General features: G+C 38.3%; 8 protein-coding genes and 1 long non-coding RNA gene across 10 annotated transcripts in view; 5 read left to right on the forward strand and 4 right to left on the reverse strand.

Annotated features, from left to right (window-relative positions):
• The window catches only part of LOC140934024 (uncharacterized), a 4,618-nt gene extending 4,249 nt beyond the window's left edge, over positions 1–369 (reverse strand). The window contains exon 1 of the long non-coding RNA XR_012165106.1: positions 233–369. This is a non-coding gene — a long non-coding RNA (uncharacterized lncRNA). The remainder of the gene's footprint in view (positions 1–232) is intronic.
• A 10,356-nt stretch (positions 370–10,725) lies between these two features.
• Positions 10,726–12,238, forward strand: LOC140934025 (melatonin receptor type 1B-like). Its single transcript, XM_073383708.1, has one exon. The coding sequence runs from the start codon at positions 10,892–10,894 to the stop codon at positions 11,921–11,923; it is 1,032 nt and encodes a 343-aa protein (XP_073239809.1). The 5' UTR covers positions 10,726–10,891; the 3' UTR covers positions 11,924–12,238.
• A 2,934-nt stretch (positions 12,239–15,172) lies between these two features.
• Positions 15,173–17,805, reverse strand: LOC140934026 (uncharacterized). Its single transcript, XM_073383710.1, has 2 exons — positions 17,496–17,805; positions 15,173–17,400 (listed from the first exon to the last, which is right to left on the reverse strand). The coding sequence occupies exons 1-2, from the start codon at positions 17,677–17,679 to the stop codon at positions 15,419–15,421; spliced, it is 2,166 nt and encodes a 721-aa protein (XP_073239811.1). The 5' UTR covers positions 17,680–17,805; the 3' UTR covers positions 15,173–15,418.
• Positions 17,806–18,683: 878 nt separating this feature from the next.
• On the reverse strand, positions 18,684–35,488 carry LOC140935553 (uncharacterized). Of its 2 annotated transcripts, XM_073385113.1 has the most exons (26): positions 35,273–35,488; positions 34,576–34,703; positions 34,357–34,428; positions 33,661–33,735; positions 33,443–33,501; positions 33,194–33,252; positions 32,227–32,342; positions 31,907–32,001; positions 31,522–31,634; positions 30,966–31,044; positions 30,604–30,659; positions 30,162–30,284; positions 29,410–29,486; positions 28,667–28,815; positions 27,029–27,125; positions 26,076–26,301; positions 25,170–25,284; positions 24,585–24,733; positions 23,929–24,008; positions 23,692–23,845; positions 22,980–23,101; positions 22,334–22,419; positions 21,817–21,926; positions 20,985–21,113; positions 19,732–19,909; positions 18,684–19,185 (listed from the first exon to the last, which is right to left on the reverse strand). In XM_073385113.1, the coding sequence occupies exons 1-26, from the start codon at positions 35,351–35,353 to the stop codon at positions 18,947–18,949; spliced, it is 2,967 nt and encodes a 988-aa protein (XP_073241214.1). In that variant the 5' UTR covers positions 35,354–35,488; the 3' UTR covers positions 18,684–18,946. The 2 variants fall into 2 exon arrangements, with proteins under 2 accessions (XP_073241214.1, XP_073241215.1); XM_073385114.1 differs by lacking the exon at positions 33,661–33,735 and having other exon boundaries at positions 18,685–19,185.
• Positions 35,489–35,895: 407 nt separating this feature from the next.
• On the forward strand, positions 35,896–37,260 carry LOC140935554 (histamine H2 receptor-like). The gene has a single exon (XM_073385115.1). The coding sequence runs from the start codon at positions 35,988–35,990 to the stop codon at positions 36,966–36,968; it is 981 nt and encodes a 326-aa protein (XP_073241216.1). The 5' UTR covers positions 35,896–35,987; the 3' UTR covers positions 36,969–37,260.
• A 2,327-nt stretch (positions 37,261–39,587) lies between these two features.
• On the forward strand, positions 39,588–40,578 carry LOC140935736 (5-hydroxytryptamine receptor 4-like). The gene has a single exon (XM_073385304.1). It carries the CDS (start codon positions 39,588–39,590, stop codon positions 40,572–40,574), a length of 987 nt encoding a protein of 328 aa, XP_073241405.1. The 3' UTR covers positions 40,575–40,578.
• A 9,910-nt stretch (positions 40,579–50,488) lies between these two features.
• On the forward strand, positions 50,489–51,802 carry LOC140935556 (histamine H2 receptor-like). The gene has a single exon (XM_073385116.1). The coding sequence runs from the start codon at positions 50,564–50,566 to the stop codon at positions 51,536–51,538; it is 975 nt and encodes a 324-aa protein (XP_073241217.1). The 5' UTR covers positions 50,489–50,563; the 3' UTR covers positions 51,539–51,802.
• Positions 51,803–56,205: 4,403 nt separating this feature from the next.
• LOC140932846 (uncharacterized) lies at positions 56,206–57,529 on the reverse strand. The gene has a single exon (XM_073382349.1). The coding sequence runs from the start codon at positions 57,517–57,519 to the stop codon at positions 56,206–56,208; it is 1,314 nt and encodes a 437-aa protein (XP_073238450.1). The 5' UTR covers positions 57,520–57,529.
• A 10,836-nt stretch (positions 57,530–68,365) lies between these two features.
• Positions 68,366–69,047, forward strand: LOC140934102 (uncharacterized). Its single transcript, XM_073383786.1, has 2 exons — positions 68,366–68,740; positions 68,859–69,047. The coding sequence occupies exons 1-2, from the start codon at positions 68,366–68,368 to the stop codon at positions 69,045–69,047; spliced, it is 564 nt and encodes a 187-aa protein (XP_073239887.1).
• Positions 69,048–71,008: the final 1,961 nt, after the last annotated feature.

Below are 71,008 nucleotides of genomic sequence, written 5' to 3' on the forward strand. Positions count from 1 at the left end.
ATATGATAATGAGTTTGAAACAAAAGAAATTGAAATTTAAACCAAGGATAAAATTGAACCACAACATCTGCATTCTCCGCCATATTTGTTTTGAAGGAAAATGCTACTCAGTCTTACTCGGCCAAATTTCTTAACTGGGGCGACCATGTAAACTCGGTTCCAGACCTCGCTGTCAGCCCCCCCCCCCCCCACCCCCCTGATTTACTCTAAGAAAATTTGGAGAGTTGTTTACCTTGTCTTCAGGGTTGCTTTCTCTTACTGATCCAACAGTCATTCCTGTGAGTTGTTTTGCAGGTTGCCATTCTATTCCACTTCACCAAGAATCTCAAATATGTGATGCAATGTTGTCAATCACTAAAAAAAATTGACAAAAATCAACTTGATTTAACGTAGCATTTTAAAGAACGGAACTTGTATAAGAGTTTTTTCAACACCTAATCTCATGTCAGGTCAGGTTAAGGGTCCATTATTTGTATTTTGAATGGAAATTTAACTGCTTTTACATCCTTATTATCAAGGTGTCCATAAAAGCAAGGTGTTCACATGGCCAGAATTGACTTTACTACGGGGTTCTACTTCTGGGGTGGAGACACTCCCTCATTTGGTCTGGACAGGGATGTTGCGCTGTACAGGATATGGTTTTCAGGGTCTTGAGTCTTCCCCACTATTTGGTGTCTTTAACAGGGTGTGTTTTTGAACTGGAAGCCTTTAAAAGAGTACGTGTGAAGGCTGCAGGTTCCACAAAATTAATATGAAAAAATTACCTAATTCTGTATGCAACACCTAACTAATCAGGGTTACAGTTGAACCTTGATTATCTGGACTTTTCAATTATACACACTTGTTTTGCTGGTCCTGTTTTTCATGAATATTTACCCTTTAAGCCATAAGAGTGATCAGCAAGTTTCTTCTTGTAATATGAATGCCTTGTAAAACAGAGGGGTCACTAGCAAGGCTGTTGCCTTACGGGTGCCCGGTTGCCAGAGGCGCCTACGATTTACCCTCGGGTGACCAAAAATTCAAACAGGGAGCCCGAACAGGCGCCTAAAACATATGATTCTCAGGCTAACTTCCAGTGAACAAACAACAAAATTCCCTGCTCATTCTGCAGTTTTGAAACAACAAAGGAAAACATTGTTTGATCGTCGGCGATAGGCAAAAATATATTACTGCTGATACAAGGTAAACAAACAGCACTTATGTCTTGAAATTTGCTTCTGTGACTTCTGCTGCAGAACAGTTAAAGTTTCTTGTCTGAAAATGGTGTCAAATGAATAATTTAATAGTCTTTGAAAAACCTTCGATAATAAAATCATGACTTTTCCTTCAGCGTTAGAAACGTTAGGTAGCTACTGCATGAGTAAAAACTGAGAAAAAGTTAATAAAGTTTCTGATCTTTTTTAATTGGGCTCCTAGAAATGCGGCTTGGGCTTCTAAATTTTTCTTCTAATTTTCTTAGGCAGCAGCCCTGCACTAGAATTACTGACCTGAAGGGCAACAAATGAGAATTTAGATTTTGATGTTAGAGTTTAAAGGGTTAATTAAAGATGTGATCTTGAAAAATTGAAATGATTAAAAGTTCATTAATCCTTCCAAACATCTGTTTAAAACACTGTTTTAATCTGTTTCGCTTTGAAAAAGCGCAAGTGGCACAAGATGAACAATAAATATTCAGCTGAATTCTAATATGCTCAATTGTTATGTTGCTAAGGAAATGTCATGCTTGATTCCACATTGGTTCGATCATAAACTCAAATCACTGCCATGTCTATGCAATGAAAGCAGTCTGTTATTTAGATTAAGGATAAGCAAACCATTATTTCACATTTGGAGAAAAGTGAAAAAGGAACAAATTTAGCACTCAAGTTTAAAATCAGCAAGCAGCAGATCTCAGATATATGCAAAAACAAAGAGAAGATCCAGAAATTCACCGACAGTGTTGAGACAAGCGTAGGATTGAAAATATGAGTTTTAAAGGCTTCAGCAGCACACCTCTACCATTGTAGGAAAATCAGCTTACCCGAAGGGTAAGATATTATTCTTTAGTAAAATCTAACTAGTGGTCTATTATCTATGCTGCATTCTGATTGGTTAGGCTACTACTAGGCTATATGGCTAGATGAAATTGCACGATGGGTAAATACCAACCGGGCAGAGGAACATGGCCTACTCCTCAAAATAGGAAATGAACAAACTTGAAATTCAGACTAGGGACATACATACTCCCCCCCACCCCCAATACTTGTCCAACACTTTGACAAACTAATGCATGGCTCTGTTTAATTTCTTATTGTATTTTTTGTTCTTTATTCTTATACTTTTGTACAGAATTTTCATGACAATACAATGCCATGCATAAATTTTTCAGAGCATTGGACAACCCTCCCCCCATCCAAGAGCAGACCTCTCAAGTCGCACGGTTTTGAGGACAATCTCACAGTCTCAGGCACAAAAATCTCACAAGCCAATGGAATACACTTTTTGAATATTTTCATTTTTGCCTTGTAAAATCGATTTTTAGGCATCAATTCTGTAGAAAAGTTCTAAGGCATATTCACTTCTATTTGTCATATTTGATCATCTTGTTGACAAGATAAATGCCAAATAAAGTTATCGTTACAGTATGTTGCCCAGTATCTGCACACTTCAGTTTAAGCTTGCAATAACTTTCCTTTGTTAATAGCAGGAGCTCTGAAATTTGGCCCAGAGAAAATCTATTTAGTCCTTAATATGACAAAGGACAGTTTAACTTTTTTGCCTTTGTTTCCATCGCGAAAATAATATTTTTGCAGAGCTCCTATGTTGCCAAGTATCCAGACAGCTGGCCCAGTATCCAGACACAACAATAACAAAGTAATTGTACATAAATTTCGACAGGCAAGCAACGTATAAGCTTCTCTTGCACTTGCAAAGTAGTCTGGCAATCGATTCCAAAAATATAACCTAGCATTGTGAAATAAAACATAACAAATGACTGGGGTACGGTGGGGAACACGAGTGGCTGTTTTAAAAATGGTATAATTCTCACTTCCTTGTCTAGGAACTTTTTCACTGATTTAAGGAAGGCATTTAGTCTGACATGCAGTGTTGATTTCTTCATGCTCAGTCCCCATAATAAGCCTGCTTTTCTTGTACTAATTCCTCCTTCTTTCACATCTCTCAATCCCTTTGTGACATTTTTCAGACCATTGCAACCCCATTCTAGCAGTCACAACTGGGGAAAGTATGAGAATTCCAGGTTCAACTCAGAAGCTTTCGGTTATATATAGAAAATGCAGTCATGCGAAACAAGCCGTGCACACGAAATCAAGTCGCCTCTGAATGAGTGAGGAAAATTTCCGTACGGAGTTGAGTAGAATTACATTTTACGACTATATCATATATCCTAAGCTTTTAGTTACTGATATGAAATAAATCTTATCCGGATAATGTACATAGCTAATTCATCAATTCTTTACATATGCAGCAAATGAAAAACTGTCTGGAAACGGGGCGCCTGACATCAATACTTAGTGAATGTTTCTGGCCTCCGTTATTCCAAACAAATCGAATTTCAAGAAGAATTAATAAACTTTCTGAAAACCTGACTTCCTTAAGTATCTTCACTTTAAAAATAAAACAGTTTCTTTGAAAATATCACACATTACCCACCCTTTTCTGAGCAGCACTAATTTTACTGCGCAGAAAACAGCGTAAATATTAGCCATGAAATGTTTACTCACCTGAACAGAACAGCTTTCAAATCGGCAAAACTTTCATCTTAAAGCTGAAATGTTCAGCTTTCATTCGAAATACTTTGTTTACCCAGAACTGAAAAGGGTGCCTCAAAAATTGAGTTTTTGTTTCAAGTGTCCGGATACTGGTACCATCCGGATACTGGGCAACATACTGTACCAGTTTGTCACACTTAGATACGTTTCGCACATAATGTCAAAATGGTGGAAAACGATGAAAATTCCTCAGGTAAAGACAAAGTTCAAAAAAGAATGGGAAGGTTTGTATCCTGTTAAATGATTCTTAGCGATCCATTTTCGTTTTTATGTCTTCCTTACACCTGGTTTTAGTTCTTTTTTATGCCGTCGATAAACTTCCAGGTTTCTCCCTAAATCTCCAGGTTTTTGGTCTTTTGGGGTTGAGAGGTCTGCAAGAGGGCCTCTTTTAAGTAAGGCCCACATTTAAGCGAACACCCTATATTATATTAAGTGAACGAATGGCTTACTTTGTTTGAAGACTTTCTTCCCATTTTTACTGCAAAGAGAGACTGTATTCAGGGAACACCAACTAAGGTCACGTGGGTTAATCCACAAATTACATGAAAATTACAGGTTTCACTGTAGATGGGGATGGTAAAATGCCCGGACAAGGGCTACCTTAAAATTACCTGATAGTGGTCAGATTTAAAACATTAGCCTAATCCTTTCACTAACATTATCTAAATATTTCATGCTCATGAGACCAACATTTTCTGTGTTAAAGCCTTTAAAAACTTTAAGTTCATAAGCTCGAGCATACCTTATAAGACCATTGCGGGACCTTCGGCTTCTGCCAAGCCACGTCCGTGAAATTCTATGCCATAAATAAAGCTAAGTGTTTGACGAATAAGTCAAAGATCCGATCGAGGTGATATACGAATGTCACTTTAGGACCAATTTAACTACAAACATGTTCTGCGTGCACCGTCGCCATATTTGTTTCTTTTAGTGCCCAGTCTCAATTAGCGCTCGAGTTTGCGCGCGAGCTTTCAGAGCACTCGTTTCGCGTTTCTCGAGTACTCGATCGAAAACGCGATCAAACGCGATCGACTTTTTCATGAAATATCAAGGTTTATGGGTGAGAAAAAAGTAAATTTTACTCTAAACAAATAAGTAATGAAACCAGCCTATTGACGAACCAGAAAGCAACCTCGTTCCCAGGTTCTCTCTCCTTACTGAGGGCTTTTCAAATAATTGAACCTTAGTTACCAACAGTAAGTGAAAAATCCTTCGTGTAAAACTAAAGTGTATATATAAAGGCATCAGTGTAATAAATACGGAATGAAAATTTTACTTCCTGCTAAAAGGTAGAAGTAACTTCTCAACCACATGATTTATTTCAAGTGATTCTATAATATTGAAAAACTAAGAAACAAACAAGCAGTTCTGACAGGAGCCGATTCCAACGGGATTTGCAACTATGATCTTCCAGGACCTCTATGAGAAACTCGTGAAGCGATATGCCTTACAACTAGACCGATTTGTGTGTTCAAAATTATGGCAGACTTTTGCTGCTTTTGATATATAATAATCATTCACACCTATCACCGAAACTGTAATAGGATGGGCTCCTGACAATTGCCAATCTTGTATTAATGGTAGATCAACAAATTTATCCAGCGTGATGGATGATATGATTACGAATTTAGCTGAATTTGTTGATGTTTATTTCACTGTCTCTCTGTTGATGTCTATCCCTCGCCAACGGGAACTCCGCCATCAAAAGATTAGAATGAGAAATTAGTTAGGAATGATCACTTGTGCTTGTTGTTGTTGTTGTTTTTTTTATAACGAGCGAAATAACTGCTAAAACCCTTAATCTCCTTGGCACGGAACAAATTTCATTAATCCTACCTTTTACTTTCAAAAGTGGCTAAGGTCAAAATTCGACAAAGTTTCCAAATTTCATTTTGTATAATGCTGAAAAAAGCATTAATACTACTTGAACGTACTGTCAAGGAGGCTTCACATGAATTGTAACACCGTACGATTTCGTCCACAGACAATATACTTGGACACTAAAACACTTGGACTCTGCAATACTGAATATAAATGCTTTCTTTGGATTTGACGCCTTCTTGATGTTTCTAAAAGACTGTTCTACGGAACCTTTAAAATAAGATAATTTTATACGTTTAGGTTAATGTTTTCATGAAGTATCATTTTTCATAGATCAATGCGTTGACTTTGCTCTCTTCCGGGCGGATTTTCTGTTTCTAAGGTGACGCTTTAGCCAAGAAGAAGATATTGATTTGATGAGCTGTAGGATTAAAAAAGACGATGACCTGCATGGAATGCGTTTTTCCTTTTTAACCACCTTGACTTAGAATAGATTATGAGACAGTTTCAATTTCCATGCATGTTTTCATTTGTTTGGACGTAAGAAGATTGGGTATTTTGGCTTTGACTTGGATTTGAGCGTCTAAACAAGTCTGTAGAGACAGAGGGAAGTTTGCTTAAAATTGCTTCCAAAAAGGGACAGTGTCCCGATTATGAGCACTCGCGAGCGTCATCTGTTTTTTTTCTTAAAAAGACAATAAATCTGTCATATTGACGCGTCAAGATTTCCTTCCGGACCGCACCGCCGCCGGAGTTTTCAGGTAATATTTTAGACTTTCGAATTGAAAAGTCTTCCGTCTTTTTTAAAATTTGGCTCCCGGTACGAAGACTTATCGCGATTTTGTCGCTAGCTTGGCGGCGTGGAGACCCGAAAGACTCGTTCCGCTCGCTTTTAAAGGTAGGTAGGTAGGTAGGTATTTTATTTATCCACATTAACACGGATGAGGACAAGACTCGTTTAATGCAAAGCTAAATTTTTCGAAGATGCGATTTTGCGCGGACGGTCTGCTACGTGTTAAATATTAAAAGAGCGGGAAGGATGACCCAAAGGAGGCCATTAAGGCTGATGAGTTTCGTTAACTTTGCGCTGAATTAGTTCAAGGATTTTAATCAGTTTAATCCTGATACAATGCGGCACTGATGCTTACATGCCGGTATGAGATCCAAGCATATTTCCGTTCAATTTACTGGTCCTGCAGTGCGGCTAATGCTGTAGAAAGCCGAAGTTTCACTATTGGTTTGTTTATGGAAACCAAACTGTTTCGGTTGTTTTGGTTTTATAAGATATGAGATGTATTAAGGGGTGTTGCAGTGACAGTGAGGACAGAACTACATTTTACTTACCGCGATGGAAACCATTAAACAATTACAGCCACCTTGAGTCAGTTAACGACATTTGTCCAAAATCGTGGAGGTACTAGTCTGCGTCAGAAACCGACACTCTTTCTCACGAAGCTGTTGAAGAAAGTTACGAAGGAGGTGGATATGTCGCTGAGCTCGGATAGAATCAAGTTTCCGCTGCGAAAGTGATAAAACCTCTTCTTAAGCATAATCGCTGTTTGATCCATCTTCCTCGCTATTCTGTAAAGTCGGAAATGTATACGAAAAGCTCCCAACTGGGCAGGTTGTCACTGCGTAGATGTAAAATCGCTTTCACTATACCCTACGGAGCTACGGCAAGTGCCAAATCGTCTTATGAAGTGTGCCAGTTACTGTTCCTCATAGTAATCATGGTATACTTAATTGCTGAAATGATCAAGTTCTTTCGTTATAAGAGTTACTTGTTCCAAATTTGGAATTGGTTGGAGTTCGTCCTTCTTGTGGTGTCGGTTGTGGCTGTTGTTTTATCGCTGTTTAAGGCTAAAGAAACGAGGTTATATGTGAGGAGTGTAATCCTTTCAAAGGTTCCAGTTCTGACACCATCGCACGCCTCCTGGCCATAGAAACCGTGTGGCTATTAATAGCAATTTTCCTAAGAACTCTTAAGCTACTGCAGCTTATCCGATTCAATCCTCACATCTGCCACTAAAATGCAAAGAACATTAAGGAGATCATTTAAGCCCGTTCTTTCATTTTCCGTAGTTATGGGCATTGCAGTTATCGCTTTCGCTCAGTTTGCTCATCTGTGCTTGGGGGCCAATGACTTTGAACGAACGTGCGACGACTGAGTGCACTTTTCTTCTCTTGAAACATCGTATTCCACCCGGCCAAGATGTCCTCAAGAGTGCTTATATACCAACATTATTATGACGCTTTCAACGAAAGTTTGGACGAAGATAAATTAATTGCTTACATTACGACTCATTTTATGGAAATAAGGAATGATCTGAGGCGAACGTAAACGTAAAGTTTGATAAAAGTAATGTGCAACTGAAGATGCTTGCCACAATATGGTTCACGAGCCATTGCATGTTCTTATTCCAGCTTTTTAAAAATGTGCAATTTAGAATTAGGAAAGCAGTGTTTGAGAAGATTTTATGTGTAACAACTTACCAAATATTACACACAGGCAGAAAATATTTTACGATCTTACTAATTTCAATTACACATTCATAGCTGTCCGATCGGCCTTATCGTAAATTTATTGCGAAACTCTTAATGCTTTACACTCCTTTCTACTCAAGTGAAGATACTCAACAAAGAAGTGTTACTTGTAAGTTTATTTCAAAATTTTAAGGCCGCAGAGGTCCCTATCACGTGCCGCAACAGAAACCCTACCTGCAATAAGAAAGTGGAAAGCTAGAAAAGGTTTTAAGGGAAAATATCTAGACATCAGAGTAAAGCAACTGTGCTAAAGAGGTAATACGTGTGCACGATATTGATGTACTTTTTCTAGAACAAAGAGATTAGTTTGTTGCGATAATTATGAATCAATACTTTGTATAGTTTGACAACAAGAATTAATTATTTCAAAATACGTAGCTTAACTGCACAGCTATTAGAGACCGGGCATAAAAACGAACATAAAAACCCTCTAATAAAAATGACAAGAAATGACAAGTAAAAATCTACTAATCCACTCAACTTGTCCACCAGTACTGTTACAGTATTTTGCAGTAGTTGTGGCACTAAATAAAAGAAGAGGTTGTAATTAAAAAAGGTGAACTGTTGATTTAAGGTTAAAACTCGATGAAAAGGTTGACGTACTTACTAATAATTCTAAATTAAAATAAATATAGCAGAAGGCAAGATAACTATTATAGGCCTTAGGGAAGTGTAGTTTTTTTCCGTAGTCACGTATTTGCTTGTTTTCAATATTAATGTTTGGTATTTTGCCATGATGGACTGAGAGTGGACGTTGAGTCTCAGTCTATTTTTCGTGACTTGTTGCTTTTAGTCATACATCACGACCGTCCTTTTTGTTATCCTTAGTGCTTCTTGCTTTTAGCTTCGAGTTGAAGTCCCTAGCTCCCAACCGGCTGTAACAGCAGTGTTAAATAACCTGAAGGCGTGAAAGAAAGCGGGAACTTAATTATTAACGTGGCACTTACTATATAGGCTTTGTAAAAAGTGCTTTGTCATCTGAGCTGTTTACTTCATTTTTTGTAAATTTTCTACCATTTGCACAATAAAATACCTACCATTTAAGCTGCACAAGATAAGCAAATACAGAAAATGAAATTTTGAAATTCTTGGAGATGGAACACCGTACAATCATGTAATTAGATAAGAAAGGATCATTTCCTACTGTTATTAGTTATTTATGTCAGCAATATTGTACTTGATTGTAAGCCTTCAGGTGAATGTTCTATGATCACGTATGATGCCCTAAGTTCGAATGAAAAAATACCTAAAACCTTAAAAAATACATTATAGGGGCTGTAGGGTTAACACAATTACTGGGTAGCCAAACAGTTTTCATGGTGGCCCACAAATAAGGACAGGAATAAATAACTGAAATAAATATAACAAGTAAGAATTCAAACTGGCCGCAGGCAAACCACTTGGTTATTTACAAGCATGGTCGAGGGGGTTAAACTCAAGACCTCCGAGAACAAATTTAGCAAACTATCAGGACAGGTCCAGCGCTATCACCGCTCGGTCACGCTGCCGGCTCGGGACTTGAGAGCGCGCTTGTAAGAAAGTCCTCAGTGTTAAACGTGCACAAGTGGCCGCTTGGAGGAACTGTGTACACAATAGCTATCCATATTCATTCAGGGAAGATAAACAGTAGCTGTCTGTACAAGGTTATTGAGTTTCAACTATGACAACAGGCCTGTTCGGGAAGTCACTGGCTTTATAAATTCCACTTTTGTGATTAACCTAACTGACCGAAGAAACTTATCTTCATTTTACCAGTATTCATTTACAGCTGGGATTTTTTTTCTGCATAAAGTCAGGTACTTGTCAATCAAGCAAACAACCAAAAAAGTTCAAAGTCAACTTTAGGAAATGGCATGTCAGCAAATTAAATGTAATATTTTTGCTTAGCAGATCAGTCACAAAGGCACCCGTCAGCAGGTTGATTAACAATTCAACACAAGAAACTTATCTTCATTTTACCAGTATTCATTTACAGCTGGGATTTTTTTTCTGCATAAAGTCAGGTACTTGTCAATCAAGCAAACAACCAAAAAAGTTCAAAGTCAACTTTAGGAAATGGCATGTCAGCAAATTAAAATTAATATTTTTACCGAACAAATATCTGTCACAAAGGCACCGGTCAGCAGGTTGATTAACAATTCAACACCACCGCATAAACCAACCTCACGTCCCTCTTCCAATTGGACAGATTTTTTTAAAAAACCACAAAATCAGCTAATGACAAAGCCGTACAAGGGTAAAAAAAAAGAATTTTATTTGTGAAAAAGAACGTGATCATGAAAAAAGAAAATTGAAAAGTTTACCTGTCAAAAGAAAATTGTAGTCTTATAACAACAACATTAAAAAGTGTCTCCCAGGATACAGACCACGGAAGCTATATTTTATCCATGAAATGGCCAAGTAATTAAAAACTCTGTTGTTCATTGTTATGGTGTGTGTGCTCTTAAAAATTGCTTTAGCGTCTAGATATGAGAACGGGACAAAACAGCGTAACATTCAATTAATTTTACGGACGGGTTGAATAATTATATATGTCACAATAAATATTTATGTTGAGCGTAAACAATGAGTTAAAAGGTCTTATTTTAATAAACGTGTGCTCAGTTTTCATCTGCCGTCACTTCAGCAACTCTGTTTGGAATTCAGCCGCAGACAATCAAAGAACGTTCTGCTGTAATAATCTTTGGCAAAACAATTGCTGAAGTAACTGACATATTTTTTTTCTTCTGGAATCAGCTATTTTTTGGTTCAGAATCATGTCAATTTCCCAGGAGCTTTCTAATAGGAGCAAGTCATTTGTTTGGATTGAATCGGCTTGGTTTGCTGTAACTAATGTCATCGCCTTCTTCGGAAGCCTTTCGGTTTGTTTTGCAGTATATAGAAACCAGAGACTTCGAACACTCGCTAATATGTTTATCCTAGCCCTGGCAGTCAGCGATATTATGATATCTATTTTCAGTATGCCTTTTTCAGTTGCAACATTGGTGCACGGCAGGTGGATCTTCGGAGCAGATTTTTGTCAATTTCAAGCTTTCGCGCTGTTTCTGTTTGGGCTGGCATCTCTCAACACTATGGGGGTAATCGCGGTCAGCAGATACTTTTGTGTAGTGAAGCCAGAAAAGTACATCACATTATTCACTAGGAAAAGAATCTTCCTTTACATATCTTTCGTGTGGTTTTTGGCTCTTTTCGCCACTGTACCTCCACTGTTCTTTAAAGAAGGTGGATACCAGTTTCAGCCGGGAAAGGCAATGTGTTTATACTCCTTCGAAGTTAGCATTGGTTACACGGTTTTTCTTGAATGCGTATACCTTGGCACACCATTAACCCTGATCACAATTTGCTATGCTAAAGTGTTTTACACCGTTTCGCGATCAAATCGTGTTTTTTCGCAAGTGAGTAACCCTCAGCAGCTGAGAGCTAACGTGGAAGAAGCAAAAGTGACAAAAACTTTAGCAGCAGTCATGGCTGGGTTCTCGTTTTGTTGGCTGCCAATCTGCGTAATTGATTATATAGACCTTGCGCGGGGAAAACCCACTTTGCCCCGTCGGTTATACTTAGTGTACGGGTTCTTGATTTATTTGAGCAGTACCATTAACCCGTTTATATACGGTGCCACGAACAGGCTCTTCAGGCGAGAGTACAAGGCTATTTTGGAAGCAATTTTACGCAAACTTCCCGCTGTCTCTTCAGACTTGTTTAGACGCTCAAATCCAAGTCAAAGCCAAAATACCCAATCTTCTCACGTCCAAACAAATGAAAAAATGGAAATTGAAACTCTCTCATAATCTATTCTAGCTAAAGGTATTTAAAGAGAAAAAAACCATTCAACGCAGGCTCATCGTTTTTAATCCTGTATCAAACTGATCAAATCCATGTCTTCTATTTAGTTTCAAAGGAGTCACCTTAGAAACAGAAAAGCAGTCCGGAAGAAAGCAAAATCATCGCATTGATCTATGAAAAATGATACTTCATCAAAACAATAACCTAAACGTATAAAATTATCTTCAAAGGCTCCGTATAACAGTCTTTTAGAAACATCAAACAGGCATCCGATCCAAAGAAGGCATTTCAGTGTATTCAGTAACGCAGAGTCCAAGTATATTATCAATTAAAAGCTAAGATGGAGTCTTGAATAAGGTGGTTCTTACTTTTGAGTCTGTGGACGAAATCCACGGTGTGACAATTCAAATGAGACCTCTTTAGAAGTACGTTTAAGTGGTGCTAATGTTTTTTTCAGCATTATACAATATGGAATTTGAGAATTTTGTCGAATTTTGACCCTCGCCACTTTTGGAAGTAAAAAGCAGTATTAATGAAATTTGTTCCGCGCCAAGGAAATCAAGGGTTTTAGCAGTTATTTAGCTCTGTTATAAAAAAAAAAGCAAGTACAAGTGACCATTCATTACCAGTTTATTCTAATCTTCAGATGGCGGAGTTCCCGCTGGCGAGGGAGAGACATCAACAGAGAGACAGTGAAACAAACATCAACAAATTCGTAATCATAACGTCCATCACGCTTGATAAAAATAAATTTCTAGATCCACCATTATTAAGGGAGGTGAGTTAAGGAGGATACAATGACAAATATCTCTTGATTGGCTGCTTCTCACAGGAAAAAAAAAACAGTAGATCTCTGTCACATAATTCACAAGGGGATGAAAAAGAAGTATTTTATTTACTCAACAGTTTCACTGACAAATAAATTTCAATAGGACTTGGTGAACCTACAAAGCTAAATTTTCGAAGATGCAATTTTGCGCGGATGGTCTGCTACGTGTTAAATATTAAAGAGCGGGAAGGATGACCCAAAGGAGGCCATTAAGGCTGATGAGTTTCGTTAACTTTGCGCTGAATCAGTTCAAGGATTTTAATCAGTTTAATCCTGATACAATGCGGCACTGATGCTTACATGCCGGTATGAGATCCAAGCATATTTCCGTTCAATTTACTGGTCCTGCAGTGCGGCTAATGCTGTAGAAAGCCGAAGTTTCACTATTGGTTTGTTTATGGAAACCAAACTGTTCCGGTTGTGTTGGTTTAAGATATCAGATGTATGCTACAAGACGCAGAGAAATATCCTTTTACCTGATGACTTAAAAAAGAAGATTTATCAACCTTCAACCAGTGCTGACACAGAAACAATGAAAAATAAGGCAAAGCCAATTAAAGAAGAAGTGAGAAATCGCAATACCTTTAGAACTAAAGCATTGATCGCCTCACTTATCTGACTTATTTACTCTTTTCAAAGCTTTTCAAGATTAAGTTTTTAAATGTAAATACCTTACAGATGTGAAATACTTACTCATCATGCATATTTGCACAATGGCGTTTATAATACACTGTTCAATTTTACTAGGGAATTAGTTTTCAGATCGTTATTAAGTTTTTGTATCAGAAACGAAAGCTGTTATAATATTAGTTTCTTATGCTTCCCTTCTTAATCAAAACATTGTAAATATTTTTCTTTCATGGTGTTTCATAATCCCATTTTTAACAAGGTTTTTGTGAGTGGTTTGTGATTTTCCTTACATTGTTATCGTGTTAGATACATACAACTAGCCAAAAAAAAAAGGAAAAATAGAATGGAAGCCAAGCAAAACTTTGTAAATCATCTAAGATAATCAAGGACCAATTCAGTGAATGGCTATGAGTAATCGAAAATAGATAATCCACAAGTGTATTAGCCTGCATAGCAAGCGTTTCCGTGCGAGTTCGTCGAGAAAGTTTGGACGAGAGCAAAAAAAAAAAGAAATGAGGGGGGAGGGGGAAGGGAGCGAAGGATTCTCCCCTCCCCCCCTTCCATTTTTTTTCTTGCTCCCGCTCTTACTTTCGCGCTATAACTCGACTGGAAACGCTTGCTACGCAGGCTACAAGTGTATGAAATCAATATGAACGAGCTATTGTTACAGAGTCAAAGTAAGATTTTTTAAATATTAAAAAATTTGGACCGAGAGTTGTAAACGGTCAACTGTTCAGTTTTCGTTTCAACAACGTAACATTGTATATTCATGACTACAGGAAACACAAGCAGCACTTACTTTTACAATTTAACAGTATAATTATGAGAATTATTGTATGTACAGCTTCTCCTGTATACAGTACTTGAATAAAAAGATTACTAAAACCGCTCGTTTGTACTTCTGAAGCGTCAACTATATTTCCATTTCTGAGAGTGCAAACTAGGCATATCCTGTTGAGATATAATTATAATTGGAAGTGAAACAAAATAAAGCCCTTCCACTTCACGGATACAAATAAAAATTGAATAAAACTCAATACAAACATGTGTGTCATGAATGTAGCGAAGAAGGTGAATTTTAATATAAAGCAACCTCGTTCCCAGGGTTCTCCGTGAGACAAATACGAGAGAACCCTGGGAACACGGTTGATTTTTTAGTGGCAAGAACAAGCTGAAGCAAAAGACGTTTTTGAGCGCTGCACTTCAACCAGCCGAAACTGAGGAATTTTCCCGTTCAATATGTCTCAACCCTACCAACGGTCTATTGCTAAGTTTACTTACTCTTATATAGACGATTTGCCTGAAAATTTGGACACAACAGCTACCCAATAATGAAAAAAACCCACTTTCGGTTGACGTGCGGCGCTAAAAAACGGTTTTGATTAAGAACCTTATTATCTCGCATCTCTGGGAGTAAATGAAATTTAGGAGAGTCAGAGCTCCGAGCTTTAGCCAGGTTAGACTTGAACTATCCACCCTCCGAGTTCTGGGCTAAGCCCTGAGGCTACTGAAGTCTGAGGCTGAACACTAACTAAAAGTTATTTATCATTGTCAAGTAAAAAAAAATCTACCTTGCTTACTCTTACTTCTCTTTTTAATGACCTAATGTTTTTTCTTGAATTAATAGAACATTCTTATTCTATTTTTTACTTGACAATAACGTCCGAGAACATCCAAACGTCGTCGTATATTTTTAACAATTTTAAAATTTGTGAAAATGTTTTTAACAAAAGTTTTTCCCATTTTTTATAGTTAAATTAAATATTTGTATTGAATTACTCAACCACTCTTTTTGTAAAATCTCTGAGTTTTAATACACTTGAAATGCATACAAGATATTTTTGAAAAAAGTAAGCCAGCTAGGTATTCTGTCCAAATACTGTTCGGATTGAATGCAGTTTTCAGTTTAACTTAATACACTTAAGATACACAATTCGGGTACTTTTTGAAAAAATGTCAGCTACCAAGGTATTCAGATAAAATGTTGTTCGGATTAAATGCAGTTTTCATTGTTTTATTTGTACCATAAATGTTTTAATCATCAGTTAACAGGCTGTGCCACAATAACTTTGAACTCCTTGTAATTGGAGCTCTCTCCCTCTTTTGTGTCATCATCACGATCACCTGCTTCCATTTCATGACTGGTATCAATTTCATCATTGTCTTCGTTATGGTCCACCTCGACATTATCTCTCAAGGGTATCGCTTTGATGACGTTTTTTTCTTCCAAGCGCTTTGGTGCCATACCGAGGTTATTAACCTTTACATACTTGTTTCCTCCTCCAGAAATCTGACTGTTGCTTCCATGCTCTGACTCTTTACTGCCGGGTGACATGTCTTTTGAGTAATGATCGTGGACGTGATCATTAAAAGGTAGCTTGCTCTCACGGTAAAGCTTTCCAATACTCACATTCGGGTAATTCTTCAAGTACCGCTGTGCAAGTGCATACCACAGTATGTCTTCGGCAACATTGCCATTATCACCGTCAACATCTCCTGCCTCAGTTTGGTCATTTTCTTTATCGTGTTCTTCATCAGGATCATCAACTCCTTCATTGTCCTCTTCTTCGTCAATTTGATGATTTTCTTCTTCATCAACTCCTTCTTTTTCGTCTTCTTCAGGCTCCTGATCTTCTTCATTTGGATTATCCTCTTCATTGTCTTCATTATCGTTTGCATTCTCGGCTTCTTCGTAGACGTCATCTTCGTCAACCTGTTCCTCGCCTTCACCTTCTTTGACCTGTTCGCTGTTTTCTTCTTCGCCATCCTGCTCTGCATCTTCATTTTCTCCATCCTCTTTCGGCCCTTTATCTTTGTCGGCCTTTTCTCTGCCTTCAGCTTCATCAACGACGTTGTTGCTTTCACCTTCGTCAACCTGTTCCTTGGCTTTATCTTCGTCGACCTCCTCGCTATTTTTTTCTTCATCCTGCTCTTTGTCGTCACTTTCTTTATCCTCTTTCCACTCTTCATTTTCGTCAAGCCGTTTCTCGCCTTTGCTTTTGTCGACTGCTTCCTCGCTCGCATTTTCGATCTCTTCCTGGTCTTTGTCGTTATTTTCTCCCCCCTCTTCTTCTTCTTCTTCTTCTTCTTCTTCTTCTTCTTCTTCTTCTTCTTCTTCACCATCCTCCTCCTCATCTTCATTTTCGTCCTCCTCTTCATTCTCTTCCACCTCTTCAGCGTCTTCACTTTCATCAACATGTTCTTTGCCTTTTTCTTCGTCTTCCTCTTCATGGTTTTCTTCTTCACCATCCTCCTCCTCATCTTCATTTTCGTTCTCCTCTTCATTCTCTTCAGCCTCCTCAGCGTCTTCACTTTCATCAACATGTTCTTTGCCTTTTTCTTCGTCTTCCTCTTCACGGTTTCTTTCTTCACCATCCTTCTCCTCATCTTCATTTTCGTTCTCCTCTTCTGACTCTTCATTCGCTTCAACCTCTTCGATGTCTTCATTTTCATCAACCTGTTCTTTGCTTTTTTCTTCATCGTCTTCTTCACCATCCTCCTCCTCGTCTTCACTTTCGTCCTCCTCTTCGCCAACCTCCTCGGTGTCTTCAGTTTCGTCAGCCCGCTCCTTGCCCTTACCTCCTTCGTCTTCTTCACTGTATTCCTCTTCGTCAACTGGTTCTTTGCCTTCTTCAACCGGTACGTTCACCTCTTCCTCTTCGTCTTTCTCACTTCCTTCTGCATCCTCGTCGACCGCCGGTTCATCATCTTCACTCTCTTTTTCGTCATCTTCCTCAAGAGAATGTTTGTTACCATCTTCGTCGTCAACGCCGACAATGAAGCCGTCTTCGTCATCAGGTTGATCTGGATCACTCTCATCAACATCTTCTCGGTTAGCATTCTTGCCGAATAAGAATTTTTCAAATCCTTCAGCAAATCTTGACCATACACCGTCTCTATCACGCAGTGCCTCGCCGTTTGCGGTCATTTCGTCATTGGCAAATGAGGTCTCGCGATCATCACCCAGTTCACTCGCCCAAGAGCCAAGTTGATGATCATCCCAACTTTGATACTCACGCAAAGCTGTGCGTAAAATGAAAAAAAAAAATCGGTTAAACAGTTGAGCCGAGAAGCAACTTTTAAAAAGTAGCATGTAGGACTAATAGAAAAATGCGCACCTTCATAAAATGGTACTGGAATAGGGCGGGCGTAAGTTCCCATTTGTGATGACACAAAAAGGAAAACTAAGCCCACCCAGAGCTTCATCCTGTTATCGATAAAACGCCTCTTTTTAGAAAAACTTTTTCTCCGCAGTTGTAATCTCACCTCACATGGGAAAACGCATCGAAAAAACTGATTCATACGTCACAGATAATTGCTTTATTGGGAAATTAAACTGCTGCGTCATTAACAGCCATTACACAAGAAGCGCGCGCAATGAAAACCGTTCTACATGTATTGCAGTGCGTTAAATTGCATGAGACTTACTTTCAATTTTTAATAAATGAAATAAATTCGAGGTTACAAATTGTAAGAATGATACCGCGAACAGATGCTTGGCAGTAAAACATCATCTAGAAAACTATACACTGATATACACATTTTGCTTTATTACAGACCCTTTTATTCTGGCAGTTAATAGTTGTGGGATAAAGGACTGCCAGGGAGTCGTCTTTGTGACTTGGGTCTGTATGGCCAGTTTACAGCCATACGAGAGTGAAACTGTTTTCGCGTCCCACAATGTGTGAAATTTAGTGAAATGTGTCAAATTTAGATAATCTTGACAAACATAAATAATCTTGACAAACATAAATCCAGATTGTTGCGACTAAATAGCGAAAGCATACCCAAGGAACCACAGGAAACCCAAAGATTAGTGTGCTGCTCGCCCCCAACGAACGGTCAAGCCTGAATTCTTTACAGGTTCCTTTTTCATCCTATTATGTTGATAAGTAAAAAAAAAACATTCATCAAATTTGCTTTCTCAAATCACCTTTCCCATTTTAGACTGTGCATGCACTTCATTCCAGGAAAGTCGATAGGGCTCTAATTTGCAGCCAAGCATTCCAGGCCTCATGTAATCTCCTCATGCAGTTTCCTCGCGTGCTATTGTAAACGCCCCGCTTGATCCCCCATCTTTTTTTCTTTCTGTCTAGTAGCACTCGGGCATATTAATTTTCTTCTTACCATCGGTTTTGAGCAGTGGGATGTGTTCTTCGTTTCCTAGTCATGTACTAACGAACATACTAACAAGGATACCAAGCACTGCCCAAAGAAATTAGACATCTGCAAAATGTGACCAGTACCGGAAATGACTCTGTAATAGTTTGTTCGGTGACCTGAACTGATCTCTACCACAAAGATCACCTTTATTAAGTCAAAACTGGTCCAAGAAGGTGCAGGAAAAAGTGGAAAATATTGTTTACAAACATTTTGTTTAGTTTTCACTCGACCAGATAAATATTGGCTCATTTCTTTTGGAAACGTCTACGACAACGTTATCACTTCGGAAATACGCAAGCTAGAAAAGTTTCAGTTATTATCGTTTGACCTTGCGTTCAACCCTAAATAAACAAAGTTGATGCAAACAAAACAGACGATAAGTTTAAGCAACTGAATAATAACCTATTTATTTTTTCGTAATCTTTACATCATTAAATAACCAATACACTGTGGCAATTCCTACGAAACCTAAGATTCTTGCCGATAGAGTGCTGCAGTAGATAAGCTGTACGACGTTGCTGGGGGCAGTAAACATTACCAACTGCTGTTCAACTAATGAAATCTCGCCGTCTTGCCATAGTGCTCGAACCAAGACTAAATATGTCGGCAAGGAACAAAGAAGGGCCAATATCTCCAAAACATAACCTGGATCAAAAGAAAGAAAGACCAGGTCTGGTGTTTGTAGAAAATCGCTTTATATATCCAAACCAAGACAACTACTACTGTCCGCGATCAGAAGGGACTTTCGAAGGCGTGGTTCCAAATATAACAGGCTTCATAAAACTGCCAACTCTAAGATACTGACAACTTAGTGAAAAGGACATCGACATAGGAAACTGTCATTTTGGGGGCCTGAATTAAGGAGGTTTCATTGTATATCACAATTTCCCTAGCTACAGTGTACAAATGAAGCAGGTGATTGATCGAAACATGTGACCATGTTTTAGCACTTTTAGTTACTCCCGGAACTGACATTTACAGTTTTCAAGTAACTCCAGGCCTGGTCTGGAAGTGACAGTCCAGCATTTTCTGTTTCATCACGAAAAGGTATGTAAAAACAATGATAAGGTGGAAAATAAATAAAACCGATCTTACTGAATTTTGCCTCTAATTATGTTCACCTATTACTGAAAATCCTTCCCTATTATTATTAAGTTTCTTTTTATGAACATTTTGTAGTGTTTGTCTTACCAATAACGGACAGCCAAGTAAATTGCACAGGTAACGCCTCCGTTACTGTTCTAGGAAACATACAGATCGCTAAAGCCATAGCCACCGGTAGGGCCGGAGTGAATTGTAACTTGACACCTTGAATATAGGGAGTTCCTTCGGGTCTTAAAAACAGCAATGAAAAAACAGCGCAGCTCACCTAGAAGAAAAAAAAAGACGTTTGTAAGGTTCTTTTCTGACATCCACAATTAACCATAATTTCTTCTGTCGACTTTAACCTGGGCCGAGTTGTTCAAAGCTAGGTTAAGATAACCTAGGGTTAGTGCGAGATTTGAATTCAGATTTGAAAGCTAAAAAAACATTTCAGTTTTAATTCTTTCTGTCTACAGGTTTATGATTGAAAACTCTAAAAATAACAGAGAAAATTATCCAAGAAAATGCTTATGAGCACAAGAAAAAGAAATCAGGGTTAAATTTAACCCCAGAGTTAAATTTAACCGGCCCAGGTTAAGCCCTAATCAACCTTCGAACAACTGGGCCCTGGGGAGTAAGTCACCTGCGCTCCAAAGAGAAGGGGTGAGTATGACTGGCTTTTGTGTTCTCGCCCGCTTTTTTCGCTTCTAATTCTTCAAATGACTGTCTTGAAGGTAGGTGAATACGCAAGTAGAGAGTCAAAGGTAAACTGACAATAATAGCAGATAGGTAAATAACAGGACATGCAACACATCAATACCAAGATACTCTGGTACTCTTAGGACTCCGCAAACTCAACTTTGTTAAAAAAAGGGATCAATTTAGGTTTCTCGGAAACTGCCCAGCTACACCTCCCATAAGCTAACATTGACACTTCTCACTTAAGGCAAAATGATGGCTTAGGGGAGAGGTAGGAGGGCAGTTTCCTAGAAACCTAAATTAATCCAAAAAAAGTTAGGTACACTTGTAACTGAAAAGATGTGTCTAGCCCAGACCTCCTAAAGTTACTAGTCAAATGCACAAACCAGAGTGAACAATTTTGTTTCGCTTCGTACTTATTAAAGTCAGAACCGACTGTTATAAACTCGAATGCGAATTTCAAAACTCTACACGGTGAATCAAGAGCTTCACATTTTTCTAAAATTTCTTCAGCTTGAAGAAAAAAATATATTGACTTCAAAGAGACCACAACGCAAAAATATCTTACTTGTGCGAACATAAAGAGGGTAAAATAGTAACATGCCATGTGAAGAGAAGTATTTAAATATGAGATTATTAAACTCCAAAAGCCAACTACCTACCCACAATTCCCAATAGTCTGATGGTGAACACAGCAAAGCCAACAGAAATGCAGTAGATAAAGAAATATTGGCGAAAAACGAACTACTCTGAAGCACAAGACCAGACGGAAGTTTGCCTTTCTTCTCTTCCTACGCAAATAAGGAAAAAAAATGCTTAGTCGAAAAATAACTTCAGAAAGCTAGTCACAGAAAATGCGAGGTACGTTGTCCTTTGGATGCTTTACTTGACCCCATAGGACTAGACGATACATGATTACACGCGATAAAAGCTGCCAAATAAATGCAGGACAACAAAGCAGTTTCTCAGCATTAACAGGGTGTACAGTGCAACGTATAAACATGGCATTTTTCTGTTTTGCGTCAACGTAAGACACGTGTGTTAAGGTTACTGCAAAGTACCTGTAACCTTATTTCTGGTGGTATCGTACTATCTTTACCTGCAACCCTGCCGCTAGACAAATCCCGTATGAATCGGAGACCTCGTTTATCAAACAACCGGACTAAACAGAAAGAATATTTTTGAAAAAAAAAAAAAAAAAAGAAAAACCCTTCTAGTACAAAGACACTTCTAAATTCTTCGTACTGCTACTTTCCACTTGAAAGAACGCATTATACGTTTCTGGGAAACCGCCCACCTACCCCTCCCCTAAGCCAACATTTTGCCCCAAGTGAGAAGCAAGTGTTAATGTTGGCTTACGGGAAGAACTAATTCAAACAGGAATTTTGACATGATGAAAACTGATGTTAAAAAAGAAAAACAAAAAACAAAAAACGGGAAAATGCAAAATCCTCGAAATGTTAACAATGATATTCACTGGGCTAAGCTAATTACCAGGCTCTCTTGCTGTGTTACGGAGCCTCTCTTAAGACCCAGTCCCAAAACAAGGTGAATACACAATTGATATAACAAGCTCGGTGAGACTGGTGACGGTTGGCGAGGTCCTGTGAATTGAAATAGTACAGATATTCAAATTTATGAGAAGGAAATCGGAGACAAAAATAGTGGGATGAGTTTAGCCTTTAACGGCACACCCTACTGTCTTATAGATTAAGGCTTTGTAAACAGTTATAATCAAGGCAATTAACTTATAGTTTCCTTAAGTACGCTTTTAAATGTAATCCCTTTAGAAAAAAGAAAGCTAGGAATTCTAACAAGGGCTATTTGAATGCTTTTGAGAGGATTCAGGAAAAAGGTTGATCAAAATTCCATGTCTAAGATCGTGAGATTTTCTTAAGTAAACAGCTTAAAAGGTTTCCCAATGGTAATAAAGAGCTTTCAGATACTTTTGAGTGCTAGAAATGAAAAATCAAACCAAAATTGGTAGTACACGATATCCACTTACAAGTACCTTTATGTGATTGAATGCGGAAACCACTTAACATCTCTGACATTACACAACCAACAAAGCAGCCTCCGAGTAGTAAGTAGGAGGTACTGTAAGTTAAAGAAGATAATAATAGAAATAGTAATAATAATATTAATAATAATAATAATAATAAAAACACTAAAGTGACCTAAAATAACACAAGGACAACTAGAAAGATAAACACGCGCATGAGCCACAGGACACCCACGCGCTCAGTCTAGACGCAGGGCTGTCAAAAAGTTTTTAAGTATCAGGCTGATGATGAATAGTAGGCGGCTTTGGATCTCGTACCAAAGGCACAAATTCTTGAGGGCCAAAGCATCTAGGGATATCTTGAAATTTAAAGTGTCGGAAATGGCATTTTCAGGAGTTTTCAAGAGGTATTTTCCACCACGGACGCCATGTTGTTTAGTCTACACGCAAGACTGGGAACAATGCCGTCGAAATTTTCCAGGCGTTCCACGACGTTACACGGTTACTATACATGTCGCTTGGGAGAGAAATTTTAGAGGAGATTTTTGTTTGAGGAAACAAGGCGAATGCTTGACAACAGCTGTTGTTGTATTGGTCGAGTTGGTTACTCCGTCGCCAAAGTAAAAAACGAATAAATTCCACTTTCCATTAATACCTGAAATTCACAAGTGTCTGTCCAGATATCGGCTTCCAAGATGACATCAATAGATACAAGACAAGAGCAGATGAAATCCCAAATAGGAGACAAAACAATGGAGGGCGCAACACAGGAGCCATCTGAGGAAAAAGCAAACCACAAGTGACGCTAAGCCACCGAGATTCCACACGGAGTATTTAACGATAGCTTTGTTTACCCTCTCTCTACCAGTCTACCACAGCATAAAAATACAGCTGATATTTTACGACGCCACCACTGGCTTTCCTGCGAAATACGTCTAAGGTTTGATTTCTACTGTTCAGCAATTTTGTCCGTGCGAACGCACGTAGATTTTACGCGCGAAAATGAATAGAGGCAATGGGTGAAAGGCCACACACACAAAAGCGTAAAGGTTGAGCGAGCTTCAACTTTTACGTATACGCGTGACCTTCCATAAAATGTCTCTATTTTATTTACGCGCGCAAGATTTACGTGTGCACGCAGGGAAAAATTACGCGACAATGGAAACCCACGTTAAGGAACGAGCGCAGAAATTCCATACTGATGACTTGTCACTACAAACCCCTAAAACAGAGTCACTGAACAGAAGATATTTGGTCTTCTGTGCCTTTAAATCTGTAAAGCACTTGTTAACCAAAGTAATGTAAACAAATCGCTTAAATGAAGTGTTGTGTAGAAGCTTGATTAAGATGAGAATTTTTACACTCACCAACGCAGAACTTTTGAGTCCAGGAACTACACCAATCACAGAAGCAACAACGACTCTCTGTGACCAAGACAACTGTTCCAAGGTAATCACCTTTGTGAGTACTGCTATCAACACTGTTAGTGCAATGAGAATAAACCAGGAAAGAACAATAGATCTAAAAGCAAACAAAGCAAAAAGAAAAGTCATGAAATAAGGACAAATGGCTTTATCATAATGATAACATTCAGAAAAACTTACTCTGAAAGCAACGTATTTTCAATAGTAAATGCTGGAGGATAGACTAAACACACCAGATACACAAACAGTGCTTCCAGCACCTAAGAAGTAAAGCAAATACACAAGTCAAAATTCTCCCTCACTTTACACTTTGCATTCACCAACTACGTAAAAGTGCAACATCCTAACGTTTTCCCTTGAAAGTTGTTTTATAATTTCAACTGCAAAGTATTTGTTCTGGTTGCTTCTCTAACTTCGATTTTCCTTTTGCTCGTCTTGAGGGGACAGGGGGGTCTAAGCCTCCCTACTCCCATAAACACTCCCGACTCCCACCCTTTTTCTCTTGGCTTCCTACGTTTAGCATTGTTTTACAATTTCCCCCTATTTCTCCCACCTCCCGCCCTTTTAGAGCTTCAACCTCCCGCTCATTCCTTTTGAGCCTCCCGTACCCCTCCCGCACCATATGCTCTCCGGGCTCTTATCCCCTGTTCTCCCTCAAAAAATCGGTTGATTGGAAATACTCTTTATCACTAACAGCAAAATTTGTATAAATATCAAGGGATCTTACATGTACCTAAGATGATAATCTTCTACTTGTAAACGTTAGTTTGCAAACCAACTTTTGATATTAAAAGAAGAAGGTTTTCCGATTAAAGAAGAGAAAATGGTACACGCACCTTGTAAATGTTTAAGTCTGGTTGAAGAATCTCCAACAAAACACTGGTACAAAGGACAAGCACATTGAGTCTCTTTAGGAAAAGATTATGTGAGAAGTGCACATGAGACAGTTTGAGGCACAAAGTTCCCCAGATGAACAGAACTGCAGCTGAAAGAAAATTCATGAGAACATTCATGTTAGATAAACAAAATAATGAGCACCACACATTACTGCGGGAATGTTCGTCGTCTCGTTTGGGGTATGTAAACTGTAGATTTTGGTATCGCGTACAGTTTTCAGGACAAAACCCCAATATTTTACCGACAAAGGCATCGCCTAAATGCGCGTAAAATAGAGTAAAAGAAGAAAAGAAGGAAAATAGAAATAATAAATTACTATGGCTCTTATTTAGCTGTTCAGTCCAGAAAGGTAACTTTAAGGAAAAAATAACTGTAATTTTAGTGAACAAAACTTAATGGTTTACCATTCCTTTCAGACATGTCTCTACAAATGATGGTATAAACGAGAGCAAAATTTATTTCCTTTTAGATCATTATATCCTACAGTTTTTAAACTTCCAATTTCGCACCGTAACAAAACTTACCAAATACATCAGGAAGTGAAGGAATTCTATGGGTCATCATGAACCACAGTGGGAGGATTAAGACATCGTAGGCAAAAATTGTAGCAATTCCTGAAACTATGCAGAGCTTTAAGCCCTGGCGGAGACAAGAAGGAAAATGATACACTTAATTATTGCGACTTCTTCACACTATAATGACACTTGTAATTTTTTTTCTTCTCATCTAAGAGTGTGATAGATTGCACATTTTTTACGTATTAAAATAACCTGGGTATTGTCTCCTCCCAAGAACAAGAAATCGAGAATTAACATGTAAAAATGGACAAGTATTGAAGCGATAAATCCTGAAAGCCCGCAGTGAAATATTGATTTCAACACGAGAGAATGAAATAATTAATTCAATATACCTCCAATATTATGTATTTATATAGGGCAGTTCTCTAAGGACTGGGGGCTGGGGATTTCCCTTTAAGCATGACCTCCTGCTTCTTATATAGGAAGCAAAAGGAAAAAAGAACAAAAAAGAATTTCCTAGCTGTTCAATGCAGCACTAATCAATAAAACTGCATATACCCCGGTACCTAACAACTTGGAATCATAGTGACAGCTATGGTATTAATGTGAGACATTTTTCTCGCAAGACAAAACAACAAAACAAAAACTACTCCAAACTATTGTTAAGCCCTTTCTACTTTGCTTTTTTTCTTAATGTTTTCATAAACTCTAGCAATTGTACAATGGATTCCAAGCAATGACTGTTGACTGCAAAGGTGCAATTCATTGGCATCGTTAGTAGCACAGAAGATAGGAGTGGAACTTGGGTGGAAGGAGGGAGGGGCATAAATCCCATTCTTTTAAAACTGTCTTCACCTTAAAGCTTCATGTCAATCAGTAAAACACCACTCTGTGACACAGGATAAAATTTACCTCATTCAAAGTCATATCTCTTGGTGCCTCAATAACTTTGCTCACAGCAAATGTAAAGAGAAACATCAGAAGTGAAGGTGAAATCAGGAACAGACTGGGAAGCAATACAGAGGCGGCTACTGGAGAGTAGGGAAGGACCATTGAGAGACACAGGGGTACCTTGGAACCATGGATAGCAATACAGAGTAACATGGACTGTAAGTTCAGCTTGCCAACACTGTGAAGCCTGTAAATTAGATTATTATAATGTATACTGGGTTTGATCATAACTTTAAAAAATTCTCAAATCTGATTGGCTATCAGCAGCCCTGTTTTCAGCATTAACAAGACAGCGCCATGGAACAGTGTGCGTCATGCCTAAGTAATATTGCACAGCACACACGCACATGCAAATTTGTTATAGTTATGATTAATACGGGTAGCACAACTTTGTGTCATCTAATCTGGTCTGCAATCATACTTGCGATAAACTATATTACTTTACACATAATGATGCAGACGTAACTGAATGTGATATGATAAGAAGACAGGGTTTATGCTAAAGAACCTTTGAAAACACACCTGGGCACCTGCTAATTACACCCACTGCAAAATGAATGTCTCTCTCCCTTTCTCTTACAGCAGTAAAAGCTTTGTGACAGCTATGTAAACATGTAGGTTGGTTTATAATGTCCATCTACCAATAATAAGATTGTTTTTTTTTTTTTCAGGAAGAACCCCAGTGTCCTTTACTACTGAAGGTGTTAACTTTCCCCCACCTTCCCACCCATGAATCATCCAGATTTAGCTTCCCTTACATGTTTGGCACAGTTTACAAATCAATCGCTCCTTAAAGTCACGGCAATCTTCCATAAGAGGAGCAAGAATCTTTTTCATTTTTTATGCAAACACACATACTTGTTCTCAGACCTAAAGACAATCAGAGTATTTTACAGTCATACAATGTGCAGTACCTTTCAGAGATGTAACCAGCAAAAAGCATAGTTCCCAATAAAAAGTAACTCGGATAGAGCTTCTCTGTTGCAAGAATATTTTCAGACAATACAAAACCTGCAATTAAGAGATAATTGTGAAGAGCAATGCCACACAACTGACTGTCTACTGACAGTTCACTGACAGTTGAACAACAGTTGGCCAGCCAACACACACATCATTTTCATTCTAAGTTGGTGAACGGTCAGTCATCTACTGAGCTTCGATCCTCCCTTATTGCATTTCTTAGCTATTACCCAACTGTTGGTGATTTGTCAGTAATCTCTCAGTAAGGTGCTATCTTTTTAAAAATTATACTAGGGTATCTAAAAGATAGTAATGCTGTGGCACATTCTGTTGATACTGGCATTAGTTAGGCAGTGAGACTTAAAAGAATCAAAAATGACATTGAATGTCCTATTTACATGTTGGAAAGTACTAGAATAATTACTATCAGTCTATAGAAAGAACTCGTGGGAACGTTGTTTAGAAAATGATCAAGTGGATATCAACTCTGGTTTTCGCACAGTAAATTGTAGGAAATAATAGAAAATCAGATTGTTTATCCATATATTTAATATGCGGTGCACGATATTTTCTCTGGAAACACAATACTTTTCTTGCTGTTTGTTGCACTTTATTAAGTAACAGTTATTTAGCTATATATTTATAGAAAACAACAACACAAAAAACAGAAAAAAAAAGCAATTAATAATTCGGTAGGACTCGAACCCGGCACCTTCGACTCGACGCGACTACACCTAACCACTACACCACAGAGGCTGATTACGAAATCGTGAGGAAAAGTATTTCATTTTATTCCTTTTCCATGAAACTTCCGCCGGCAAGATGATCGCCAGCGACATTAACCGAGCTATTAACAGTGAAAAAACAATGTAAACGAATATTCCATGGCAATGAATGAATGAAAGAACATAATTTATTATGCTTTTCAAAACGCCGATACACGTCATCGTCTGCAAAGTAGGACACAAAACATATGTTTTGTTATCTCGATTTCCGCTGTTATTTTGAAGCGAATGGTCAAAATCACATCCATTTTCGGCTCATACAGTTTCTTAAGAATAGCATTGCATGACATTTTCTCACTTTCACATCACCTTCTAGCAAGCTGGAATTTGTATATCCCCCGTGTTGCGGAGTCGAAGAGCAAATGCTCATCTTCTCGTCAGGTTTAACACCTGGATGAGTCAAAGGCTCTTGAACTGAAATCCAATCCCCAAGTTAACCATCGTACTCATCTGAAAGACTCCTGCGTGTCTTAAAATTTGGTAAGACTTCTAACCGTGCTGTAGGAAATTTGCCACAAAGAAAACTCTAAGTCTGAGCAGCGAATGATGCACTCTCTCACCCACCGAACTTCCCCGTGTTTTTATTTGAGTTGTTCGTGGCGCAATGCACTCTGGTTAAATGCAATGCATTGTGGTAAAAAATGTGGTTAAATGCAATGCATTGTGGTAAAAAGTGATGAATTCGAGAATTCGTTGCCCCTTATATATTTCCTTTAAATCCTGATTATGTTGCTGCTCGCTCCCTTCGGTCGCTGCGCAGCAATAAGACAACAAAAAATCTTATGATAAGGTTGAGGAGTGCCTTACCTGATGAGTGAATCACCAAAAGAGGGTTTAACCATTCACTATAAGCTCCACTAGAAGCAACAAAAACACATAACACTGAAAGACAACTAACAAAGCAAAGAAGCACATTTACTCCCCACAATGGTAGAGAGAAGAAATGGAATGGATGACTGATGTATATGTCAAGGGCCTTAAATCACAGATAGCACTGAGGATTTAAAAAAAAGACATAATATTGGACACTCCACTTCCCACTTGATTGCACAGGCAGCCCTATGAAAGGCTGATTTCCTGATCACTAGAGTCAACAGAGACTTGAAAAGCCTGTTGTAAATTTTTTTTGAAAGGAAAACTGAAAATAGGCACGCTAAAACAGACACCCATCAAAATAAAAATGGGTTTTTCCTGTGCCGTTCAGATGGAAAAAAACAAAAATGAAAAAGATCCTATAAAAACAACAACAACAACAACAACAAAAACCAAAGGTTATTAGCTGTAAAAACTAATGGATTGCCCCAGCAGGCAGCAGGAGGACTTCCCTTTAAGAATGAGGGGAAATAAATTGCTTGTCAGAAAATTTAACACTAAAGACACAAAACATAAAAATATACAAGCCTCAATCACTCTTCAGGCCAAGGCCTCACATTTTAAATGAAAAAGTTCATGGGCCCCTTAGCAAAATACTAACACCACTAGCATTCAATTGAATTTTGTCTAATTTATTATCTACCAAAGATTTTAATGATGCAGGTCATTAAGGATACAAAAGTGACCATGGCATTGTAAACAGTCCAAGGGAGGTCAGAATAATGAGCCCTACATATGGCATAAACTGGTAAACCTGCAATACAGAATGTCATGTGTCAGGAAATGTCAGCCATTGGCAGAATGTTTGTAAAAAAATAAATAATATGCAATAAATGCATACTATGCATTATAAGCTGGGTTACTTCAGCAGTGAAGAGTATTTGTATAGGTAATAGCATGATTTGTAGTGATCTTTGGCATAAATACCACGAGTGGTATTTCAAAATTGTTATACGTAATTTCACGAGCCATTAGGCGAGTGAAATTTGAGACAATTTTGAAATATCACGAGTGGTATTTATGCCAAATATCACTACAAATCATGCTATTAATTGTTTATACTACTACCAGCAAAAGGTTTACAAGTAATTTTCACATGTAGGTATTTCAAATTAAGCTGAAATACCACTCCTCTAAGCCAATCTAATTGCAGAAATTTCTCATGCAGTATTATAATCATGGAAATGTTAAGGACCTTGAAGTGAAAACTATGAACAAACATAGTCATATACGAATAAACAGGCCTCAAGATACTTTGAGTATAATATTTTATGATCTGAAGCTCCATGTATTTCTCAGGTCAAACACTTGCTTCTCTCTTAAAAGAATAGTACAATGAAGACAATAATACTAGAAGCCTGTTTTCTCTTACTGACCTATGATGTGCACAACCAAAACAGTTTTGAAACTACCAGAAAGGAGAACATACCTTCCACTTTTCTCGACTATTTATGATCCAAATAAGTACCCCACAAGTCATGTTCCCGATCATAAGTGGGAACGTTTGCACACCAACAGAGCCAGACAACATTAATATGACACTCAACAGGATCTGAAAGTTATGAAACAGACCAACACAAGAGGTTGAGTGAGAGTGGTATATTGCTGCTGCAGCAGTGATTATAAAACATTTTACGCTCTTGGGATGAAGGAAAAACACTGAATAGTAGGTGAAACACTGCACGATGTCTATACATGTACACAGATATAAGGGCAAAAAGAGAATATATACAGTACTGGTACAAGTTTAAACTGTATCAGTTTAACAGACTGAGATACTCAAAAGTTCCATTCAAAATAATGCAACTTCAGTTTTCAACTTGAATGCAGTATGTTTGTATATTAAAAAAGCCAAACAGACTGTTTCTTACCATACTTCCCAGGCCACATCCTAATTTTACTTTAGCTACATTATCTTTGGAAAATTCTGGGGAAAGTCAAAGTAAAAAATATCAAATCGTAACTGTTTGAAAAGTGATTGTAAAATTTTGATCAACATTCTTCAATGCCTTAATCAAAAAAGAAAAAGTAAAATATGATAATTTTATTTACATTTAGTTAGCTGTACATAGAAACAACCTTAAGCACCTTCATCTATACACTGTTTGCTCCGTCTGCAATAAAGGTCACCTAGTAACCCAGCAATTCTCTGTACCAAGCAAGAAGAGCTGCAGTTTTGCACAACTTAAAACACAAAGAAGGTTACACAGGAGACTAATAATATTGAACTCACCTAAGAATTCCATCTCTTCTTTGATGTCCAGACATGTACAAAGAAAGACAGGAAGAATGCCACATAACAGTAGTTTCACCTGTTAGGACATCAAATAACTGGTGAACTATTGAGTCTTAACAATTTTTAAATCAGGTAGCCTAATTAAACAACCGACAAATTGCAACTTCACCATTACTTTTCCCACAAAATATAACTAAAGAACCAGCAAAAGAAATTCCATACTGATGGCACATCATGACCCAGATCTGGGTAGTGGTTCTGATTAGTATAATAATTATACTAATTACTAAGTTTTAAACTGTTGAAAACTTGCTTTATCTAATGAGAAGCACTTATACCTAGCACCTGTACCTTGGTGGTATCATCAGTAAGGAATTTGTACATTCATTCCTCAGATGTCACTTGTGGGGCAACCATTGGTGGCATCACAAAATGTTGACTGTTTTCAAAGGCTTATTAAAAGGCCCAATTCAAGAGTAAATGATTTCTAGCAGTAGTGAAAAGCAATTAAAACTCTAGCACTATCAGCAAACTATGCATACAAAGTACCTACCCAAGTAGTAAAATGAATGAGATCCAAAAAATTGATAACAATAAACATAGAACCAGGCACAGAAATTAGGCTGAAAAGTAATAGTGTCTTTTCGAGACTGCTGAGAATAAAACCTAAAAGTAAACAAAGTAAAAATCTATGTCAGTAAGAGGAACATTATTATTTACTTTTATCTGTAGTGTTGTGAAGATGGGACCGAGGTAATTAAGACAATGATATTAATTGATTCCTTAAAGGGACTTGAAGCCACTCCCTCCTTGAATACCCATTAGACATTCTTCTTATTATTAACCTCTGAGGCTCTTTAGAGTGTATTCAGGATATATTTAGAGAATAATGACGTCAGCATGTGATGTGTGCAAATTTAATCAATCATTATCCTTACTTTCAGGAGGTCTTTCTTCCCCTGCTCTATGAACAAATCTCTGGTAGGAAAAGGATGATTTACTTGGTGGATAAAAGATTTGAAGAAAAAGAAATCTGAAAAATTAAAAAAAAAAAAAAATGCATATTATTGAATGTAGGTTGTGATTCAAATACGTTTTGATCATTCCAAAAAGTTTCCAACTAGCTTGACTTTTAATTTTCTTTGCTTTTAGAAGTACTTTAAAATCACTTCAGATAAAAATTCCTTCCTGTTCATCTAAACAGCACTATATGTGATAATTATACTTCGTTTTACATATAATTTAGACTGGTACATACCCAAATAAAATACAAAAGAAAGGAGACACAGCCCAGCTGAAAACATTTCCTGCCACTGCAGTCAAGGTCAACTGGCCAACGATTGGATAACTAATATATAGGACATATTCCATGTTCTGAATGAAAAGAAAATAACAGTGTACATATAAATAAGAATTTGACAGTGTTGATCAGTCGACTGTTACATGACCAGGGAAGTGTTGGTGATGTGAAAAATACAAAATGATGTCAAAATGTCTTGAGAGAACAAGTAGTTTGCCCCTGTTTCTGTAGAATAGGTTCCTTTTATGTTTTGCAATATGGATCTAGAAAATTAAAACCTTAGATCTCACAGATAAATTGATTTATACCTTTTTACAGCAAAACCAGTATTAAGCAGACACCCTGTATTTAGTGGACAAATGGCTTAAACCAGCAGAGGTGTCCTGTGGGTGTCTGCCTATACCGTATGCCATGAAATTTTTGTGGGAGTTTATTCTTGTGGATTGGCGATTTTTTTGTTTTTTGCGGGAACTAATTTTTGAGATTAGGACAGATTGGTTTTTCGCGATGGGAATTAATTTTTGCGATATTCAGAAAGTACCCAGTACCCAGCATTGATAATATTTTTGTTTTTGTTGCGTACGTACAATAGAAATAGTACTACGGCATGCGTACCCTATGTAAAACCAGTCATTCATTGTATACCGTCTTCTTTCTGAATGAAAGAGGCAAGTAAAAGTTGTAATTGAACAGACACAATTTCTTAGTACTGTATTTTTGTGTAGCGAATTCAAGTTAGAGAATATTTACTCTGGAGTAAATTTTTGAGTGAAAAATGTTTGCGGTAATTGTTATTTGCAGGAACTTATTTTTGCGGATTGCTGGAAAAATCACAAAAATTAGAACCCGCAAATCTTGTGCCACATGGTACATATGTATACTCCATACTTCACATTACATACTCCAAAAGAATTTGCTCTTATACCTTAACAAATTCAGGCTCTTCACTCTGTAATTGCTTGAACTGAAGAAAACCAACCCCACCTATAAGACAGTATAATGTGGTTGTAGTCTTTAAAAATTAAGCAGTCATACTCTTCTATGATTAGATTTCTTAATGTTCAACTGGAGGCAATATTATGTCATGTTTATAAAGAGAGTGTATTAATACAGTGTAATTACTTAAAAATAAATAAATCTGCAAAAGTTCATAAAAAAGAAAATTCAATCTTACCTGACAGCACAATAAATACATTGTAAATAAATATGAGACCCAGATTAAACACCGATTTCCTGAGACAAACCAGAGAAAATAATATTTAATAATTTCTGATTTTTTTGTTTAATTTTATGTAACACAAACAATTTTTAAATGAATCATTCTGTACAAAACTTTTTGCATGCATGCAAGACTAAATACTGGCAACCTGTACAAGTGGCTATCAAACTTACCAAAGAAATGGAACAAGACAATACACAGACGTTAACTGGAAAATTAGCACTGAAAGAACATAGGCAACCAGAGAACTGAAAATAAAAAGGCAATATAATTATAAATTTTCATGATTTTTTTTTTTACCTAAATTACAATAGACAGTAAAAATTGAGCTTAAAGTAAACAGGACTATGGCTTTGTTTGAAATGTAAAAAAAGAGCTTTGCCTTCAGGCTCTTCACTTAAATAGTTTGAGACAGGTGATACAAAATATTAATCAAAACATAACAGGATAAAAACCCCAGCTGGCAGGAGACAACTATAGTTGGCTTTTTAAAAACAAGGCCAATTTTAAACGTACAGTAAAATACAAAAACAAATTTGATCTGAATATTTAATTTATTAGTGAATGATTATTAGCATGCATAATTATTCTGCGATCGAATCGAAAGCTTGTGTATAATGAGGGTAAGTTTTTCTATCGTTGGAATTGAGTCTTTGTTTACTCTAAAAATCATTGTGACACGATAAAGCAACTCTTTAGTTAATAATAATAATTATTATATTTAGTGTACTTGCATGCTACTCTAGTCTAATTGGTTTCTTTTTTATCACATAATTTGTATTAAACATGGATAATCAAGCATAATGTGCCTTGTAAGACAAGTGAATATAACCGTAAAAAAAGTTCTGCTGTTCTTATATATCATGTACCTTTGTTTACTCTTCGAGGTGTTGTCTACGAGATATGTTATCAGAAGACAAAAAACTGCTGATGCAAACAACCTGTAAACAACAAGAATAACATTTCAAAACCTATCTTATAAACTAATGTGCTAAGAAGACATTTTTAATATAAAGCTTATGGGGGTTACCCCCCCCCCTCCTTGGGACTTAGTACTAGTGTCAAAATATCTAGATAAATATACATACAATTCTCCTCCAATGTAAAACAGTGGCACAGCACACGGAAGAAAAACACAGGCAAATTTTTTGTTGTGCTGACAGGGTCCTGGAAGGAAGGTCGAATCCCCTGTATAGTGCAAGTCATGTAACTGCAGCTGTTGACAATAATACAAGAATAAGGAACTTCAGCAAATAATTGAGTGGTAAACAGATCAAAGATACCTATACACAACTCTATCATGTGTTTCTATTTTATTGATTATTCTGTATTTTAAATTACATGTTATTCTGTACAATGTACATAACCATACCCAAATACAAAGGAAGAAACATTTGCATCAAGGTAAAAAAAATTAACCACAGCAACAGTACATACATTTCACCTTACTCATAATGCAAAACTCACTCTCCCCAACTTAACACAAGTACAGTTACAAAACCACCCCATGGCTAACAACACACACTTCATATAAAAACATCGAACACAAAATGCTGAAAAAAAACAACAAAAAAGCAAGAAGTCATCCATCCACTGTGGTATTAAACCTATTATTAAACCCGCAGGTAGCCAGTGCAACAGTTTTTAAATTAACTGCAAAATATTTTTTGAAGTTTGATCTCGAAAGACACTAGTACTGGTTCTCAAAAGCACGAAAGGTGTTTATAATTTTAAGCCTGTCACATTTGAAAGCAAACTTGACAAGCTTTAATTAGTTTTGTGTACCGTCTCTTCATCTTGCTGGGTTTTTCCAAAAGAAATGTCGTTGTTTACAACGCGTATTTGACGAAGTTCAGATCCCTCCATCCTCTTTGGAAACTTTTATACGAGCTGGAATCCCATTACAGACAACAAAATCAAACATTACACAAGAAAATCGAGAAGCAAACAAGGAACGGAACGGTTTCCGTATTGCTAAAAACCCGCCATTTTGAAAGTGCTGGGTACAACAAGGCCCAGCTTCTCTCGGTCGTCGTTCTATTCTTCATATGTTGTCATATCATTTCCGGCAAGAGATAAGAGGATGATCTAGCTCATTCTCTCTTGTTTCCGGTGATGGATGTAAAATTGCTCAATCTTCAATGAATCTTGACGAGAATTTTGGTCTTTTGAAACGGAACGGATAATTCACCAATCATTACACAACTCTAGATTTTGGGACACTCCACAGCCTGAACTAAGTTAAAAGAGGGGCTTGCCTCTATTGCTGGTACTCTACTACAAAATCAAGAAACCTTTTAGAGCGAAAATTTGTTTGAAAATTAGTTTTCAGCTGCTCTAATACACCATGAAAGTGAAATCTCGGTAGGATCGATAGTTTTAGTGACGTCATGTGAAAATCGATTGGCCATGTATGAAATACATCACGACTTGCAGCATTATTGCACAGGAAGTCAGACCACGGGAAAGTCGTTGTAAGTGAACATTTTTCGTTTAAAGGATGTCTTTGTTTGGTGAATACCCATGCATCAATGAGACCATTCCACCGAGTTACATTTCGTATACCACCGCGACAGTATCTGTCGTCATGAGTTTAGTGACCATGACTGGAAACATTCTCGTCGTCTTAGCCATCTTCATTGACCCGAACAGAGATCTCAAATCGCCGTTTAACTACTTTGTTGCGAACTTAGCCTTCGCTGATCTTCTGGTGGGATTTGTAGTGGATCCATTGTCGGTAGCGTTTCATTTAAGCGAAGGAATTGCGAAGAAGTACCCGACTGAACTGGTGTACATCCACATTCCGTACTTTGTTTCGTCCACAGCCTCCGTGCTCAGTCTGGCTGCTTTGACAGTGGATCGCTTTTGGGCAATAACATCTCCACTTTCTTACAGAGTAAAACTGAGTGCTAAGCGAACTGCATTTGTGGCTGCGGGGATTTGGGCCTTCTCGCTTAGCTTTCCCTTTATATACCTCCTCACTGGATACTTGACGTACTCGTTTGTCTTCCTTCATACTGTGATTATCGCTACGTTTCTGGTTATGTTATTGACTTACGTGAAAATATTTCGCGTGTTTAGGGATCAGGTTAAACAGTGGGACTCGTTGGATCACGCGAACTCTGACAGTCAAGCCAAGAGACAGGCCATAAGATGGGAACAGAAAGTAACCAAGACATTTATGATAATGCTTGCCTTATTTTTGGCATGTTATCTTCCTTCTTGTGTTTGTATTTACATCACCAATCTTTGTTCAACGTGCAGCTGTAATTTTATTCACTGGGCAAGAGATGCCCACTTTCTTTTGATTTTGGCTAATTCTGGCGTGAATCCGTTTGTTTATGCGTGGCGATTTGAGAATTTCAGGAAGGCCATTGCCAAGCTCTTCCGCAACATCAAGTGTTTCGGCCATTCGAGAAGCAGGAAAGTTGACTTCAACAATTTGGCCATGGAAAGTACCTCAAGTTCTCAGTCGAATTAAGAACTTGTCAGTCCATGCTTGTTAGATTGGAGATACAGAGGGTTAATAGTGTCAGCGACGCAGGCTAGACTGGCGAGTAAAAGTATCACTATACTCTCCTTTTATTTCCAATCACAGGCTGCGCAAGCTTAGGAATATGGTCGCATTTATATATTGACGTTGTAATTTGAGCATCACCATACCTTTCGGTGATTTTCCCTCAGTATTTACCTAGGGGCTCTTTATTCAATTACCATAGATAAATTCCTGTACAGAAATTTATAGTTTACGCTGCCTTAAAAACCTCAAGGGGGGGCGCGCCGGGGGGGGGAGGTACTCCGTATATGAAAGAGGTGGGGATGCTCGTCGTCTCACTTAAGGGTGTAAATTTCGGATTTTGCTCTCACTTAGGATGTTCTGGGCAAAACGCCATCATATTTAGTTGTGAAGGTCTCGTTCAGGGTAGAACGCGAAAAAGTATAAAGGTATATATATTGTCTGTGTTTTAACATGGTTTCTTTAAGGGGTCAAAAAAAGCTTGGGCCACGCCCAGATCGGTCTCCTTTAGGGGTTTAATTCAAAATTTCCGACGAGCATCCCCACCCCTTTCATATGCGGAGTCCCCCCGGGCATTAACCCCTATCGTGACCATCAAATTACAACAACAACAACAACAACAACAACGACAACAAGTTTATTTCAAATTAAATATAGCTTACAAAGCTTGTGCCCGCAATTAGCGAAGGCTATTCGAGGGGGGTACAAGAGAAAAAAAGAAAATTGTATAAATATATATATATATATGTTAAACGAACAATCCTAGAAGCAATCTAGTTTGTCCGCTCCAATATCTGCTTGGTTGGCTTACATTCCGATCTTGGGGATCTATTGTCCGTTATCAGTGACCTGTGACTCACCCGGGGTGACTCATAACTGCCCGCGTCAAAAATTGCCTGTGCAGCAAGTCGGGCAGTTGTCTGTCAGTTGCCGACATTTAAACTTTTTGCTATTTCAGTGATCAGCCAGTCACCAACCTAACCACTGGGAACCATCACCCATTTCTTAACTTTCTGTTAGTTTAACTTAATGTTAGTTTATTTGCAAGCTGTGAAAGCATGTATTTATTAAATGATGGATCCTGCGGATACACAAGAAATCCACGTATCCTGACGTACACCATCGTATTTAATATTTTTCAACACTTCTCCATCCCATTTTAGTAGATGTAGCCAATATTAATCATTACTTATTCTCACTGAAGAAAAGGCCTGAAAAATCATTGCCATGATCTATTATAAAAAATATCCGATCCCTATTTAAAAGGTCGTACATCAAGGACAAGTCATGGAAAATCAACCCTATTGTTATCTTCGCTACAGCGAATTATTTAATCAGGAAAGGATAGACTGCATTTGTTTTTAATAAAAGTTATCCGTTTGACCTGACTTTGTCGTTATTTCTGTTTTTTATCGTTCACATTGCCTTGATATCACTAAAGAATTACTTATTACTAAACAGAAACATTGATCTCGTGGGTCGACTCCTCAAGTACCCAGCGAACACAGAGTCTCCTTCGACTGATCTAGAAAAGATCGAAGCGACTCTGCTAACAGGGTACTCCTCAGGACACCGACCCAATGAAATATAATGAGCCTTGTTATGGGGACGTAAGTCCAAATCCTCTTTAGACCTCTTTGAGATATTCGATATTCTACTCAAACACTCTCTTACAATCGAAGACTCCCAGCGTCATTGTAGGAATTTCTAACGTAGGTAATACCCTGTTGCAGGAATATAGTACAGTACTTGAATCGATCCGAGTAGTGTTTATGGACAGGTAAAAGAGGGTCACCATAGGGTTTTTTAGTCCCGTCATCCTGATCTAATTTTTTCCTCTGTCCCGTAATGGTTTAGCCTGCGAAAACATCCGTTTCTCCTCGCTCTTCGCCGCTGGGGACGTTTCGCGAAACGTCCCAGGCGGCGAAGAGCGAGGAGAAACGGATGTTTTCGCAGGCTAGTAATGGTTATTTTCGGTATCCCGCATGCCGTGCCCTGGGTGCCATGCACACTTTCTTTTTTTAGTAGTAATTTTACATTATCTACTACTTTACAGTCTCTTCGAAGTCAATATTCCGTGTTTATTTTATTCTTGTTGTTGGAGAGGTTTTCTTAAATATTCTTGCTCTATAATATCAAATGAGGTTCAGTGAAATGTTTCTACGTCATCATTGCCAAGCCCTTCACAATATTTCCAAGTTAGCTAGACATTTTTTCTCTAATACTGATTTCTTTGCTACAGCTGTAGGTTCTTAAACTGTAACCAAAACAAACTTGGTGTCAACACGTGGTTTTAGGCTACCATACACCGAAGACCAACCGGGCAAACTTAGAAACTAATATAGTAGCACTAGCACTTTACCTGTCACTGCCTAGAGGGAACCCGGTAATTATTGGTGATTGACGAAAGTGGCCTATTCTTTGAAGAACACTCTTCCAACCAGATCAATATATGCATGAAAGTCGTAATATGATTCAGCATTTTATATATCTACATTCATTTCACTATCGAACCAGTGAAGCCACTACTACTTTCAAGCTTCATTTCAACAAACGCTTTTCGTCGTCTACCGCCGGAAAACAATGTCACTTTTTGGAAAATATCCGTGCGATAGTGTACCTCATCCACCGAGTTACATGTCCTTCACGACAGCCACAATCTCAGTCTTTATGGGTTTGGTGACCATAACAGGAAACCTTCTAGTCGTGTTAGCCATCTTCATCGACCCAAACAAAAATCTTAAATTCCCGTTTAACTACTTTGTTGCCAACTTAGCCTTCGCCGATCTTCTGGTGGGATTCGTGGTGGATCCAATTTCGGCAGCGTTTCATTTAAGCGAGGGAATTACGAAGAAATATCCTACTGAACGGGTGTACCTCCACATTCCGTACTTTGTTGCGTCCACAGCCTCTGTGCTCAGCCTGGCTGCCTTAACCATGGATCGATTTTGGGCAATAACATCTCCTCTGTCTTATAGAATAAAACTGAATCTTAAGCGAACTGCGTTCATAGCAGGGGGAATTTGGACCCTTTCGCTTAGTTTTCCATTTATATACCTCCTTACTGGATACCTAACGTACGCGTTTGTTTTCGCTCACACTGTTATTATCGCTACATTTTTACTCATGTTATATACTTATGTGAAAATATTTCGCGTGTTTAAGGATCAGGTTAAACAGTGGGACTCGTTTGATCGGACTAATTCTGACAATAAAGTCAAGAGACAAGCAGTAAAATGGGAGCAGAAGGTAACCAAGACCTTTATGATTATGTTGGGGTTATTTTTGGCATGCTATCTTCCTTCATGTGTTTGTATTTACATCACCAATCTTTGTTCAACGTGCAGCTGTGATTTTGTTCACTGGGCAAGAGATGCCCATTTTCTTTTGATTTTGGCAAATTCAGGAGTGAACCCGTTTGTGTACGCGTGGCAATTTGAGAATTTCAGAAAAGCGATTATCTTCCTCCTTTCCAAAGTCAAGTGTTCTGGGCATTCCAGAAGGGGAAGATTTGCTCCTGTCTCTAACAGTTTGACCATGGAGACTAAAATAAGTTCTCAGTCGAAGTAAAAACGTGCTCCATCCTGGTGGAGACTTACAAAAAGGCTCGCCTTTCCTGCTTATTTGTCTTTAGTTTCTCTCTTCGGATGTGGACCATATTCTTCCTAATCAGTTTTTGTGTCCTCATGTGGCAAGAATTACAGGTGCTTGGTGCCGTCTTTTTGGCTTTTTTGGTTCTAGCCTGCGTGCAGATGTTCTCTAAAGTATATTTCATTTGTTGCTAGCGGAATAGGGACGAAAAGTTCCTTTTTTTTCGTGAAACAAACGAAACAAAAGACTTCTGCACGCAGCCATCTGTAGTTCATGACCCCTTTTACCTTATGCCCTTTTATGCTTATGTCCTTAATGAGTTGTCAATATTTCGGTTTCGATTAGGTTACCACCGTTTTGTTCAGTCAATTCACTTCCCTGCCTGGCAAGCCCTGCATATTAGCACTTATCAAGGGCAACTAACGACGCAGGTTTCCTCTTAAATCATTGAAAACACTTTTTAGGCTACCTAGAGTACTTTTATATCACTACAAATGCATTCTAAGGCCCAGTTCAGACGTCGTGCTTCTGCCGTGCCGAACTGAATTGTAATTTGGTTCGACTGTAGCACGGCAGGAAAACAACTTTGATTCAGACGTCTTGCCAGAGTCGAACCAAATTCAGGATTTACTGATGCCTCGTAAAATCAGGGCTCGACGTTGCGACCCGTGGGGTCGCCAATGCGACCAGCTTTTACTCAGTGGCGACTAAATTTTCACGCCTGGTCGCCAACCTGGCCCCCAAGATAGGTGACTTTCTTCTTTGGGTAAACGTACACTAATGATAATTTGTTATCCTTTACACAACTAACGGATAGCTAACGGTTTTTCTAACGCTCTAACGTTTTGCCCAAACGCTCTAATGGTTTGTCTTAACGTTTTAACGATTTGTCTAAAGGCTTTAACGATTTCTTCCAACACTCTAATCTACGTTTACTTGAAAGAGGATTGTGAAATGAATGAATTCGACGGAAGACTTTAATCGACTTTCGGACAAATCGATCGCAATTCTCAACAGATCGTCCCGTGTTTCTCCGGGAATGACTTTAAGCGCATCGATATATAAAACAATTTCTTTAAGTCGAACATGTATCTCGATTGCGGACTCGATAACAGATTAGTCTGATAAAAGGTCAAGCTAATCGAAGCTAATCGAGAACGAACGGCGCTTACTTCTCGAGCTTCGCAATTCTTGTAAACAACTTTACGCAAATTTCTGATGAGCGTGACGACGCAAATAAAAGCTCTGCCGTATTTTATTGACTTCTAATTAAGTAAAGTTGAAGTCATGCTGTTTGTCTAACAGACTTCTCGCGAAATCAACTTCTTTGCCCGAAAACATTAGCAACGTTTCCTCTTTCTGGTCTTTCTGAAGACTTTCGATCACGTGTTAGGCAACCGCGCAATAGATGAAGTTTCACCGATGTTCAGTTCTGTACATGCAAATACATGGGACGCAAAACAAATTTTGCAGATTTTGTTCTTTCATAACCCAAATAAGTTTTTTTGTGATTCCTGAATTTTGTTTTTTTAATGTGTATTCCATTTCCTGAACCTTAAGCTTGAATACCTGTTTGAGGAGATTTACGCTTGAATGCGGATTCATTTTACAGAACACCGGCTGGTAATCGAGCGTCAGCGAAAACCATTCGAAAGAAAGTTCAAAGGAAGTCTAAACCATTCATTTTCTGTTAAGGCCAAGTTAAAGATGTTAAGTTTATTTTATCCCATTAGTTCTTAAATATAATTTTTGGCGACTAGAATACTTGTTCTGGCGACCAAAAATGAAAACTTGGGGGCCAGTTGGCCCCAAGATTTTTTTCTGAAAGTCGAGCACTGAAAATGCAGATTTACGAAAAAATAAAGATTGCGTAAATTTGCTTAAAGTTGTATGACCAACTTTACGCTAGCATTTAAAGTTGTTTAAAGGTGATTAAAGGTCACTTTACACGGTCGGTACGTAAAGTTGTCGTAAAGATAGAGTAAAGGTGTCGAATCAGCTTTACGCCTGTTTACGTTGCCGCTTAAAGTCCTCTTAAAGGTCAACTTTATACTATGGGGTGTAAAGGCAAAATAAAGGTCGGTAATTTTCGTGTCAAACAGAATATTACTTGGAGGTTAACAATCAAAATTATGGTCGATCTGCTTCAACGGCCAACGCCCGGCCAAGCCAATGACCATTGGTCCAGACAAAATTTCATAATCTCCGAGAATACTTCCCTCCCTTTCTGAGGGATAAATCAGGGTTAACACTGAATGTTTCCGATTTTTGAATGATCCGGATAAGTTCGCGCAAAATTTCCCCATAAAGGATTAAACCATGGCCAAATTGCTAAAATTATTTAAATTCAGTAAGGCACCCACACAACGAATTGGAAAAGCAACTTGATTGTAAATTCTTTATTAGGGATTTGCCGCCTGGTTTTCTAAAATCAAATTTCTACCTGTAATGAATTGTTGTACATAACTTGTTTTAAATCGTACATTATCGACGAAAACCTTGGAGACACAAGGCTGCAATACGTTTATCAGAAACTCCATTTAAAATTTTTACCCTGCTTTTCAAAAGTCTCAAAACTTAATGGAAAGATCTAGGAATAGGACTAACCACTAGTTTTTCCTCTCCGCTTAGCTCAGCTAAAGAACATGCAAATCTTTGTGCTATCCGTTGCACTGGAACAAATAATGCAGGCCCACAGGGTGCATATCTTTTTTTCCAAACAAGAACAGGTTTCCCATAATAATCTTTTTCCTGGTCAGCTTGATACCACCAAACAACAGCAAATGCATGTTGATGGCACTGGTCATTAATCTTTACACTGTGCATGAAATAAAAGAGAACAACTCCAGGTCTTTTAGCGGAGGTGAAATCAATGGAACCATCATCACCAGTCCAAGAGGCCATTATTCGTGCTGATCGTAGGTTTCGACAATCCATCTTGGAGCCAAATTTCTCAGTTCCAAGTTTGACATTAGAATACTTCCGTGCAATGTTTGAGGTGACCTCAACCAATTGTCCAGGATATAATGTCTTATAACATTCAAGAAGTGTCCTCAGTTCATCAACACTGAATACAAAGTGCTTAAATGAGTTTGGAAAACCAACTAGGGAAAGGTCTGACCACTGAATGTCTCCCAGCGTTAGACAGCAAGCACTTTTGACTAGCTTGGTAGCATTCCTCACGATGAGACCTTCCACTGACTCTGTTCTTTCCTGACTGAAAAATGGCAGAAAGGTATCTTGAAACTTGTCAGGAAAGTTCACATCCCAGACAAACCGACTGGTCTGAAGTTTACGCATTAATTGTATCTCAACAGATCTTCCATTTACTTGCATCCCTCCAAGAATCCCATTAAAACGTTCGAAGCTAAAACACCAAAACGCATGCACGGGTCCACATTCCGACAGGCAATCTTTTAAATGACAGTGAAGATGCATATTTGGTGTGACAGCTTTTCTCCCATACAACTGTTCGATACGCTCTCCAAACTTAACAAAAAGCAGATCAGCCTTAAGAATGTCAGTCCTTGTTAAAACTGGAGAACACAAATACTGGCATGCAAGAACAAATGTCTGCCAGCATTTTAAGTGATTTTCTGGCAACAGACTCTTCAAACAGAACAATGAATAAATCAAAGTCCAGTTCTTCCACTGCGATGCCGTATAGCTGCCATAATTTGATGCAATTCGGTGTGGTAACCGCCCAATTCCAGTGCCAATATCAAATGAATTAATCCGGGTTTCGATAACCTTAAGGTCCTTCTTTGTCAAATAATTGTTCTTTATCCATAACTTAAAAACATGCTTTGCAGTTCCCAGAAACAAATTATGCATGGGGTCAATAGCAGTGAATTTGACAGCATCAAAGTATTCAAGTTCTAAGAGACAGCTGTAGTAAACACCATACTTTGTTGCTAATAGCTCATGTTTGGTTTTTGTTGGTGCTTTTCTCACCATTTCTGCATGTCTTCGATGGCTGCTATTGTGACGAGGTGGCCACATATTCCTGTCAAACCCAGAATAGTCTCTTTTCTCACCAAAATTCCCAGGAAAGAACTTAAAACACTTGGAACATCCCCGATGTGCAGAGTGTCCTTTGAATCCACAGAGCTTCCGCACAGCTGGAAGATCAGCTGAAGCAAGGAGAAGAGCACCCCGGTAAGTTAATGGTTCAGGACATTGGCTTGTCATAAGTTTTACTCCTTTCCACAATGCTTTTAATTCATCAACAATGGGTGCTAAAAATGTGTTAAGTGACTTGGGCTCTTTGTTCATTTCTGGAATAATACCTGCCACTATAATGTTCTCCCATTTAAATCTTTGCTCTCTTGGTAGATTAAGGAGAACCAAGTAGATAACACCAACAGATCTATCATTTCTACCTTTGAAAGGTTGAAACCAGTCAACATTTATTGCAAAAGCAAGACTCCTTGGGGCATTCAAAAAGTCATCTCCTTTGTATGTAAGAAAGTCACTCCAGATACTACCATCATAAACATCTGCCACAATGTTTTCTTCCACTTGATGTTCATGCCATTGTTCACACATTTCAGGAACCCCTGGCCTTTTAAGTAATCGCTCAAGCTGTTCAATGACACTGTTGAAACAGTATACTTTGAATGGGTAGAAGCATACTTTACCACTGTTTAAGATCACCTTCCGTGCTAAAGGTTCTCAACATTCCCCTTTCTGGCCTCTTTTAAAAGGACGCGAAGTGCATATGCTAGATACAGTCCTTCCTCCCACCTGTCTTGTGCAGTTTTCCAAATCGTAGAGTGAGGAACATTTTGGGCAAACAGCAAATTTCACAAAGTTGTCACGCTTCAACTTGACAAATTTTTGAAGGAGATACAACGAACTTGGGAACATTACTGCCATCTGACACAGGTATTCACATTTGCAGGTTACACCAATAGTAAGAAAAAACTGGAAAATAAATCGCAGTAACCATTCCAAGCCATTATCACTTATTTTGCAGGAAGCCTGCCAAAGTAGCAAAAAATACACAAGCCACTGGAGCAAAATAGTGATTGACCTGCATAGACGACTGGTGATGTGTAGGTTCTGGAAGAGGTTCATCACTTCCAATATCTTGAAGTACTTCCTCTTCTTTTTCGGTCCACATGTCACTTTCTTCTTCATCACTGGGACTGCAGTCCTTACCATCTAATCCATTTTCCATATCTTCAGATGAAGTGTCAGTATCTTCTTCTGAGGAATTAGAACTGGAGATACAGGCCTAAAAAAAGTTAAGTGGGGTTGTTCAGTATACAGTGATAATCTATTACACAGTTTCCAATTCAGCAACCAGTCACCAAAAAATTGTCCCTAAATCACTGCAAACAGTACCTATTAATTTAAATATCTATTTGCCCATTCCTCAAGGGGTTGTCAAAAATATAGAGGTTTGACTAAATTGATTGCTATCTCATGAAATGAGGTGGACAACTTACCTCATCACATTTATTTTTTTCACCATCATCATTCATTACAGTTAGGAATTCTTCATCGTCACTAAACAACTCCTTGTAGTCAACATGGCAACCTGTGTCCAAACAAAAACAGTAATTCAAAAGTGGATACAGTGACATTTAAGCTTGTATTAAGTGAAGACGCATGGGGCCTTGATAGGTTCACTTAACAGAAATGCTCACTGTATGCAGGTTTGTTGTACTCAAAATATCACCAGATTAGATCATGACATACTGACAGTCCTGTCTGCTTAGTATAGGATCTGCTTGATATACAAACTGAAGGTCACAGGGTAATAAGTTTCTCCCAGGCCTTCTTCAAGAAGACACCTCAGCCCTAACCCCTTCTACATATTTAACAAATAATCAGGATACTTTTAGTAAAAGTAACCACAAGAAAAGCCATTAGTACTTCAAAGCTAAGTATCCTTTACAAAGCAAGTTTATCAACCACTATTTGAGGGATATCCTTACAAAAAAATGCGAAAAAAGAAAATAGAATCACTCACATTTTTTGACACAAAACGTGGAACAGCTAAATTCTTTTGAAAAAGTCTGTAGTATAATGAGGTAACACTTAAGGCTCCAAATACCACATTTTACAATACCCTCAAAAGATTTAACTTGGAAAGAAGATCAATGCATTTCCCTTTGGTGATCATTTTTATTAATTCTCATAAGTTTCTTTAAATCACAGAGGACGAAACTGATTTTGGTCTCTCTGCTTTCAATTTTACACCCAGTAGAGCAAGCAGGCAGCATGCTTGTCAGGTCAGTTTTGCCGTTTCCAGATTTGGTGGACATGAGAAAGTGGCAGAAGTCACACATGGGTTGCCAGTGATTATATTATGTAAAACCAGTTGAGACAATTTACTGCATTTTCAATTGTCAAATCAATAGTTCAGAAGTTGGATGTTTGCTTGCATTTCACTGGCCAAATTTTTTTTTTGAGTTTGATTTTGTGAAACTTTTTGTGGCAATCAAACACTGGGGAGACATGATTAAATTTGATTGACTTCAATTACGAATGTTCTATTTTAGTAAAATCCATCTTCTCCCACCTCCCCGTGGGAACGCAATCTCGCCAAAATACATTAATATAATTTATGAATTTTGTTTAGCGCGGCAGAAGCACGACGTTTGAATCGCTGCAGTGCCAGAGTCGTGTAGCACGGCAGCGCTTGTCGAACTTAATTGCTTGCCGAACTTAATTCAAAAGTTTGATTCAGACGCCGTTCTTCTGCCGTGCATCTGTCAGGAATTTAGTTCGGCACGGCAGAAGCACGACGTCTGAATATTCTTGGTTTTCACATGACGTCACCAAAATTCAAACTAAGAAACTACCGCTTCTTCTGAGTTTCTACTTTCATGTAATAATAGACCACCTTAAAACCTTTATACAAACAAATTTTAACCGGCGGCCGGCAAAGCCGCTTATGTGAGCTTATGTGGGTTAAAAACATTACGGATTGTTGGAGATTTTGCTATCTAAACATTCCTTGTCTTATAGAATAAATATTGCTTTAATCTTTAATTATGAGTTCTGCAAGCGAAGAATTCACGCATAAGTAGGAAAACTCAACAACAGATGTTTCTGTTGGTTTCCGGCGGCCATATTTGGGTCATATTTGTGCCCCTGAAAGGGACACAAGCATGGCGTCTCCATACTGAAAGCTTTATAAATCAGGGTAAAACGTTTTTCCGAATATCTCGCATATTAGTGAACTATTGCATAGACCTGATTCTTGGCAAGGCTTTTTGTATATTTATCTTTTTTCATTTCCCAGATTCTAGACTTTCTGTATTAAAAGGTTTCCAGTTTTATTTCTGCTTTCTGGCACGTGAGTGAAAGCCGAGAATAAAGTCTTCATCTGTTCAGTCATCCGAGGGCAACTTGAGTCTTTTTGAAATTACAAGAGCTTCAGTTTTATTTCAGGGGCACCCAACGTCAATTTTCGGAAAATATCTGTTCGGAGGACGATTTGAGATCTAGAATTTTCGGAAAATTTGTTGTAAAATTTCTTGCTTGCCTGCCTCTCCTAGGATTTTCGAACATCTAAAAAATGGTATAATTGCCCATTTTTAACGGATTTTTACCCTAAAAAGGTCACCTAGAACTTTCGGGAGCCTTGTTTCTTGCTGAAATTTTCGAAAAGGTAGGTTTTGATCCCTATAATTTTTTGGATCACTAGACTTTAGCTAGGAAATCGGTCGAACAGATGAAAAATTTTTAGGGGATAAAAATATGCCTATATACTAAAATACGTTTAACAATGCTATGTTTAAGTGGTTTTGAACTACATTCTCGTTGGGCGCCCCTATTATTTCCTTTACGAAGGTTCGAAACATTTTCCTGACTCCTTTCTTTAAGGTGAAAGTATTATAAATATTCTTGATTAAACTAATATATTTTTATTTAGTTATTTATTCCATGTAATCTTTTTTCTTCCAATTCACTCCGTTTAATCTCTTTTTCTGCTTTGAGTTTTACGTGCAATAAAACTTAAAAAAATAATAATAATAAAGATAATAAAAAAAAAAAAAAATTGAAATAAATAAAAGAATTTTCTAGATTCCTTTCTCCATCAAATGTTTTAATTATAAAACTTTTAGCTTTCCATTCATCTACGAAAAATAGCCCAACCTGGGGAGTGAAGTGTGAAATATTAAACTTCAGAAAATCGTAGGGAATTTATTAGATAAGCTTCGAAAATGTACATGAATGGAACGGTCATCTAGCAGTTTTTAGCCGTCTTTAAGTAGTAGAAATTCTAGGCAATATTTGCCTCTCCGAACAGGTATTTTACCGAAAAAAGTGGCTGGGTGCTTCTGACGTTTAGGCCGTTAGTCGACTCATTTTTAGTGAGTACCCTGAGAATACAGATGTATATCTGCCTCTCACAACGTCGTTCTTCGTTCGTAGCTGGGGACGTTTCGCGAGAAAGACTGAAAGAGCCAATTTAAATTTGTGATTGGAAGTGCAACTTCAGACAAAAAACTAAAATAGAATAAATAGGGAAAAATAATCACTGAGGAATGTCACATTTAAAAACACTTAATGACAGGTCCCGAGGGAAACAGTCAACTTCGTTTCCCGAGGCGGAGCCGAGCGAAACATTGAGATGCAAGGGAAACATAATTAGCTCTATTAATCCTTTATTAAGTCCCCCGGGGGGCTCATTTATTTCAAAACACATTTTAAGGGTGGACTTAATAGAGACGGGGGCTTATTTTATTAAGCAAAGACCCTCTTAGTTCTCCATAAAGAACTCCAGGAGAACTCGAATACAGCTCAACCACAAGAAGTTAGAGGTCATGCAGTCGAGGATCAAAAACAAATCCGAACTTCCAGTTTGTGAATAAATCACCCCGGATCAGTCCACAGGAATGAGTGCGATCGTTTTTAAAATATCTCCAAGGGGACAGATATCTCGCTATTGAATCATCTTTGTTCGTATGAGTAGCGCTGTTGTTGGACATTGTTTTATGGTCTTGGGTTCAGCGCAGGCTACTGTAGACTTTTGGGCATCAGTCAAACATCAAATTCGTCGCAATGAAATGCATGTTAAAATATACCCCACTAGCCTCGTACGCCGGCGTTTTTAGGGGATACGTATTTCTTCTCTCCTAAAACCCGACTAGCTCCCTTAAAAAGCTAGTCTATTACACAGCCGTTTTTAGTATCGTCACGCAACGCTCACACCAAAAACGGCTGTGTAGCAGTATTAAAAGCCAGTGTGGGATGGTAATATCACACTGCGAACGAAGAAGTATTTTCGGTGTTGCCGAAAATACGTCTGTGTTCACACGGAAATTATGTTGATGTAAAAATTTAGTTTTTGAGCTAACATAAGCGTTAATTTTATAACGCTTTTATAGACTTTGCTGTCGTACTTAAAACATAAAGAATCATCTCTAGGCCATCTCCTTCACAAAACAAGTTTCCTCGAAGCCCAAAGCTAGCCGGCGTCAATATCAGCCGTGTTTTTTTATAATCAAGAGAAGACTCTTGTTATCATTGACCACGTACAAGAGCACTCAGTCATCCCCGGCGGGGGAGGAGGGGGGGGGGGGGCACTCAAGGGAAGTTTGGGTAGCCGGGTGTGCCGTCGAAACCTTGAAAACATCTTCACTTCTCTACCCTTATGAAGTCAAGGGATCTGACATGTTACGGATGATGACCCTTATTCGTTTCGTTTTGCATACGAAAGTTAATTAAGTTATTTTTCAAACTTAGCGTGTCATGGAATTAGATTTTTGGGACAAAAAAAGGAGACCACTTAGGCCTGTTTCAAACGTCGTGCTACTGCCGTCACACTAAGCCAGTCTGTATGAGTGCCCCAGGGGGGCCTCATCCAGTCACACAACAATCATTCGTACCAGTTCCACTCGTGTGTTCAACATCCGACCTAATTCATCATCACATGAGTGACTGTGGGCTGTTTGAAGTTACGTTTTAGTACAGTTTGAATCTCCCATCTGTGTCTGCAATAACCGATGTCTTTATTTGGTGAATATCCTTGTGATCATGTTCCCTATCCGCCGAGTTACATCTCTTTTACAACAGCGACAGTGTCTTCCGTTTTGTGTTTGGTAACCATAACAGGAAACATTCTCGTTGTGTTAGCCATCTTTATCGACCCAAACAAGGATCTCAGATCGCCCTTTAACTCATTTGTAGCCAACTTAGCAATCGCTGATCTTCTGGTTGGATTTGTGGTCGATCCACTGGCGATAGCGTATCACGTGAGCGAGGGAACGGCGAAAAAATACCCAGCCGCTCTTGTCTTCATCCACATTCCTTACTTCGTTTCTTGCACAGCTTCAGTTCTCAGCCTTGGGGCCTTAACAATGGATCGATTTTTCGCACTGACTTCACCGGTGTCTTACCGAACAAAGCTAAATCCTAAACGAGCTAGTTTTGTGGCTGCAGGCATATGGGCTTTCTCCCTTAGCTTTCCTTTTGTGTACATCGTGACCGGATACCTCACCTACTCGTTCGTCTTCATTCACACCGTGATCATTGCCACATTTCTGGTTATGTTACTGACTTACGTGAAAATATTTCGCGTGTTTAAAGATCAGGTTAAACAGTGGGACTCGTTGGATCAGACTAATTCTGACAATCAAGCCAAGAGACAAGCAGTAAAATGGGAGCAGAAAGTAACCAAAACATTTATGATTATGTTGGGGTTATTTTTGGCATGTTATCTCCCTTCCTGCATTTGTATTTACATCATCAACCTTTGCTCATACTGCAGCTGTAATTTGATTCATTGGGCAAGGGATCTTCCTTTCCTTTTTATTTTGGCCAATTCAGCAGTGAACCCGTTTGTTTACGCGTGGCGATTTGAAAATTTCAGAAAGGCAATTGCCAAGCTCTTCTCCTGCCTGAAATGTAGTGGTAGTTCAAGGTCCAGAACAATTTACTTCGACAATTTGGCCATGGAAAGTAGAAGTTCCGGTTCGTAAGCTATCAGGGAACAAAGCACCGGACGTTCTTGTGTACCGTTGTAGTTAACGGCATGGCTGGCCGCGCAGAACTGAAACCATCACGAATGCCGACAGGATAATTCATTTGAAAATGTCTTTCAAAGATTCTACTACGGTTTTAAAGTTCTACCTTAACAAAAGAACATAGAAGGATTGGAAACTGTTATATTGGACATCAAATGTTAAAAATTTTAACCTTGTTCATACTCACGTTTCTGAACCACTGGTTTCGACCTGAAAACTTGCGTTTTGAAGTCTGTGACTGCAGACTTCGGCCTACGACCGAAGATGTGTCGGCCGTCGGCTAACACCGAAAATTCCCGCCGCACGCGATGGTACCCAGGGTATGACTGCAGCCCAAGAACGTCTTGACACGCGCGGTGGCTGTCATGCTGCAAAAATACTTCCGGTTGGCGTTCGCCGTACCAAGAACGTCTGGTGCTTAAGATCCCTATTGCAAACTTGAAGTCCATATCTGGACTCTACCACAGCCGACGTTTCCACATGAACGCGCTGTGAGCATTAGTTATGTTTTAAAAGTCAATATAATAGAGGTTGTGTGAGAGCCTGCTGGCTCCGGACTGTATATGATCAGGGGCACGCGCGAGACGCGTGGAGAGAGAGAGCGAGGAGCTTTCCACTTCCTCCTTCTTGGTTGTGTATCATTTACCGGACTGAAATAATTGATAAGTAAAACAAAGCAAAGATAACAAAAGATGTCAGTGTCTAAAGACCGGAGCATGAATAACAATCTAGATTCCGATATGGGAAAGTCCCTACTTTTCTTCGCACTAAGCGTTCTCTCCACCTGCTTCATTGAGGTCACGTTCCAGAATTTTAGCTTGATTTAGGTTTTAATTTTTGGAGGCCACTATTACGCTTGGATAGTTAAAATGTTAAAGGAAAGGATCTTATGTAGCCCATCCTAGCTGAACAAGGGTTAATTTTTATATTATTTAATAGCATGAACTGAGTGTTGTATGGTAATCGTTTCATTGCGTTAAGCATGAGCAAATCTGTTGTAAATAACCTTATTTAAATGCTGGAGCACATGATAATGGTTGGTATATATTTCTTACCAAAACTAATCTCTGAATATGGGGATGTATAGTTATTTTGACCTAACGAAATTTTCTTCACATATAAGGGCAAGGTAATCAGACCTTAAAATATACCGTTTCCGCCTTGCCTAAGGTTACTGAGGACCAATGAGGGGAACATGTCTACAATGTATTTTGTATTTAAACTGATAAAAGTTGAGCGTGTTTGCCGTAATGAATTTAATTTGGTAATGGCACAAACGATCTATAGTAACTCAGCTGTTTCTCGGGTCATCAGTCGTCTCATATTTACGGATAGTTGCGGCTACCCTACTGCTCGTGGTTAATTTGAAAAGATCTGCTTCGTTAAGCACTTAAGCCGACATTCTCAGAATTACAGTGTAATCCATTCCATGTAAATCACTTCGTGTTTCACTCGAAAACTCTATTTATGTTATTTTGTAATTTGTTACCCACAGAACGACAGAGGTTTGTTCACCCAACTCCACTGTTTTGGAGAAGCTCATTAATAAAGTTATAGCTCCATTTATTCCTCGGACATTCTTTAAGCAAGTTTATTAGTCAAAAAACGTCTTTCCCAAAAGAGGATACATGGTACATTTTAACCTATCCACAAGTGTAAATTTGCTGGAAAACGTCGTTTGAAGTTCTGGTCACTACAAGGGACCAAATCTGCCCACAACCTTTTTTTGACAAATCAAGCATTGCACATCTGCTTTGATCCAAATGACAATGACAGTTTTCAAAGTTTCGGCATGCCCCTTGCAGACTATTATTCCAGCGTTTGCATTCTCTCCTCTCGGCTTATTTCGTTTTTCGTCCGCTGTTTTTAATTTCACTTTTGGGGGGGATTTTATTAGATTTCATTTTGTTGAGAACGGTTTTGCGAAAACTTCAAGGAATGGTGAGAAGGCTAGCCTCTGGACATACGCTCTCACATTCTCCCCTAGTGAAGTACTTGACAACAGCGTTTGACTGACTTGATGCTACAAAACCAGCCATGATGTCAACTGCAAACCAGTCATTATAACACGGCCAACCATAACCTGCAGTACAGTCGTTTTTTCTTTGCACGCGCGAACAATGTTGCTCGCGAAATCGCCATGTTGCTGTCTTAAAATCAAAGATGGCTTTCGCCCGCCCAAAATACGCCTGAAACTCCCGTCCGAATTCGCGATGGCATTGGGAAGAGAGAGGGCAGTCACCGGCCCCTTCGCCAGATCACGGGCGTCTTTTTTTCTCTTGGCTTTTCCACTATCTGAGAGCCTTTCACAGGATAGTCTTTCAACCCACCTCCCTTCTACCCTCAACGGGCTGGCCACCTGTTGGGGGGTGCAGCGGCGAAGAGACGGCTGTCACTTTAGACTATTAAGTTTCTGCAAAACCGCCCACCTTCTCCTCCCCGAAGCCAAAATTTTTCCCTTAGTGAGAAGTTAGTGTTAATGCTGGCTTAGGGGAGGGGTAGGTGGGCAGTTTCCCAGAAACGTGTATGATCGTATATGATCCTTGTCCCCAGTGTCTCTCCTCTCTCCAGGGCAGAGGGCAAAGAAGAGAAACCCTGAGAACAAAGTTAAGGAAGTCCACAATGTTTGAACAAGCATCATAATGTCACCTGAAACGCCTTCAACAAAAGCGATAAGACCGAGGGCCTCTCTGGGAAGTGCTAGTACGTTAATAATCAGAATCTTGTAAAGTTAGGAGGATAGGGGCTCATGGTAAAGTAAGAAAACGTGTGCACAGGCGAGTTACTGCCAGCCCCAAAAGGGCAGTTGCCCAGTGTAGCATCAGGTCAGCGGTTATATCTAGCGCATGCCTACTGGAATAAAGTGTGTTCATTTGCATCCGCCATCTTGAGTGTATGTTGTGTCTTCTCGGAGAACACTTCACCCAGAAACGTATAAAGGCCGATACAGACGAGGGATTTTGCTCCCGGAGCATACTCCAGGGGCACGTTCCGGGAGCAAAGTTCCTCCGTGTGTACCAACTATTTCATGGGTATACTTCATCCTCGGGAACAGAATTTCCACCCCGCAAAATGCTCCACGATATTTAACCGGTTAAATATTTGGGAGCAAGCTCCCGGGCAAATTTAGCGAACTTGAAAACGTTCCCTCGTGTGTACTGACACGTGCAAAATGAGCCTGGAACATGCTCCGGGAGCAAAACCCCCCTTGTGTATCGGCCTTAATGATCCGAAGTTACTTGGACTGTCCTCGGCTAATCGGCGCAAAACGCACCTTATGCTGCAGCTCGTGTTGTCACACTGACACCGAAGCATGTTCATATAACTCCTATTTTAATTAATCTTCATTGGTTACCAGTTGAGTTTAGAATAACTTTTAAAGTCCTTTTATTGGTATACAAGGCCCTTCATGGCCTTGCACCTTCTTATATTTCTGACTTTTTGAATTTTAAAACATACTCTAGGTCATTGCGTTCTTCATGTAAAGAATATTTAGTGGTTCCAAGAAGCAGATTGAAAACATATGGAGACAGAGCTTTCTCTATTGCAGGACCTAAATTGTGGAATGATTTACCTCTAGAGATTAGGAAATGTGCTTCAGTGGCAACTTTTAAGCAATCCCTTAAAACTTTTTTATTTAAGTTAGCATATAGGTTATGAGATTCCTTTCGTTTTAAGATGTTTTTGATTTATATAGTAGATAACTTAGGCTATATTTGAATTATATTGCATATTGTAGATATTTTATAATTTAGATTTTTTTTTATATTCTTTTTTGTAATTAGGTAGCGCTTTGGACAATTATTGGATTTTAGCGCTATATAAATAAAATTATTATTATTATTAAAAGTGTTTTTAATTAATGTAAACTAAGGCTAAAAAAACCACTGCAAAAACCGTGAATGATCAATGTAGCTCAACGTTGGATCAAACAAAATCGTGATTAGTCGAAAAAGATAAAAACTGTTATCTACATGATTCAATGCCGCCTTTGTAATTTGCAATACACTGGGGAAACCAAACGCCGCCTCAAGGGCTGTTTTAATGAACATAGACGCCCTTCACTTAATCCCTCCGGTAGTTACATCCAAACCGCAGTTTCAGAACACTTTCCCAGGAATAGCCACTCTGTTTCCCATTTGTTACTTATCCCAATTGAAACACTTAGATATGAACGCGATTGTCTTAGGAAAGCACGTGAGGAGCACCTCATTCATAAAGCCAAAGCCATCGAGCCTCTGGGAATGAACAAACGTACCGAATAATAATCATTGTGTAATCTTTATCTGTTTTTCGGTTATTTTTCTTAGCAGCCACACCTTACCATGTCATACCAAGTAACTTCCGTTTATTTTTTTTTTACAGTAGTATATATTCTGTATATTCATTGTTTTTCCCAATAAACCTGTTAAAGACTGCTATTGGCCTGTCGAAATATTGTATACCTCAGCCTTTTTCACGTTGTTTGACTAGTCTTTGCAGTAGTCTTTTTGACTTTAACTCCATTTTATTTAATCCAAGGAATAATTATTAACAAACAGCACTTATGTTGAGAGGAAATATTGAAATGTTTTTAAATATTGTATAAACTATTCTAGAATTCTTTTCAGTAATCCACTGAGCTAAATGTCAAACAGTGCTTCATCGAAAATCTTAATCCCAGGTAGCTGTTTTGGAGTATAAATGCTGACATTCATTCGCCCAACTTCCATCATAGGCGGCTCGGGTATCAAGAACTTCCAGTAAGGTAGCTCGCTTAGTTTCCCAGTTCTTGAAATCGAACGTGTTTTGCTAACTGCCCTCCCTGTAGTAGAACGCGCGCCACTTTTTCTTTTACTAAAACAGTTAGGATCCAGTCTGTCACTAGAAAACTTTTCTTGGTTCTTGTTTTCAGCCGTACCGCTCTGAAATGCTGTAGAGATCTTTACTCTTCTGGAGCTTGAAGAGAGCGATTGTTCATTTTTCGATTCCGTCAAATATCTTGATATGCTTGATCTTCGTGAACAGAGAGGAGATGATAACGGTGTTTCAGGAACTGGCGTCTCCGTGGGCGAACTGGTATTCAAAACACGATCGTGAGTTAAACGCATTTTCTCGTCACTGCACTGACTGTTAGGACGTGTTTTTAAACCTGCCGTGCTGTGTGTGAATATAACCGTCGATGGTCTTTTTCGTTGAAGCGGGTCGCAGTCTCTGTACACCGTAAAAGGGGTCTTCAAGTCTCTTTCGGTCTCTTGTGGTACGCATAACACATAAGGAGAAACGCAGATGTCAGGAAAGTTCCGGGTGTGCTCGTCGATAACAAATTGTTGCATTTGTGTTCGGGTGCAGTCGGCACATAACGTAGGACCAAGAACATCGCAGAACTGCCTAGAAAACTCATCTTTATCCGTATGCACTAAGCGATTACAGTAGTGTGATCTGGGAATGAAGCTGGATGAAGATTTGCTTTTGTAAACGCCTTGAGTTGATGCGTTTCCTTTTCTTAGTGAAAAACTTGGAGACGATAACCGGCTCAGGTCGTGTTGAGCTTTGTTGTCGCTTTCCACCCAGTTCTGTTGTTTTACTTCGCTTATTAAACGTTCTCTCATCGATTTTTCTATCTCAGTTTCTTCGACAAAGACATAGGCGTAATCTAGATTTTCGCTTTTCTTCTTTGAAAGTTTCGAATCTAGTGAGCTAGTACTTGATGTCTTCCTTCGAATCCGCGGAGGTTTTTCAACTAGTGAATGAACTGTAAGTCGAAAGCACTGAAGGGGATCTGTAGATTTAGCTTCACGTTTCCCGTCTCCTAGTTTGTAAAGAGCTTCTAAATTCGACAGTTTCTTTCCTGTTTTCACCTTTTGTTTTCTTGCCAGATTTTTGTTGCTCTGCGTAGAAAACCATCGAATTCCATGTGGTGCGGAAGACATTCTTTCTTCGCCCACAGCCATCATTGGCAATCTTTGTTTGTCAGTTCAAAGGAGCTGTTCACACTGCTGATTAAACATTTTGATGTCCACTTCTCTAGTTTAAATATTTACGTTCCGTTTTGAACTGTACAAACAAAGTGATGCACGCTGAGTTAAGTAATCATTCAAATTTTAATTAAAGCAATAACTTGTCGGTCAATCGGCAACAACGGACAGATACCGAACACAAAAGCTTATGTTCTGTAATAACACCTGTTGTACTGTTAATTTTGGCGGATTTGCATTTTCAAGCACTTTTTTGTCATAGGACAAAACATTCCGGTGTATAAAGAAATCCCCTGAGAGTTGTAACGAGTGTTATAGGGTTGTATATTCTGTAGTTTCTATGGCAACTCCTTTAAAGTAGAGCCATTGACCTGAGTATTTGTTTTATCGGGTTGGTAAATGTTTATTTCTACTTCCTATCGGAGTTCATAAGACTAAGGCCAAGAGGAAAAAAGATTCCCTTAAACAAGCACGTTTGTGTAGATAAAGCACTTGAGAATTACCAGCATAGTAGGTCAAGAGATTACACTCATCCATTCAATGTTCATTACATCAATAATTTGTAATGAGGTCATTTTTATAGTGCTATTATTAAACTCGACCAGCAATTACTGATGACTGATGTTTGCTCGTTCTTCGTAATTAATTTTGTTGTTGTGATGGTTACACTAATACTCCCCAAAGTCATGATAGGTTATTGCGGGAGTTTAACTTAATATGAAGATCAAGTGGGCTTTGATTTAAGCTATAAACAAACATATCGCCATTAAAAAAGAAAATGATAAGGCGTGCGATTGGTACGTTTGAGTACGTGTTAATATAATGGGTGACAAATTGCACTCACTATTAAACGTGGGTTCCTCACGTGTTTCACAGTCGAGTACTCCAATCATTTCAACGAAAAAGGCATACATTTTGGTAAAACCTAACAATTTGTAAATGTTTTTGGAATCGTTTTACCTGTTAGAACCGAGAATCTCGCACATGAGGGCTAACAGGTTGGCTAGAAACGAGACTAAAGCATATGTTGCGTACTAATAGTCATTTTTTGCAAAAAAATTAATAACCACAGGGGACCAAGCTCGCTGCATAAATTACCGCGCGATTTGATATCGGTCAGTATATTACCAGGTTTATAGACTTTGTATGAGAAATTCAATGTAGTTGTTAAAACGTAGAAATATAGGCATATATGTAGACATAAATTTCACTAATGTAGACTTGGGTTTGTTGCTGCTTTTTCTGTGTAACCTGGGCTCAACTTATGGCCATTTTATATGGTTTTGCGGCTCGTTGTTTGTTGTGTTGGTTTCCTACATTATGCCAAACAAGGCAGATTACTGTATGCAGTGTCCAATGGCGTTTTATGGCGAATCGGTGCGCTGTTCTTTGACGCGAAAGAGATTTGTGATTTGAGCCACAAAACCGTATAAAATTGCTATGAATTGAATCCAGGTGGCAAAGAAAAAGAAACAAAAAGTTTACAGAGTCGTGAATTATGAACATAAGTTACATAGAATGGTTATAAGGACCATAAGTAATTTTACTAATTCCTAAAGATATTTTCATCAATTTTATAAAAGGGACTTTGCTCAACTACTGATAATGAATTCTCTATTATACCAAAAAGACACTATACAAACCTTGAGAGTTGATAATTTCCAATTTTTGTACAATGTAAAATGTAGAAATTTTGATATTTGACGCTCATAATGTCCAAGACAAATTCTGTATTACACCTAAAAGACACCATACAAACCTTTGTATTTTATTTATTTCCAAATTTTGCAAACTGTAAAATATAGAAATTTTGATATTTGATGCTCATAATGAAGCCAAATGCACCATTATACCTAAAAGACACAATACAAATCTGGATATTTAATAATTTTCAAATTTTGTAGACTGTAAAATGTAGAAACTTTAATAATTGACCCTTATAATGAAGGCAGGTTCACTATTATACCTTCAAGGCACAACACAAACCTTGACAAATTCCTTAGTACACTTAAAAGCCACCATACGAACCTTGACATTTTTTAATTTCCAATTTTTGCAGACTGTAAAATATAGAAATTTTAACATTTGATGCTTATAATAAAGCCAAATACAGTATTTTACCTAAAAGACATAACACAAACCTTGGTATTTGTTTATTTCCAAATTCTGCGGACTGTAATGAAGGCAAATACACTATTATATTTGTTTATTTCAAACTTTTCCGGACTGTAAAATATACAAATTTTAATATTTGACGCTTATAATGAACGCACATACACTATAAAAACTAAAAGACACAATACATACCTTGATATTTCTTTATTTCCAAATTTTGCAGACTGTAAGATATAGATATTTTGTTATTTTACGCTTATAACAAAGACAAATTCTCTATTATAACTAAACGATACAACACAAACAATGATATTTGAATACCTCCAAATTTTGCAGACTGCAAAATATAGAAATATTGATATTAGACGCTTACAATGAAGCCTTATGCTACTACATGAGAAATTTCTGCAATTTGATTGGCTTAGAGCAGTGGTATTTCGGCTTAATTTGAAATACCTACTTGTGAAAATTACAAACCTTTTGCTGGTAGTAGTAAAAACAAATAATAGCATGATTTGTACGTGATATTTGGCGTAAATACCACTCGTGATATTTCAACATTGTCTCAACTTTCACACGCCTATTTCGTACAACAATTTCGAAATATCACTCGTGGTATTAATGCCAAATATCACTACAAATCATGCTATTACCTATACTAATACACTATTATACCTAAAGGACACAACACAAACCTCCATATTTTGTAAAATCCAAATTTTGCAGACTGCAAAATTTAGAAATTTTGATATTTGACGTTCATAATGAAGCGAAATAGACCATTGTACCTAAACGACACATTTATGCCAAATATCACGTACAAATCACGCTATTATTTGTTTATAACACTACTCGCAAGGTAGGTATTTCAAGTTAAGCTGAAATACCACTGCTCTAAGCCAATTACCGCAGAAATTTCTCATGTAGTAGTATAATACCTGAAAGACACAACACAAATCTTGAAATTTGATAATTTCCAAATTTTGCAGACAGTAAAATATAGAAATTTTGATATTTGACGCTTATAATGAAGACAAGTCCTCAATTTACCTAAACGACACAACACAAACTTTGTTATTTGTAAACTTCCAAATTTTGCAGACTGCAAATATCGAAATTTTTATATTTGACGCTTATAAGGAAGGTAAATTATCTACTAATTATACCTAAAAAACACAATACAAACCTTGGTATTTGTTTATTTCAAAACCTTCAAAGAGGGGAGGGCTGATTTACACTAGACAGAAATATTGTATTGTATGAAAACCAGAAGTATACTAAAACAGACAGTTAACTGCCCACTGATCCCGCCTGATCCAGGGGCCTCACTGACTGCACGGAGACTTTACTGCGCTTTTCACAAACATGCGAACTCTAAAGTTCAAAAGCCACCTTCACAATCGTGTTTATCGCTGCCGTCAATCATAATTACGATCACAAGCAACGAACCTTGAAACAGAGAAACACACAAAACGGATCGAAATCCACAAATCACAAACCATGACCTTTTGAACCCGTGAAGTAAAGTTTTGTTTCCTAAGAGGTCCGTTAAGACGATTGACAGCAGCGAAAAACGCAATCGTCGGTTGGGTTCTGAACTTCAGAATTCGCATGTTTGTGAAAAGTGCGATCCTAATTTGCGGTCCACAGTCTACATGAAAACGCACTATTTTTTCCACAAGATGAAAAATATTCAGTTTTAAGATTTTCCTCATGGTATTTTTCTCTAACTTAAAGGAATAAAATCCTTTGCATTTTGAGACCTAAAAAAGTTTAAAGATTTCTCGCTCGCATGTTACGTTCACCAGCACGCACTTCAAACAATGTAAATAGATGAAACGATCGACAACATATTTTTTACCTGATACCGATGTGAGTTAAAAATTCGCTCCAGTTCTGTTTGTCTCACCCAAGACTAACTTTTCATCATGGAAGATAACTATGCCGCTTTATAACTCGTCCGAAGTTTTTGTGCCAGCTAAACAATATTGAAACACTATTCACAGTGACTCCTTGGATATTAAAAAGACTGAACGTGACGCACTATTATGCCTTTGTTTACTTCTGATCACATCTTCAAGCGAAGTCTCTCTTTTCAAGCGATTCATCTCAATGCACAATAATTGACCCTTATATTAGTTAAAATCCAATGTTTCATTTATATTAATGCTGTTTTTGCCCCCTCACATTGACTTTGTTCGTTCATATTCAAAACACCTTTACGAAAATAAAGGTCGTATAAGTCATGTGTGTTATGTTTCGAGATAAATGGATTATACGCTTTTTTAAGTTTCCATTTTGCGGAGACTTCAGTTTACATCTCCATAAAATGGTAAAAGAATTATCAAGAAACATCACGAGAGCTGAAAATTTTCCAAGGCATGTTTCTGAAACTCGCTAATGCTGACATCAATATAGCGTACTTGCTGAATGGGCGAAAGCACAGAATTGTGATCACAAGATCTTGTACAAATTTAATGATAAAAGCTTAGCAAGATACAGATACAAACAAAAGCAAGCCCCCTGAAACCTCGACGTGGGCTACACTTGTATGCTCTACTCAGTCACCAAACCTTGTCAGTAATAGCTCCTGTTTTCCTCAAGTCGCTCTCTGTGAAGCTCCCGGATGGGATGTCCCAGCTTTAAACTTGTGTGCGAAATTCTCAGAGTTCCTATTTTTGTCCGTGTCTTCTTTATCCTCATTATCCGAAATTTAGACCTCCAAAGTGGCGTATGTTGCATTAAATAGAAGGAAATATTTAAAGGAAAAGCCAGTCTTCTAACATGGCAAAGTTGTCACGTCCCTCGCTCATGGACGTGCTTCACATCAGGATTCATCTGCCATTCATCGGTTGCCTGTGAACAGGCTCACTTCACTGACTATGACGGCTTACAATCAAGTCTTCAGCCATAGTGTCGTCAACTGGTGAAATACTTTGCTCATAAATTTTGCTTCTTAATTGTTCATGTACTACATCGATCGATAGTTCACGAAGCGGCCACGGCGTTCCAAACCTGACGCTCACAGTCATCTTTTCCGTCTTTTAGTGTGAACCTACCGTGAACGGCGTGTCGGTTTGAATGCAACGCGAGCATTTCTCTGAGTTTCCCAGCGCCAACATCATCTAACTGACTTAAACTCCAAAATAAAAAAATTATAGAGTGACTCCCATGGTCGAATCGCTTCGTGAATAGCCTTCTTCGGGTTCGCAACGCCTTGTGGGTTTTTTCAGGGGGAGCGCAGACAAGGTACAAAAAGTATCCGTGCAAGGCTCCGTGCAAGAGAAACTCATATGAAACCTTTTGTGAGAACATCGTTTCTCGGTACCAGACCCTCGTGTCTTCCCTCCCCCGGGAGACCACTTTTTGACACCGACGACCGAAAGCCCATTTTATGACTGGGCCGCACAGGCAGCCCAGTAATAACGATGCTGCATATATGGAGGATGTTCATGTGGAGGCAAAAATACTTCTGAGAATTCCCAGTCATCCTGGTATTCCAATGCTCATCGGTATTAACACTGCCAGCCTACCATTTGTGTTAGCAACAAAATTGTGCAAGACAGCAGGAAGTCCACAGACATACTCATGTTTCTTGAAAGAACAAGAACTCCCAAGGCAGAACTTAAGTTTGGCCTTGCAGTGATTTTTTTAAACTGTTGGTGAAGCACTAAACCATATATTTTCTGTGGGAATTCTACACAATGATGTGAAGGGAAACAATGTTGTCATGGAGGATTCACAAGACATGAAAAGAGGTGTTTTAATTGACTTTGACAAAGCCTGTTTTATAGAAAATGCCAGAGGTTTGTAACTAATGTTTTATTAGTATATTTCTTGAATATTGATACGTTTGTTATTGAACCTATAAGCTTATTTTCCAAACTCAAATGGCTGCCTATTTTCGACCTTATAAAACTAAGAAAACTTAACTTACTTAATGCTCCTCTTTGTCTTAAACGTAAATTCAATTTCTTGTCTTCCGTTCGTTCAACTGGTCTGCGCACCAGAGCTTGTGCTTATAATCTTCAAGCTCCATACCATAGGTCTAATTCTGGAAAGGGCACATTTGCTTACTCTGCTGCCACTCTTTTTAATTGCCTTGACACTTATATCTTATTTATCTTTATCTTGCTAGTTACGTTTCTCATCTTGAAGAATTAATGTGTCACGATTGTCGTTTTTCTCTTTATTGTAACTGTATTAGAAGGTAATTAGTTTATATCGTCTTATATCCATGTTAAACCATACATTTGTCTAGTTCTATTTTTTCTCTTGTTGTAGTCGTATATTACTGATTAGGCATTGTTTTTATATGTGTATTTTGTATTGTTGTAAAGGCCGTAAGTTAAATAACTCATTGGATTATTACGTCACCTTCGTTAAATAAAGAATATTGTATTGTATTGTATTGTATTGTAAGAATAGTTGAGAGAATTTGGTTTAAGTTCAAACAATTATCCCTTTGGTAATCAATTTACTGATTCTCACAACATTTACTCTTGACGATCTACTAATGTTGATAGAAGAAAATCGATGTTGCTCACTCTTGGGACCTAAATCTAGTCTAAAATGAGGTTAAAGAAGTGCCCAGCAACTAAATCAACTAGTCACTCCTTTTAACCTGCTCATCTTTGGCCTAAAATATGTAGTTGATAGTCATAAGACGCTATAAGCCACCAATGAAATTGGTAGTAGCTAAGTAACTACTAACTAGTAGTGTATTTGCCTAGAGGTGTATTTGTATCCATAATATTCAAAGGACATGTAGGTTCTAAATTAAAGTAAAACTGTTTGTCTAGAACGGCCCTGTGAGTCACTTTGAAACCTTGCACAACATTAATATACCCAAATTAGACTATAGGATTGTTTAAATGGACGGTACTTTCACTTGGCTAATAATAATTATTACATAACTTTCATGAACTCCATTTCAGAGTCAGCAAGGCATGAGGCAATGACTGTTAATGAAAGAAGGCAATACAGGGAAAAATATCCTCATGTTGTGCCAGAATTGTCAAATGGTGACAAGCCTTCTACTGGAAGTGACATCTTTGGTCAAATGTACTGTTTGACAATGAGAAAAATGAAGGAGATACTTGGAGACCAAGATAAAGAACTTCTTGAACTTGAAAAATTGCTGTCACATTTTCGACCACAGAAGCGACCCTAGGTCACAGTTGCTTTAAAAGGAACTTTCCCGTTTAAACACAGCATTAACAAGAACTAAGTCTTGAAAATAAGGGATTATATTCTTTGGTTTAAGAGGATGGACTTGGAAGAGAAGGGGAATCAGAGACCAGAGCAAACCTTTTTGTACCTATCGATTAAATGGTGTGTAAATATTTCTTCCTAAATTCCATTCTTACTGTTTCACCTTTACAAATCATTGTCTTTTTCTGTGTTACTTTATACAACATTTACATGGTACACGAGGAAAATAATTAAACATTCTTTTGTTCTCAGTTGTTGAAGGCTAGAAAAATAGGTCTGTTTAGGAACCTGCCATGCCCTGATAAATATATTCTTTCTAATATAGTGAATCACGTTCATGCTACAGAATCGTTAAACATCTTATTAATTATCAATTTCCAATCCAGTGTGGTAATAATAATACTAATACATGTACTAACAAGGTGCACCATCCTTCTCAAGTTAGTTTCATTGTGTGACAACTGATGGGCAGTTGACTTTGCACCATACAATATTTATTTCCCAAAGCGGAGCATTATTTCATAAAAAGAAACTGGGCACCATTTATGAATGCAAAAGGCTACCATTATTTTTAATGAATTTGGGGAGGGTCTCTATGCACCAGAGTCCTACATGTAGAAAGCATCATTTAACAAGGGCTACATAAAATACGAATTTACATTTAAACTTGGCATTATTGTGTGGTGGATATGAATGCTGTATGTTGTGCAGGTATGCCTTTTGTAAACACTTGTAACCATACATGTATAATGATATGATTTGATTTGTATTGATCATCAATGTAGCAATTGTCAGATTACGAGCAGGCAAGACTACAAACCATGAAAGTAAATGAGTTAAAGTTGCTGGAGAGTGACTTTGTAAGTACTGTTCTGTAATACATCTATACGGTTATATTACTTATATGATGTTACATTATAAGAGCAGCTCTAGCAAAGAGGATTTGCTACCGTCCTTAGGACAGACCCTGTTTGAAAAGAAATTAGTGCAACGAAAAAACAAGAAAGAATTAATAGGCCATGACAATTTGGTCACAGTTTGAAAAAAATAGATTGTTTATTTATTTTTGGAATAATAAAAAGATAGTTGTGATAATAATGATTGTTAATTATCCTGAAATGGAATTATTTGAAATGGATGTATTCAACATCAACCAGATCATTTTATATAATATAATGGTTTGACAATTTGGCCACAGTTTGAAAAAATAGAGATTGTCTATTTAGTTTTGGAATAATAAAAAGATAGTTGTAATAATAATAATAATAATAATAATAATAATAATAATAATAATAATAATAATAATAGTTGATTATACTGAAATGGAATTATTTAAAATGGATGTATCTATAATCAAACAGATCATTTGATATAATATGGTTTGACAATTTGGTCACAGTTTGAAAAAACAGAGATTGTTTATTGATTTTTGGATAATAAAAAGATAGTTGTAATAATTTTAGTCAACTATACTGAAGTGGAATACTTTGAAATGGATGTATTTATCATCAACATAAGTTGATATAATATAATGGTTATACAATAAATTTTCCCTTTGTAATTACAGATATAATTTATAATTGAAGCATTGATTGTTTTAAGTTTTAAAATGATTTGTTACAGTCCAGATATTTCTAAGGTGTGTGAATAAGCTAAGGTGTGTGAATAGCTCACTTATTGCTGAGAAATTGACAAGGCCAAAATCAGGACCCATTTTCGATTTTACGGGGACAACTCAGTCTCCCTTTGTCGATTTACAAAGTTTTTACAGGGTCAAACCAGTTTCCTTTCTTCTTTTTACAAGGTTTTTACAGGGTCAAATCTGTCTTCCTTTTCCGATTTACAATGTTATTACTGGGTCAAACTAGTCTCCCTTTTTCGATTTACAAGGTTTTTACTGGGCCAAATCAGTCTCCCTTTTTCAATTTACAGTGTTATTACAGGGTTACCCTGCGAGCAGAGGCTACATTTTCGCTGTGTGAGCTGGTGTGCAAAACGTAGCCTCTGCCGACAACCGTTCAGTTTTCCATCGTGCATGCGCGAAATTCGTCACGCGATTCACAAGCAAAATTAATCGTCAGGTCTGATCAACTCTGATCTGCTGGCGCGTTTGATTCTTATTTTCCTGATTTTAATATGGCCAAAGATTTGCCAAAGGAAAATAAGCCACCGATTTCCTCGGCTTTTCTTCCTTCTGAAAACGTACACGCTAATAGCCCGAATAACTATAGTAAGTCGTGCCTACTTTGTGGGGAGTACATTGCTCCAAACGATAGTTTTTTCCGACTTAGTACAGCAGTACTACAAAAACTTAGAGAAGGTTTCCAGAGTACAGTTCAACATAAAAAGTCTTTTCGCCTTTGCAAAAACTGCTAAAGACGCATTCACACCATGCACAAAAGGAAAGTGTGGAAAGTTTCACAAAGCAATGGCGAAACGTATATCTAAAGCGATTTTCTCCGAGGAAAGAAAGCCTGGAGCTTCCAAGGAAGAAAAGAAAGAAGAATGGAGTCCAGGAAGGAGAGATTAAAGTGAGTTTAAAAACCAACAGGAAAACAATCAAAGAAATCTTATAAATCGTCGCTGACATAATGTACGTTAATTCTCCCTGCCCTATTTAGCAATCTCTGAGGTCTGTCACACAGGCCTTTTCCCGTACATCCCAGAACTTCAGAGCAATAATCAAAATAAGGAGCGCTAAAGCCTCATACATTCTCAGTAGGGTTTGCCGAGGCACCAGGGGACGAATACGTTTTAAGGTCCCTGTACCAGCAGATATCTTTTTACAGGTGGTGGTATCTACTTGGGATTGCCACCCCAATGCCTTGTCAACCTCTATTCCCAGGTATCTATAGTTAGTCACCCGAGTCAATTGTTCACTATTATCAGTAACGTTTAAGTCACCATTTAAATGCCTTTGTCGGTAGTGGGTTTCAATAATCATATATTTTTCTCACTTACACAGAGGAGGCGCTTACTTCACTAAACACGCACTTCTCTCCTCAGAAGAGCTTACAATTCGAGACACACCTCTGGCCAGGCTCATCAAGTGCCAAACGAATCAATTGCTCAATACGTCAGACGACTATGCTGACTGGGTGAGCATTGTGACTTTGATAAATACTCTCTCGACGAGGCTATTAAGGACCAGTTAATTGAACATTGTCATTCCACCACACTTAGTCGATGCCTCCTTCGCGAAAAATCCACTGCTTCTCTGAATTCATTATTGGATATTGCTCGCTCCATGGAGTTGGCCAATTTTCAGGCGGTTAACATTGAGAATGCCTCATCCCAGGAACGCTCGGAAAATACTCACCAACTGACAATGCCAACCGTCAGTGAAGAAGATCAAGCGAATTTTCCTTCGGAGAAGCAGCAACGATGTACACATTACGGTAACCAGCATGACCACCAGCGATGAACTCCCAGATGCCCTGCTTTTCTTAGGACGTGCTCTTAGTGCGGAATCCTACACCATTTTGGACACGTATGTATGAAAAGGACCTCAAATCCGGGTCACCCAAATGCCAAACAGGCAGAGATACCCAAGGCCCGGAAGGTTTGTAATTCCTCAGATGAGGATGAATGTCACGAGGCATTTCATCTCAACCCTAACCAAGCAAAAGCAGACATCACAGTTACCATTAAAGGTACCCCAGTTCAAGTTATTGATTCTGGTGCAACAGCGAACACCATTGACTATGCAACATATCAGGCGATCAGTGCTGCAAAAACAGTGCCCTTAAAACCAACCAATGTGAAACTTCACCCTTATGGAGAAGACAACCCTGACCCGATTCCCCTCGCTGGATCGTTTTTCGGAATGATCAATACTCCGTCAGGGCAGATGGATCTGACCAGGTTCCTGGTACTCAAAGCACGAAATGCTAGCTGTCTCCTGTCGTGAAACCTCAACCAAGCTAGGAATGTTGCCTATCGCGGCCTTTACAACTACTGAACATTCACCTGTATACGGTGAATACCAGTACCTTTTACGGCCGTTTCCAGTAGTGTTCAGTGGCAAAATCGAGAAACTAAATGATTACCAACTTGAGTTCAACATTGACTCAACTGTACAACCAGTTGTACAAAATTCCCGTCCTACACCCTTACATTACCATGCCAATGTGGAAGCCAAGCTGAAACAGCTTGAAGATCAAGATATCATCGAATAGGTTACAGCCCGACAACATCGGTGTCACCACTCGTCATTGTCGACAAGCGGAATGGTGACAAACAACTGTGTGTAAACATGTGCAAGCCCAACGAAGCTCCCCGCCGTGCACACCACCCATACCCAACATCCGAAGAAACTCTCCAAGACCTAAACGGCTCCAAGTTCTTTTCCAAAATTGATCTTACGGAATGCTATCACCAAATTGAACTTGCTGAATCGTCTCGTCACCTGACAACATTCAAAACACACGTTGGCCTCTGCTGTTACAAGCGTTTACCATGTGGAGCATCAGAAGGCTCTGAAATATGTGAACACGTAATTGGGCAATTTCTCGGGAGATGCCATAATGTAAGGAACATTGCTGACGACATTCTCGTCCATGGTACCACCAAGGCTCAAACCTAAAACAACTACCTATGGTCTTAACTCCTTTCCTTACTTTTCAGCTGAGCAGTGGAATGCACTGCCGGACTTTTTTCGTACAAGTTTTTTTTACAGACTTTAAGACCAAAATACAGGATGTTACCTTCACGTAAATTATTTTTGCCTAACATACTTAAACTTAAAAAAAAACAAAGAAAGAAAATATTATTTACAATTCATATTACCTTGTTAGCTACTCTAAAATTCGAGTATAAATAAAGTTTTATGTTATGTTATGTTAAGGAAGAGCATGACAGATCCCTAGAAAATGTATTGCTACTTCTCCAAGAGAAAAACCTCACAGTCAACCAAGCCAAGTGTTTATTTGGCGTCACCGAACTGGACTATTGTGGATTTCACATCTCAGCACAAGGTATATCCCCAGACAAGGATCGTATACATGCAATCAAGCACACGCAGCCGCCCAGCACAGCCACGGAATCAAGAAGCTTTCTGGGATTTGTAAATACCGTCGCCCATTTCCTTCCAAACCTAGCTACTACGACAGAGCCAATACGAAGGATCACACACAAAGACTGTTCATGGTCATGGGGCCTAGAGCAATCTGAAGCCTTAAAAACAAGCTGCATGACCTCATATCTAGTGACACGGTTCTGGATTGGGATCAATGGTACCTTGACTCGGAAGCACCCTGATGGTTCTATCCGCCGTGTTGCATATGCAAGCCGCAGTCTCTCACACACTGAACAGCCCACGCATTGTTTACCATCCTGGCATCCAAAATGCTGTCGACTTCCTGTCATGCAAACCTGTCACAACCAATACACCTAGAGATCCTGTTGAGGACTACGTTAACTCCATCGTAGTTGACTCCCTTCCTTCTGCCATCACTCTTCAGGAGCTTCTTCTTGCTTCCAAATCAGACCCTACTTTGATAACTGTCAAGGAGTGCCTGGACACTGGGAACTGGTCAGCTGCACAAGCGCCCTTTTCTGGTCTAAAGGAAAGACTTTGCCAGAAACGCGGCTTTATTTTGCAGAACAGTCGTATTGTAATTTGCGGCACACTGCGCCTATGCATTCTTCAGCTGGCACATGAGGGGCACCAAGGAATCACTAAAGTTAAACAGTCTGGTGGCCTGGCATCGATATTCAAGCAGAGAGAGATGTGCGCAATGCCTTGGTTGCCAAATCGTCCAACGATTATTGTGAGTTAGGTATTCATAGAGTTGTTTGAAAATAACCTTTTCGATTATTTTACTGATAACTAGTAGAATAGATATAGTAATACTTTGGAAATTTTCCACTCGTCTGGAAAATACCCATCCCTAATGGATAAGTTAATTATATGGGTGAGAGAGGGCACGATTTCAGGACAAGCTTCTAGTAAAAGCCTTGCAGAAATACTATCCAGGCCCGTAGCCTTGTCGACTCAAAAGGGAACTCGCTAAACAATCAACACCACCGCAGTGAGTCTCGCTCAGCATAAAACTAGACTCTGATGGCGTAATATAGTCCTCGTATATAGTACATGCAGCCATGGTTTTTTTTGGCATGGAAATGATGGAATCCTTAA

The sequence above is a fragment of the Porites lutea genome, chromosome 4, assembly GCF_958299795.1.
Source record: "Porites lutea chromosome 4, jaPorLute2.1, whole genome shotgun sequence".
In the NCBI taxonomy this organism is placed as follows: domain Eukaryota; kingdom Metazoa; phylum Cnidaria; class Anthozoa; order Scleractinia; family Poritidae; genus Porites; species Porites lutea.

Coding starts and splice junctions, on each gene's coding strand:
- LOC140934025 (XM_073383708.1), top strand. CDS start 10,892: ATGTCAATTTCCCAGGAGCTTTCTAATAGGAGCAAGTCATTTGTTTGG.
- LOC140934026 (XM_073383710.1), bottom strand. CDS start 17,679: ATGAATCAGTTTTTTCGATGCGTTTTCCCATGTGAGGTGAGATTACAA. Junction 17,401..17,495: donor TCCAGTACCATTTTATGAAG/GTGCGCATTTTT, acceptor TTTTACGCACAG/CTTTGCGTGAGTATCAAAGT.
- LOC140935553 (XM_073385113.1), bottom strand. CDS start 35,353: ATGGAGGGATCTGAACTTCGTCAAATACGCGTTGTAAACAACGACATT. Junction 33,502..33,660: donor TGTCTTGTTCCATTTCTTTG/GTAAGTTTGATA, acceptor GGTTTGTCTCAG/GAAATCGGTGTTTAATCTGG. Junction 19,910..20,984: donor CAGACTATTGGGAATTGTGG/GTAGGTAGTTGG, acceptor TTTTTCTTCTAG/GTGAGCTGCGCTGTTTTTTC.
- LOC140935554 (XM_073385115.1), top strand. CDS start 35,988: ATGTCTTTGTTTGGTGAATACCCATGCATCAATGAGACCATTCCACCG.
- LOC140935736 (XM_073385304.1), top strand. CDS start 39,588: ATGTCACTTTTTGGAAAATATCCGTGCGATAGTGTACCTCATCCACCG.
- LOC140935556 (XM_073385116.1), top strand. CDS start 50,564: ATGTCTTTATTTGGTGAATATCCTTGTGATCATGTTCCCTATCCGCCG.
- LOC140932846 (XM_073382349.1), bottom strand. CDS start 57,519: ATGATGGCTGTGGGCGAAGAAAGAATGTCTTCCGCACCACATGGAATT.
- LOC140934102 (XM_073383786.1), top strand. CDS start 68,366: ATGAAAAGGACCTCAAATCCGGGTCACCCAAATGCCAAACAGGCAGAG. Junction 68,741..68,858: donor TGGATCTGACCAGGTTCCTG/GTACTCAAAGCA, acceptor GGTGAATACCAG/TACCTTTTACGGCCGTTTCC.